At 39.2% G+C, this 69,740-nt stretch overlaps 6 protein-coding genes and 1 long non-coding RNA gene across 9 annotated transcripts in view; 5 read left to right on the plus strand and 2 right to left on the minus strand.

The window, feature by feature from the left end:
- Positions 1 to 6,677: 6,677 nt before the first annotated feature.
- LOC140921266 (uncharacterized) lies at positions 6,678 to 8,465 on the minus strand. The gene has a single exon (XM_073371251.1). The coding sequence runs from the start codon at positions 8,406 to 8,408 to the stop codon at positions 6,852 to 6,854; it is 1,557 nt and encodes a 518-aa protein (XP_073227352.1). The 5' UTR covers positions 8,409 to 8,465; the 3' UTR covers positions 6,678 to 6,851.
- A 1,121-nt stretch (positions 8,466 to 9,586) lies between these two features.
- LOC140921267 (E3 ubiquitin-protein ligase DZIP3-like) lies at positions 9,587 to 12,860 on the minus strand. Its single transcript, XM_073371253.1, has 2 exons — positions 12,766 to 12,860; positions 9,587 to 10,435 (listed from the first exon to the last, which is right to left on the minus strand). The coding sequence occupies exons 1-2, from the start codon at positions 12,775 to 12,777 to the stop codon at positions 9,602 to 9,604; spliced, it is 846 nt and encodes a 281-aa protein (XP_073227354.1). The 5' UTR covers positions 12,778 to 12,860; the 3' UTR covers positions 9,587 to 9,601.
- A 392-nt stretch (positions 12,861 to 13,252) lies between these two features.
- LOC140921839 (uncharacterized) lies at positions 13,253 to 17,451 on the plus strand. The gene is made up of 3 exons (XM_073371839.1): positions 13,253 to 13,377; positions 13,681 to 14,053; positions 16,052 to 17,451. The coding sequence occupies exons 2-3, from the start codon at positions 13,690 to 13,692 to the stop codon at positions 17,449 to 17,451; spliced, it is 1,764 nt and encodes a 587-aa protein (XP_073227940.1). The 5' UTR covers positions 13,253 to 13,377; positions 13,681 to 13,689.
- Positions 17,452 to 20,483: 3,032 nt separating this feature from the next.
- On the plus strand, positions 20,484 to 32,540 carry LOC140953998 (FAS-associated factor 1-like). 2 transcript variants are annotated; one of them, XM_073403384.1, is made up of 21 exons: positions 20,484 to 20,534; positions 20,607 to 20,675; positions 20,776 to 20,822; positions 21,945 to 22,123; positions 22,844 to 22,938; positions 23,364 to 23,488; positions 23,591 to 23,696; positions 24,605 to 24,688; positions 24,999 to 25,088; positions 25,349 to 25,490; positions 26,413 to 26,476; positions 26,868 to 26,949; positions 27,541 to 27,602; positions 28,058 to 28,150; positions 28,707 to 28,843; positions 29,480 to 29,568; positions 29,926 to 30,006; positions 30,441 to 30,530; positions 30,632 to 30,769; positions 30,993 to 31,070; positions 32,173 to 32,540. In XM_073403384.1, exons 1-21 carry the CDS (start codon positions 20,490 to 20,492, stop codon positions 32,251 to 32,253), a joined length of 1,977 nt encoding a protein of 658 aa, XP_073259485.1. In that variant the 5' UTR covers positions 20,484 to 20,489; the 3' UTR covers positions 32,254 to 32,540. The 2 variants fall into 2 exon arrangements, with proteins under 2 accessions (XP_073259485.1, XP_073259486.1); XM_073403385.1 differs by lacking the exon at positions 20,776 to 20,822 and having other exon boundaries at positions 20,487 to 20,534.
- A 2,596-nt stretch (positions 32,541 to 35,136) lies between these two features.
- Positions 35,137 to 52,195, plus strand: LOC140954003 (uncharacterized). Of its 2 annotated transcripts, XM_073403391.1 has the most exons (11): positions 35,137 to 35,396; positions 36,105 to 36,181; positions 40,025 to 42,559; positions 45,514 to 45,595; positions 46,994 to 47,143; positions 47,451 to 47,549; positions 48,253 to 48,366; positions 48,675 to 48,773; positions 49,380 to 49,481; positions 50,168 to 50,272; positions 51,294 to 52,195. In XM_073403391.1, exons 3-11 carry the CDS (start codon positions 40,092 to 40,094, stop codon positions 51,324 to 51,326), a joined length of 3,252 nt encoding a protein of 1,083 aa, XP_073259492.1. In that variant the 5' UTR covers positions 35,137 to 35,396; positions 36,105 to 36,181; positions 40,025 to 40,091; the 3' UTR covers positions 51,327 to 52,195. The 2 variants fall into 2 exon arrangements, with proteins under 2 accessions (XP_073259492.1, XP_073259493.1); XM_073403392.1 differs by lacking the exons at positions 35,137 to 35,396; positions 36,105 to 36,181 and adding an exon at positions 37,511 to 37,779.
- A 1,626-nt stretch (positions 52,196 to 53,821) lies between these two features.
- On the plus strand, positions 53,822 to 57,830 carry LOC140953568 (uncharacterized). The gene is made up of 3 exons (XR_012167466.1): positions 53,822 to 53,960; positions 56,743 to 56,796; positions 57,745 to 57,830. It is a non-coding gene; the product is annotated as an uncharacterized lncRNA (long non-coding RNA).
- A 7-nt stretch (positions 57,831 to 57,837) lies between these two features.
- LOC140921840 (ectonucleotide pyrophosphatase/phosphodiesterase family member 3-like) overlaps positions 57,838 to 69,740 on the plus strand; it is a 16,879-nt gene continuing 4,976 nt past the window's right edge. Inside the window, exons 1-17 of the mRNA XM_073371840.1 lie at positions 57,838 to 57,907; positions 58,375 to 58,417; positions 58,824 to 58,915; positions 59,330 to 59,409; positions 60,537 to 60,659; positions 61,459 to 61,534; positions 61,675 to 61,708; positions 62,192 to 62,290; positions 62,953 to 63,028; positions 65,450 to 65,558; positions 65,986 to 66,029; positions 66,552 to 66,630; positions 66,974 to 67,005; positions 67,818 to 67,885; positions 68,176 to 68,229; positions 68,540 to 68,609; positions 68,700 to 68,787. Of these exons, the coding sequence (XP_073227941.1) occupies positions 57,838 to 57,907; positions 58,375 to 58,417; positions 58,824 to 58,915; positions 59,330 to 59,409; positions 60,537 to 60,659; positions 61,459 to 61,534; positions 61,675 to 61,708; positions 62,192 to 62,290; positions 62,953 to 63,028; positions 65,450 to 65,558; positions 65,986 to 66,029; positions 66,552 to 66,630; positions 66,974 to 67,005; positions 67,818 to 67,885; positions 68,176 to 68,229; positions 68,540 to 68,609; positions 68,700 to 68,787 (1,237 nt within the window). The remainder of the gene's footprint in view (positions 57,908 to 58,374; positions 58,418 to 58,823; positions 58,916 to 59,329; positions 59,410 to 60,536; positions 60,660 to 61,458; positions 61,535 to 61,674; positions 61,709 to 62,191; positions 62,291 to 62,952; positions 63,029 to 65,449; positions 65,559 to 65,985; positions 66,030 to 66,551; positions 66,631 to 66,973; positions 67,006 to 67,817; positions 67,886 to 68,175; positions 68,230 to 68,539; positions 68,610 to 68,699; positions 68,788 to 69,740) is intronic.

The raw sequence follows: 69,740 nt of genomic DNA on the forward strand, positions 1-69,740 counted from the left end.
CGAAAATTTCTGGAGTCGAAGTGGCTCCCTGTTTGTTACCGAAAATTTCTGGAGTCAAAGTGACTCCCCCCGTAACCTCAGTGGAGTCATCTGAACAATTTTGGCGTAAAAGACGCCAAATTTGACGTATTTGCGAACCCTGCTATTATATTATAGCATACTATCAGCCTACTCCCTAGGCGTTCTCTCTTGCCCCATTGTGCGCGCGAAGTCTGGGAAAGAGCAGGCGAGAGAAAGCGTTCTCGGCTTAAGTTCTCGGCGTGTATCTCTCGGTGACGTCACAGTTCACAGTAGAGTCCAGGATTGACCGAGTCGAGAACGCCTAGGGACTATGCTAGCATACTATTATAGCTTATTAAGGATGCTACTAGTCACTACTGACTTGTAGACACATTTTTCGGCCCACACAGCAATTTTTATTTAATGATAAGGTTTTAACTCTCTGTCGTTATACCGGACAACGAGCGGCGAATTTACGCTCTTACGGTACTGGACAAATTTGTAGTCGGTTGCCGAAACTTTGTCCAGTATACCTCGTGAACCCTAGCGATATCGCGATTGTGTCATTATAACGATAGATCAGACTGCAAATAGAAATAGTTACCGTAACATCTCCTCAAAAATATACGTGTAAACAAGCAGATTTTCGAAGTGAACAAAAAGTTGTCAGTTGTCTGGTTGATTTCTTTTGAAATTAAAAACGGCACCATGGCAACGTAATGGCAAACAAGAAACAGTAAATGGTTACTCATGGTTGCCGATAAGTCACGTGGATAGAAACGAAAGTCAAGTATTTTTTTCAGTTTTAGGAACCCGAAATTGGGAAATTAGATCATGTTACCTCTCCCATTTTGATGGAGTTAAAAGTTTAACCTGTATCAAAGGCCTGTATCGCAGATGCGTTTTAACATCATTTCCGAAAGGAGCGTGTTTTGCGAAAATTTCTGCTATGCCAACCCTGCGCATTGTGACGACCTAGTATTAACTGAATACTTAAAAATGTAAAGGCGCCGCTAGTAGCTGATTAATTCGCAAACATATTCGAGTCACGTATATAGATTTTTTCAACGGAGGTATACAGTTTTGACATCCTTTATATTTAAATCCGCCAGACGACAATTTTTTAAGCATCTCTATAACACTAGGAGGAGCGTGTTTTGGGAAAATTAACATTAGTGCTATGATACTTGGTAATTCTGTTCGACTGCATGTCGGTATCAGTAAGAGGGGCGTGTTTGGCAAATTTAATCAATTGCAATGACAACCTAGTGGTAAATGAATAAATATCTAGTTTCCTATTCAGCTATTGATTAGAGTTTGGGCTTTTTCAAACAGTGACAAACTATTTACTCAATAGGAAAATAGGACGTCCAGCCTGAATTACACGGAAGATCACCATCACAAAGTACGCTGCTTCCATTACAGGCAGGGTAAAATGAACACAAAACCAGCTAAAAAATTTAATATTCACGGTGAATACCACGATACAGGGAAACAAAGCGTCGCCGAACAAAATATTGACCAGTCTGGTTCTGTTGCTAGCTTCTGTGCAAAAGAAACTATTTTTCTCGGTGGGGAATCCTGTTTCTTGGACGTCGATAGTCTTGTACCGATCTCTCCAATAAAGAAGGAGCCATGCAGAAGAATCAAGTCATATCCCCCCGTTGTTAGAACAGCACCAAGTTATCACCATGAACGTTTGTTGCCTAGACGGCCAAGATTAAACAGAGAGCCTCAAAGTGCATTGCCACAAAATGGAAAATCTCTAAGGTACAAAGGAAGACCTCAGAGTTCTTTAGGAAAATCCCTCAGTGTGGAACCTTCGAAAATGTCTGTCGCGCGTAGAAGACATTTCGAACAAGAGGGATTATCGATCCGCTCTATTCACAAGCTTCCTCCTTTGGCTGAAAGGAGACCTGTGGCTTCTTGTACGGATAAAAGCAGTGATGAGCGGCTCTTTCAGAAGGGTAAGGGGAAGGCGGTTATTTCCATTTCAGATGTGCGGCAAATTACCAGAAGAAAAAATATTTTTCTTCCTGCTAACTTAAGTGCACTGCAAGTCCCACAAGCAAGTCTAGCAGAACAAGAGGAATTCCAGAATTGGAAACGAAAAGTTTTGGAAGGGACTGTGAAAAACTGTCGTACAGTAAAAAGTATCAATTGTGTGAAAAAGTCCTCCAATCAAAGCAAAATGACAGAAAATCAATCCAAGACCAGCAAAAACAACAGCCGAATTCCCTATGAAGCAGGCGTAACACAACAATTTTTCGCAAAATCTAAAGCATCATCCGATGTAAACACAACCCAGGAAGCTACTATTAAGACCAAAGGAATTCCCATTGCAGAAAAAGCCCAGGAAATCTCTACTCAATCCAGCCTACCACCCTTCCCTGACACCAGTTTGTCGCCAACCATGGATTTAAAAGAGAAAACCCGCGCTGTTCTTCTTGGCAATATGTCTGAAGTGAAACAGAAAGGAAAGGTATTACAAAGTTATTCCGAAAAAGATTGTACCTCGAACACCTCGGAATTCCCGCGGCGGTCAGAAATACCAGATATTGAAATTGCAGACAAAACTGTTGGGAACGACAGTTTTCCTTGGAAGACTGAAAATAAATCAAAATCATTCCATTTAAAACATGCCAAAAAATACGAGAATGAGGCACTAGACGGGTTTCATGAAGGCAAGTACCAGCAAGAGTTAGAATCTCAGTCAAATGTCCATTCTGAAAAAGAGCTGAATGGGAAAAGCAGGGCCGACCTTCTGTTAGTTAAAAAGTTAAACAAGAGAAGACTTCTGTTTCGTCTAGCACGACAGGGGCGGCACGTCGAAACTGAACCCATTGTAGACAGGTTATCAAACCATTTTGTCAACACTAACAATGCAACAAAAGACGACGAAGCAAGAAAAGTGATCGCAATGAGTGAATCAGGAATACAAATTAACCAAACAACACTTGATTCGCCATTTGATGGGCAGAAAAATACGATTTCTTTCTCACAGAAAGGAAAAAATAGCTGTGTAGATGTAGAAAACGACAATCCCAGTGACGAACAGGTTTGCAATGTGGTGGATAGAAGTGTAGTGAAAGAAGGCCCCAAAAAAGAAAAAACAATGACACAGAAACAAAATTGCTGCAAGGACACTGAGGACGTCAGATCTGGTGGAGAACATTCCTGTGAACACCGTTTAAACGTTAAGAAAAAAGAAAACGAAAAAGAAGAAAACCATCAAGACGAGTCCTGCCTCACATATCAAAGTTTACAGTACAAAAACAGTAAAGTTGATTTAGCTTTGGTAGATACAAATGCAGAGGAAAGTTCTCCAGTCTGTAAATATGAAGCCTGTGCTAGTTCCAAGGAGCTAGAGAAGCCGAATCAGGTAAACCCCCATAGTTTCATGACCCCAAATCGTAAGAATGGCACTTGTTCTGAGCCTGTTCATGTGAATACATTTCATGAAAAAGGGTCGTACAACACACCTTCTGACCGATCTGGGAGAACGGCAAATGACATTGGCCAGTTTCAAGACTGCTATTCAGTGATAAGGGGTCGTAGAGAGGGACAGTGCATTAAAACTGTTTCTGAGGAGAAGCTGCGTTTTCTCCGTGTGATGCAAAAGCGGCTTTAAGAAAATGCAACGGGGATTTCTTCACTTATTATGATTCCCCTCATAAAGAATAAAGCCCGACATTGTTTCCCCCAGAATTTCAAGTGCCTCGATTAAAAACGCCTCAATTTTTGATATAAGAAGTTGTTCAATTATAGGAACACTGTACAGTCGAACATCAACTCGCGGGCACCCGCTAAAAGTGGACATCTCGTTATTTCTTGTTCTATGAGAAAGCCCTCATAATATCTCAAATCTAACCTACCCAATACAGACACCCCATAATGTAGACAGCGGGTATTTTTTCTTGCCCAATCAGTAGATTTTCATGGAAAGTTAACCCAGCTAATACTGACACTAGTTCTATCAACTCCGTAATGGAATAGGCTTTACTATTGTGAAGGTTTTACTAAAAAAATGTTTAGATGCCGTCTTGATGCCGAGGACAACCTGTTGTTAAGAGTGCAAACTAAACAAGAAATATTATAAACCAAGACGTCAATTACTTACCTATTTGGCAACAAACGTAACCTGCCATCAGGCCTTCCTTCTTCCTTGTATCTTTGGGAGGTGAGAGGTTTCCTTGCCTTTGGCAGTCCGCCGAATTTCGCCCTTCCCCGAAAAATATATAAGAACGCCTGATTGCAGGTTGCATCAAATAAACGACATCTACCGAGTACTCCTTCAAGTAGTACCATAAGTATAGCTAATGTGTGTAATAAGTGACTGTACTCTTTGCGTGTTCAATTAGTCCCCGGGTAATGGCTACTTGTAAACTAGATACGTTAACATTGTTGATACTTGAGTCATGTGCTCGAATATTTTTTCAACAAAATATGTATTTTTGACTTCATTAACAGGGCCCTGTTAATACGAGCTCCCCTCTTCCATTAATGGGGACCGTCCATGGTCCCCTCAGTATCCGTATTGACGGGGCTCGACTGTTATTGATACTTTTAGATATTTTCTCACCGATCTTGATGAATTGTTTGTGTAAAAAAGTAGACTTTCCCATTAAAGTCATTTGTGTTTTGTGTATAACTTCTGGGTGTTAACTAAAAAAGTCACTTCTCATGTTTGAAAAAAACGTTTGTTTTTCTGACTGACACCTTGCACAAGGATGTCAATGCATTCGAAAACACCAATATTTTTTGGGAGTGTATGTCGCTTCAGGGGTAGCGGGGTTGAGGTATCCTCTGCAAACAGGACAAGTAAAGCGGCTCCTTGCCTCCCCTATCCTACGGAACACCCGTGGGTAGGGTGGAGTACCCGGTCTGCCCCCTATCAGGGTTACATGAAGTCATGGCAGCGGGTGTTGAACATTTTTGAAGCAGACACCTGATGCTATAACTCACAGTGTTGGCTCTCAAAACTGGCGCCAGGTATAGGATTCCCCTACTTTGCAGAACATCAGCTGAAGCCCCTATCTTATAAAGATACCGCCTAGGGAAGAAAGACCCGGGACCTACTTCCTGAAACAATTTCATCCCAACAATCCGAGACCAAACAGTGGAAATAAGAGAAGAAAGGCAATAGACCTCTTTAGCTTGTATGTTTTGTTTTCCCAATACAGGTCATGTGATAGTACTCTGGGGAACCATTTCTTTCAAATTTCGTCTTATTTACGTGCATATCTACGCATAATTTATGAAAAGACTATGAGTCAAGTGCCTCTGGGACCTCTTTTGGGAAAACAATACATACAAGCTAAAGAGGTCTATTGGGGATAAGCAGTTAGAGTAGTAGTATGTCTTTTCACAGTTTTTACCGTACTGATCAACAATTCCCTGCAATAATTAATCCTCCACGTGGGTCTTCATACAGTTGTGGACCCTACTTAACATAAAGCATTAGACTGTTTTTCTTTCAGTTTACAAACCTGGCAGTGTTTCATGCTTATTTTGGTACATTTGGCGAACATTTAGCGAAAAGCCCAATTTGAAGCCAACTGTTTGCTTTCTTTAAAATCTGCAAGACTGAAGCCGATTGAAGTGCTATAAGAAAGTAAGCAAATCAGTAACTTTATTTAATGTCGATAAAGTGGGGAGTGGTCGCACAGTCTCTTTTAGCCAGGGACTCGTGTAAAAAAATACTCGACCGCGCTGAAACTTACGTATTCTATTTCGTATTTCTAGTCACAAATATAAAAAATGATGATGTGTTAATTAAGTTACTCACTGTTTCCAGGCCTCATTTTTCCATTTCTTATGCAAATTATATCGAAAAGAGAAAGTGAAAAATGAAGCCTACCTAAACCGATCGAGGCTCTATTATCTCCATGGACCGAAATTTGCCACACCAAATACTAAGGTTGTATACAACCCTGTTCCTACTTCTTGAATCAGCTTACAGAGTTGAATGGCCTAACGCTTACTAAAAGAGCTGAACCGAGTTTCTGACTTCAAGGTATAATACAAGAATTAATAATTATATCAAAGCCAAATCCTGCAGTAGGTTTATATTACAAGAATTATTCTAAGAAAACTCCATCCGATCAGAAGTGCTGTAATCCACAGGAGATTAGGTACATCTCAGCTTCCAATATTAGACCCACCCTCCTCAGTTACATGATTTACGTGATTTCTCTCCTGTCCTCCCACCCCTTATGGGCTCCCCCCGAGCTTCGCGAGGTTCTACGATACGCCTATTTCTAGTATTAAAAATATGTATATATAACATTGTTAATATATTAGGCCACATAGGCAGTAAAGCGTTTCAGTGGAAGACGATCCAGTCACTCGAAACTTATGAATTCAAATGTCGAACTTCTCTTACTTGTATTTAACTTTTAGGAACGATTTCAGTCAAAACTCTACATTTAGCAAGCTTCCTACAGTGGGACCTTAATGTAACGGACCTCTGTATAACGCAGTCTCCGGGATAACGAGTGATATTCTGTAATTCTGTTTAGTAATAGAAAAATAAATGAAAAAGAACCTCGATATTACGAAACCTTGGTGTTGCGAACATGTTTTGCTTGTCCCTTGGCCCTTTGTTATATCGAAGTTCTGGTATATTTTAAAAGTGCCACATCCCCCCCCCCCGGAGTTAAAATTGTCCATAAATTGATATCATAATAAGAACTCCTATTAAACGGCCAACCTTCCTCGAGAGCCGCGCCGATTAATAGAGAGGTTCGACTAGAAGTTTGGTCTAATTGTGATGTCACACGTTTGAACTGGGTTTGGTTGTGTATCTGTGGTTCTCAATTCTCTGATATAATCAAGTTTGTATAATGTTACTAAAACTTGAATCTTGAGTACCAAGCATCAGAATCATCATCATCGAGGGATACGTTTTTCAGTGTTTTCCTTGCCTCTTCGCTGATGTCTGAAACTTGCCGGGACAGCCTTCGAACCAGCTTCTCGCTTTCATCTTCATCCTTTGTTTTGGAGAGGAGCTGAGCATGACGTTTTGCCACTTCGTAGTATTTGACACGTTGGGCCCACCCAGGACTGGCAGCTCTTTTCTCAGACTCAATAAGTAGTTCAATGTACTCTTCTTCAGTGAGTAGTTTAGGCTTAAGAGCGATTTCATTCAAACGACGAACACTTTTCTGAGCTTGTCTTATTTTGTTGAGAACTCCTACATGAACATTTTCTAGAGATTCCGCCAACGAAATCAGCATCTGTTTTGCTGTGGCCTTTTCGTGAACCGCCTTTAGGTATTTCTCTTTGAGAGATTCTAATGTTCCTGTCTCTGTAGACACTTCATACTTGATCAAGTATGGAAAGTTCCTGTGATCAGACCAAATGCAACCAAGAGGACAAATTCTGCATTTGCCTTCCTCTCCCATGACACTGCAGTTAATCTTTTTCCTTTCATCAGCAATTTTACAATTCTTATGACAAGTGCTCTGACATTTAATACATGTGGTGGTGTGTTGTCCTGTTCCTTCTAGGCTGACATGAACTGGTTTAGTAACAGTGACTTTAAAGGTGAAATCCTTATTTGCTTCAATTTCTAGTTCGTGTGCTTGCAACACAAGTTCCTCCTGTCTCATCTCTTCCATTTTGTCCAGTCCCAACTTGATCTGATCTTTAAGACTTTCAAGTGAAACGTACAGTTGTTCTCGTTCCTTCAGTACTTTCTTAGTGAGTTGAAGGCTGACGCATTCAGATTTAGGGAATTCCAAGAAGAATTTGTCGAGAGAACTCGTATTCATTTCCCAGAACTTTTTGTCATAGCTTATTCCTTCTTGAGCAACGTTCGACGCAAAAAGAGCAGAGTTGTTGAACTTGAAAAGTTTTTCATTCTGGCTTGGGATTTCGATTTCCTTGATGACGTCTAAAACAGGAGGACTTTGACTACCTGCAAAGGTAATCATCGTGAAGATATTTTGAGGAACATCACAGCCAAATATTGACAGGATTGAATCGAATATGTACTTCTGCGTTGGAGTAAGGCGTGCTTGTGAAGCATCAATGACAAAGCCAATTCCATCGAGATGGTCGATTCCTTCTGGTAGAGGGATAGTAAAGAACTTCTTTATTTGCTCAGTGATCTCTTTGTCTCTTCTTAATCCGTCTGTTCCACCAAATCCGGGAGAGTCAATTACTGTGAACGTGTAAGGAACTGGGGACTCATCAGTAGGGTAAAATGTGTAAGCAGTGAGGTAACTCGTTGGTTCATCGTCTGTAATTAGCTTGAAACGGAAGTCATCGTCCCATTTGACGTCCTTAAGGTGGTTGGCCATGGCATTGATCAGAGTGCTTTTCCCAGCCCCAGTCGCACCGACCATCAGTAACACCTTTTCTGGAGACTGGCTTATTTCACCAATAGATTTTCTGGAGAGCATTGATTTTGACAATGACAGCTCCTCTTTTATTGGAAGTATACGGATATAAGGAGGTCCATCCTCATCTTTTGAAACGTCTTCTGAGCCTTGGTCTTGCGCTGGTAGGTTTTCTCTATTATAACTATCAAAAGCATCCCCGGCTGGCGGGGTCTTGTTTGCATTCGGGAAACAATGCTGATCCTCCTGCTCTCCATTTTCAGTGTTATTGTCTTTGCATTTGGTTGTGACAGTCGTCGTGGCTTGTAAAAAAAACAGAATGTATATTAATATTAGCAATCAAGAGGATTTAAATCCTTAGTATAAAAAGAAATTATTAGCAATCGCTGTCCTGGGTTTGAAAAGCAAAACAGTGATCGCTAAATAAACAGTATCTAACAGTTAAGATATTTACTAGAAGTACTAGTAGTTTAGATTATATACTACTCAGTGGAAATGGAAGGTTCGTACTCATTTCATACAAATTTGTAACCTATGATGTAAGCAATTACTCAATCTAGTTTTGGATGTTTTGTTAGACGAATGTGCAAAAAAAGCTCCTTGTCTTATTTCTTTTATGACTTATCTTGTCTTATCTCGAAGCCATATTATATGAACGGACAGCGATTTGATGCAATATACGTTACCAAGAAAAATCGGTTTCTAAAATCTGAAGAAATGCCCTGCGGGTGGTGGTACTTATCCTGACCTTCCACCTTACAGGCAGCGTTAGTTTGGATGGACAAGATGTTGTGGAGATAGACGAGTGCCGTTAATTGTTTGAGACACAGTCTGAGAGGAGGGACGACTTAGCAGTAACGTCAAAACTAGAATTGAAGAGCCAGAGTGCATTTGTTTGGCTAAAGATGATCTTCAGCCCCCAAAACATCAACAAATTTAAAAAATGCACATTCGGGGAAAGAAATGAGGAGGTATGACAACCTTGCAGAGTTGTGGTGCGGCAACAGCTAAAAGAGACTCTAATACGAAAGAGATAGTCAACAGGTAACTATTATTTAACCAAGCTTTGTTTCCTCAACTCTAAACTCTTGGAATATAATTGAGACCCGTTTCGTTTAAGCTTAGCTTGTGCATAAGCTTACCATTCAATTAAAAACAACAAGTCAGGGTGAGAAAACATTTTGTGCATCACTAATCAGCAGAGTTTGGCTGGGAAACTGATTGATTGACTCTCTGCCGTGGAAAATTTTATAACATTACCAACACTCACCATCGGTAGCTGTTGAGTTAGAGCTGACCATTGCCTGCTGCATTTTCCGCAACTGATCTTTGATATCTTCTTGCACCGTTTCCACAAATGTCTGAAAATGTTCTCGTAATTTGAGTTCTGTTGTTTCCACTTTGCGTCCTAATGCCGTTTCCAAATGAGCCATTCCTTCTTGAGTTGCTTTCTTAAGCTCTCCTAGGGCCTTCTTCACCTCTATGTCATTTTCATACCACCTCTTCAATTCATCAACATTTATTTCATCTTTTTGTGTAAGGGGATCTTTTAAAAACTTATCGATGGCGTTTTGCCACTCCTTTTGCTTTTCGTGGCCAAAGTGTCCCGCAATTCTAACGAGAACTTCACTAATCTCTTGCCAAAGAGATGGGAACTCTTCGTCTGGAATCTCCATCATCTGGCTTACATGCCCATAAACGGAATTTCGTAAAAGCCTTATTCTCACTAAATCCGCTGCTAACGTGTGGTCTGTGTTTGACGGTGGCGTGTCCCATCCCGCTGAGGGGGGAGTAATGCTGCATATTGTTCTCAGCAATCTAGTAAGCAGCGTGACATCAAAATCTGTCGATTTCCCATACACTCCTGGGGAGGGGTAAAGATAGTCCCACTGTGGCTTAGTCAATCTTGCTCCCTTCAGAAGTGTCTTTGTTGCAGGAGCACTCAATATTTTAGCAAGTTGGCTTGGTGGACAATGAGCGTCAAATATCTCCCTCAGAAGGCTGGTACCTCCACTTATCAAAAGTCGTGCAACACGATAAAAATTTCCTTTTCCAGACGTTGAACTGAGCACTTCTGCTGGGTCCATAACCTGTGGGCGATCAAAGAAAAATGTGATCTAATATATTCTTATAGAAGCAAATGAAAATGGAGTTTTTACTACTCCTTTTGTGCTTATTTAAAATGTCAGTATAGTGATATTCACTGATATTCAAATATATTCCAATTCTTTATCATTCGCATTGTTAGTTGCCTTACCAGACCACATCCACTAGAGCCTCACCTGAAACAGTTTTTGTAATTTCCGCCGATGCAATATTACAATATAAAGATATATGACTGAAAATTGCAAGAAACCGAAAGAAATCACGAGGCATAATTATGCAGCGTGGCGCCTGTCTGTACTGAATTAAGAAAGGGAAACTCTCAACACCAAAGTTTAATTGAAAGACCTGATGGCAAGATATGCAAAGTAACAATAAGGTAATAAGGATGAAAAAAAAAAAGAAATAAAAAGAGAAAACATACACAAAAAAGGGAGAATGGAAGGAAAGAAAGAAATTAAGTAAGACTATGTTTTTTCAATTTGTTCTCATAAACGTTGCAACACTTATTAACCTTGGAATGTCTGGGCTGAAGCAACAAAAATGCAATAGCCTTGTGTTGGCTCTGCATTTAGTAACAAACATTTGGAGCAAATATGCTGGAAGACATTACGTCTAACTCAAATTAAGGTCACCCATTTCACGCCATTAGGTAACAGATCTTAATTTCTCTCTACAGATCGTTGTTGGCGATCAGTGCTGTCAACAAAATCCTTCAGATTTTGGTCAGGGAGTGATGGTACCGATTAGTATATTTTTCTTATTACTGTAAGCCTTAACTCAATAAATAATTGCTAATTCAACATGCACTAAGAGCACGATCATGACGTTGTGTTGTTACAGTTGTTGGATATGGCTATTGACGGAAATAATTCTTATTTAGATTCTAAGCAACCTGATAACTCTTGCAGTTGACCGTCTCGACAATATCATAAAAGTGAACCTAACAGCTCAGCATTTCAATCCTTTAACTTGCTAAACATCAATCAAGAATCTTTGGTGCTATTGTCTGGTGTTGAACTTAGATATATTTTAGGTGGGTATGTGCCACACTGTCTCCAAAATTGGACCCAGTTTAGAACAAAATTAAAATAAAGAGCTTTCGTGCATTCAAAATATTACACCCCTTTCTAGAAAACGTAGCATGATTACGCTCTAAACTCACGTCCTCATAGAGGGCGTCGCATATACGTTAGGTAGCTTGCAGGAGCGCCCTAATGTCTCATGGACAGCAAAACATTTCTCAAAATGTAATTCGGGACTGAGCTAGGTTCACCATCTGAACTTCAGCCGGCTTTACACTTTATTATAAAGACTTTCATCATTCCGTTCATTTTGATTTGTTGTTCCATTCAGCACCGTACCTGAGACGGGTTGCTTTGATCGACTTTATTCGGCTGCAACTTATGTCATGCATAAGCCGGTCAAACTGAGTATCCGACTGTATTTTTGTTTTCTGTTTTTATTACATCCACTTTGAAATCACTGGTTATCCGTGCAATCTGATTGGCTCTCAGCAGTGTGATTTATTCCTAAATCGCACCATTTTTTGCTCTAAATCGCATCTGTTCCAAATCGCGTCATTCATGTTCTAAATCGCATCATTTCTGTTTTAAATCGCACCATTTTTGTTCTATATCGCATCATTTCTGTTTCGAATACAAAATGAGATGTAAAAGCCTTTTTGTTTCGGCTTTTTAAGAAACCGGCTACTCGATCAATAAAATATTAGTACTGACTAAATTCTACGATTTCAAAATGGATGTAATAAAGTGGTAATTGAACTTCGTGTCGTGCAATTTTGGTCTGAAATCATACTTGTGATTTCAAATCGAACTCGCGCTGCGCGCTCGTTCGATTTTGAAATCACGCGTATGATTTCAGACCAAATCGCACTCCACTCAGTTCAATTACCATTATTAATCCCCTCTATTACTGACAACAAAGCAACGCAAGGAAAGGATAATTGAATTGAGATCGATATCAGAGATATCAACTGCTTGTCGTTATTTTATCGAGTAAATGACACTCTGTTCCCCTCCGTTGACAAATACACCGTCGAACGAAATCATTCCGAAGAAAATAGGCTAGTATGACCAGAAACCGAGCTCGAAGATGTCATATTATTACCGAGTAGACCCTAGAAATAAACTTTGGCTTTGATCATTATTATCTTTAGTTTACCCAGTATTTCAACATTAAACTTTCTTCATAAAAGTTGCAAAAAACTGATCGTAATGAAAAAAAATAAAATCCCTGAGACAAGAAAACTAGAAGAATCGTTGTAATGCACTTAGAATATGTTGAAATTTCTCACCTTTGTAGACATTCACTTCGGTCGACCGTATCAGCGAAACTCGTTGCTTCGTTAGCCGTGAAGGGTCATGGGATACTAAATGTGGGCTAACAATAGCAGTTTGTTGGGCGGTAAACGTTTCGTTAAAGGAGAGTTTCTTGTCTTTCTTTCGATGTTCTTTTCTAAGAGACATAAAACAGAAAGATTTACTTATTCTAAGTCCATTTTCATGAATAATGAGAAAAGTACAAGCACTGGCCATTTCGATAGAAGTACCTGCATGATTTAGCTAATCAGTAACTGTTGATAAATCATACCTCGCGATATGAAACTACGTGAATGGAGAATGGAGTTGGAGCGTAAGGTCATTTTGTCGGAAATCCACAAAACAATGAGGTCAGCAGGATTTCGGACTTAGAGTCTATTCTTGGAAACATTACTAGGGCAACTGTCTTTACTTATTTTGAGATCATTGGCTATCGGGCATAGCCTGGCACAGCTCATCATGCAAATATCTGAGGAAGTTTTCGAGTTTTAGGCGGCACAAAGTGCGAAACCCAAAGTATACCTTTCTGCTTTGTTTCGATTGCGCTTAGTCGTCATCTTTATCTTAGCACCGTACTTAGATCAGAGGTAAGAACATTTCTAATCATTTTCGAGAAATCTTTCTTCAATGGGACGCATAATCGTTTGATTATGAAAGATCTGCTGAAAAAGAATAACCAATTGGCACCGTTTTATTCCGCTCTATGAGTCGTGAACTCTGGCGATTTTCAGGAAAAGATATTTCTCTGCTTATCGTTTTACCCTCAGTCTCTGTATGTTAATTGAAATGAAAGTTTATAGGAAGAAGATGTCAACAATTCTGACTCTGGTATGTATTTGATATAGAATTTCAATCAAAAGCTCAGCCATGAACGGCCTGTTTCTCTACAGGTTTGAACCATGTCAAGCACGATTGAAGCGGCGGCTGCTTCTCCCATTAAGACTCATCTTGCTGAACACATGCTGGCCTTGGCAGACAAGCTTCAAGAAGGATCTCCATCAGTTTATAGGCTTAACATGAGGGACGAAATGAAACTCGAAAACAGCATGATTGCAAGGAAAAGTATTGGACAACCTTATCGTAACGGCCATGGAGAAAATGAAAAAGTCTTTCTGGTGGTAGGAGCTACAGGGGCTGGTAAGTCGACACTCATCAATGGAATGGTGAACTACATCTTAGACGTGGAGTGGAAAGACGACTTTCGTTTTAAGATCATAACAGAAGACGATAAACTTTCACAAGCAGATAGCCAGACTAGAGATATAAGGGACCGGTCATTATTTATCACCTGGGGGGGGTCGGAGGATTTGGGGGGGGATCACTTGATTTGTAGGAGAACAGAGGGGGGGATCAGTCGTAACTGAGAGCCCAAAAGGGGGGGATCACTGAAATTTTTGTAAGGATTCAGAGGGGGGACCACTCAAATCTGCTTGAACAATGCCAGTTTGAAAGCATACAACATAAATGTGCCCATTCTGCTGGGAGATGATAGCATTTGTAATCTCAATTTGTTCTAACACAACTTTATTTAAAAAAAGGAAGTCTGTCACACTGGCGAATGTGTGCATTTCAATTTATATCGAGAAAGCTTTGTTTTAACGCTTTTATATTTTTCCTTTTATAACGTGCTCATGACTTAGCTAATATTCATCTTTAAACATGACAGGTGAATTCTAAATTGTGAACTATATAAGCTTCTGATAACTGAAACATTGTAAAAAGCGTGTTTGTTTGTTTTTTCTGTGTTAAATACGTACCGAAATGCTTCAGAAAACAGTAAGGCCGAAATACCCGGTGCGGCATATCTTAGTAAAATAGAGAGTTTTATTGAGGACCACTACGTCCGAGGAGAGCTCTTTTTTGAATTTTGTCGGGATGCCTGCAATAAGCAAAGCGATGCAAGCTCCACACTCTGTTCCTGGTGTACCAACAACAGATGGGTGGGACCAGTAACAGAAAGAATCCCTCAGCCTGTGCCAGACAAGCAAAATCCCGGGCACTTTATGGATGTGTACGAAACGCCGACAACAGGTCGTGCTCCAGACGATTATCAACCGATGAAATGTCTGAATTAAAAGGACTTGTACGAACAAAACGCCATCTCTGCGGGCAATCCAAATACCATCGCTGCTTTCTGTGCAACCTATAGTGTCGAGGAAAAGCATGTCATTGAATACCTAGGCCATCTAAATGATATCAACGTCAGGAAGGATATTAGAACAAGAGAGGCTAAGGAGAAAAAAAGGTTAGAAGAGGAACTAACATACAAGGACTACCAGTGGGGCATACTTATTGAGAATGGCAAAGTTGAAAAGCTGAAGGTGAGACAGCTCGACCTGTACCTTAAGGAACATGGCCTGACCACTGTTGGTATAAAGCTGGACAAGATAAAGGCAATTCGCTACCATTACTATCGAGAGAGAAGTCCAGGCAACGGGAATGAGTTGTCCAGCAGTGAGGAAGAGAGTGAAGAATCAGATACGGAGTTAGATGATGACGAGGATAGCAAAGATGATCTTGTCATTGCTGATCTCGATAAACAGTCAACTGTTCGTATGCCAGTTTTAACTTTTGTACCAGATGACCAAATAGCTGAAGTTACTGTACAAGCAAACACTGGATGAAAAAAAAAAAAGGAAAACAAAAAGAAAACAAACAAAAAAACGAACAAAAAAAATTATAAAAATGTGAGCAAAGCTACAAAGGCTGATCTATTACACTATAGATGAAAATAAAAAAGGAAACAGGAACAGTGGCCGATCCTAGCCCTTCCAGATGACCGAATTGTCGCTAAATATGACCTGCTGATAGGGACTTGGCGGACTGCTATTTGGCACTCTAAAAAAAGTAACTTTGCAGTTTCAAGCACTGATTGCAGTTTCAAGCACTTTGCAGTTTTAAGCAAGATTGCTTGTATGTCAACTGAATTCAGATGTCTGGATCCAGACTAGAAAAAGACACGGATCAAGAGACACTTTTAAAAAAAGACTGCGCGATAACGGCTTTATTTTGCTGTAAGTACATCATAGTTAGAAATACTACCTGTATATGAACGTTTAAAACACTAAATATACACGTCGAAAGGTGAATATGGGTACAAAGACATGGGGGGGGGGGGGGGGGGGATCACGAAAGTTATATATAGTTATGAGGGGGGATCACTTCAATAAAATAACATTTAAAGGGGGGATCGGCTAAATTTCATCGTGTTTAGCCCAAAATCCTCCGACCCCCCCCAGGCGATAAATAATGACCGGTCCCTAACTGCCTACACTTTTCACCCTATGAAAGGCTCACCCATTCAGTACACGTTTACCATAATCGACACTCCTGGCTTTGGTGCAACTGAGGGACTGAAAAGAGATAAGGAGATTACTGAACAAATAAAAGAATTCTTTTCTATTTCCCCACCCAAAGGGATCGATCATCTCGATGGCATTGGCTTTGTTACTCAGGCTTCCCAAGCACGCCTTACTCCAACCCAGGAGTACATATTCGATGCAATCCTTTCTATTTTTGGCAAAGATGTTTCCCAAAACATCTTCATGATGTTCACTTTTTCAGACGCTCAAAAACCTCCTGTTTTGGAAGCAATCAAGAAAGCAAAAATACCTAGCCAGAGCGACAAGCATTTTAAATTCAACAACTCAGCTCTCTTTGCCGAAAATAATACTAAGACTGTAGAAGCCGAAATGAATTTTGATGAGATGTTTTGGAAAATGGGTTTAAGCTCCTTCAGAAAGTTTTTTTTGGAGTTTCCAAAATCGGAAAGTGTGAGCCTTCGTCTGACTAAGGAGGTATTGGAGGAACGAGAGGTGCTTCATATGACACTGGAAGGACTGAATGAACAGATTAAACTGGGACTAGACAAAATTGAAGAGATGCGACAGGAGGAACTTGTGTTGCAAAAACACGAGGAAGACATTGAGGTAAACAAAAATTTCAAGTTTAAAGTGCGAGTCACGAAACCACATTATGTAAATCTTGAAGGAACGGGACAACACACTACCACTTGCGTTCCATGCCATTGCACTTGTCACAAGAAATGTAAAATTGCTGACGATGAGAGGAAAAAGAAATGCTGGGCCATGAATCAGGATGGAAAATGCAGAATCTGTCCACGTAAATGCAATTGGTCAGAGCATAAGAATCTTCCCTACGTGATAGAGTATAAAGTAGTCCTCGAGACAAGAACGTCAGAAAACCTGAAAAAGAAATATCACAAAGCAGTTCAAAACAAGGCCTCAACTAAACAAATGATAACTTCACTGGACCAAGCTCTCCAAGAGGTGCATGTGCAGGTTCTCAACATGATAAAAAAGGCTCAGCAGAGTGTTCGCCGTTTAGATGAAATTGCCCTCAAGCCAAACCCACTCACTGAAGTCCAATACATTGAAGTGCTTATCGAGTCTGAGAAAAGAACCGCAAATCCTGGGTGGAATCAACGTATAAGTTACTATGAAGAGGCCAAACGGCAAGCTGTAATGCTTTCCAAAGTAACGGATGAGAGAGAAAGCGAGAAATTGATAGAACAATTGTCGCAACAGGGTATGGATGTCAGCCGAGCTGAGAAAGAAACAAGAAATGAGCTGGGTAAAATAAAACTGGATGAAGATCATGATCAATCTCAAAAATGGTACTCACGTTTTACGTTCTGGTAATTTTAGCGACAAACATACTTGGTTGTACGTCGTGAACAATCAAACCTAGGCTTGCTATAGCTCAGTAGGATCTTTAATTTGGACGCTAGAAAGTCAAGGAAGGGTTATGATATAATGTTTCCACCATAATGTTTCTAGTACACTCTTTTTTTATATAAGAATGTTGTTTTCCCGGCCGAGGCTGAATATTCTTATTTTTTCTGCCGATTTTAGGCTGAAAATATTCTTGTATTATATTCTTAAATTATAGCTTATGACATTTCCGTTTTAGAATATATTGGGGTATCAAGTATTGTTAGTGCAGGTTTTTAGCGCCTTGTTGGCAAGTTTTGCCGTTCAGAGGATGGAATAAGTTGAAAATATAATTGTGTGCTATTTACAGTTTTTGAACACACAAAATTACATCCTTTTCAAAACCTCAGCCTGGGGTTTATTCTTAAAATATTCTTAAAATTTCGCAAATTTCAGCCTCGATATTCTTATAAAATATATTCTTATAGAAAAAAAAGAGTGTATATTCATAATGATAGTTGCAATAGACCTCAGAGACAAAGAGAGTTTTTAAATTAAATCAGAAAGTTGGTTTACTAACTTAGAACAAACGCCACTGAATAGTTACCAGCACCGTACAAACGACTTTTTTGACGAGATCAAGCAAAACTAACTACGTGAGAACGACTGGAGAACTGACAATTTGACTAACAATAGACAACTGTTTAACTGTGATAATAGACACATCGAAACGCACCAATTACTGATTAATTACGAGTCTTCATAGCCAATAACATCACGGCTTAACTGACAGGTCAACTGACAGACGACCAAATAACAACGCGACGTAATTGACCAATCAGATCAATAACCAGAGTATAATACCATCAACTGACGTGACACAACTCACCGTGACTCTGAAGATGACTACCGCACAGTTTGTCGAAACTTCAGTCACTGTCAACAACAACAGTCCTATTCGGGACGTCCACGTTAAAATGACTCCTGGGTTCAAACCTTTCACAGAGTTTTTAAATGTTATCAAGTTACGTAACACATTCTTTATGCAAAGTTAAATAGGATTTTAAAATATATTAATCGTTCAGTAACCAACTCGGAAGTATTACAAAACTCTTATAGTTCTAAGTACCAAATCGCTCTCAGTGATTTTCATTGCAAAGAAATTTCTTATATTTGAAAGTTCCTGAGGAGATACAATTAAGAGTGTAGACCATGGAAAATCGTGGTCGATTTGTTTTTTACAAAAACATTTATTTCTAGTTTCCTGCGAAGTTTCTCGGAAAATCACTGGTGACATGTTATGTCATTTGGATGGTCTATACTCTCATAGACCACAGCTCTCGACCAATCAGCGCGCGAAGATTCTCTCAGTTATTGTAAAATCTGGTATGTAAAATGCTGTCAGCGCTTGGCAATGTTATGTATAAGTTATCTATAGTAATTGAGGTATTAGGAGATGACTACTATGTAATAATGCTTTTACATGTACACAGAACAGCATAAAAATCTGAAAAAATTACCTGCTTTTAAAGAAGCTGGTCAAAATTAAGCCAAATTCAGCCACTGGGAACTGTACCTCCTAATAAAGCGAAGCCTTAAAAAATAAGCCCGTAAAACACTGTAGCAAGGTGTAAGGAAAACTGTTTAGCCTGGCAGTCTTTGAAACTAAAGAAAAACTTGCAATTGAATGTAAATATAACGCTTAGGAGACATATTTGTTTCTCGTTTTTCGTCGCTAACGTTAAGTTCCACAGCGAGTAATGATGAGAAATGGAGAAATATCCCATATCCGAAATAGACTGGACTGCAGTGACATAGCCCTTCATCACTAAAACATCCTTTTTTTTACTTTTCGAAACAAAACTCACAAAAGAACTGCTTTCTTAATTTTATTCCAGTTACAAAAGAGTCTGAGTTTATTTATTCCCCTTTTAGACAGCTTTTTTTAGACCTTTCTGCTCCCTAGTCTGCAACACGGCCGTTTTTTGTGTCGTCACGCAACGTTCCTTGTGGGGAGGAACGTTGCGTGACGACACTAAAAACGGCTGTGTAGCAGTACCAGCTCTCAGTCTTTGTTTCGTAACAGCAGCATAGGTTGTATGGAAAGGAGAGAGAGAAACAGCGGCCCGTTGTAGCACTCTCATGTATATGTATATGTTATTGTTCAAAATGAAATTCATGTTAAAATTTTTTAAATTAGGTTTTTTTTTTCAATTTCCTTTGTCTCCCAGTCCTAAATATTCATGAATTAGGGCTAGAAGACAAAGAAAAATCGAAAATCAACAACCTAGGTCAAAAAAATTTTAACTCCTGAATTTGACCTGTAAGATATACTGTCGTCATACTGCGACTTCCTTTGATATTAATCAGAAGAAAAACCGGTAATTTATACAAATAACTATTATTAACTGGGCTATATTATAATTCTTATCTATCAACCTAAGAAATCTTTGTCATGTTTTAGGAATCCGAGGAAAAGACGCTGTCACGTCGGAAAATAAACGATACACATCATCAATGACTTGTAATGACTTGCCCGGACCGGGATTGCAACTCAGGTCTAGCAACGGCGCTCCATGCCTAAAATGTCTCCTCCCCAGACAGATTGACTACCTCCGCCCCCTCCCCCATTTCCCAATTCACTCCATCTTGTTTAACCTGCGTAGCAGGCGTCGAAATAGGTAGACGATTGGGAGGAAGTCTTGCTGCTTTGGGGGGATATTGCACTGTAGTCAGCCCCTGTAGCGACAGGTTGATCAGCAGAGTTGCCCTTTTTAGAATGGGGTGTTTTCTGTTTCGTTTTTGGGGAGATCAACGAGTGAATTTACTCCAGAAGAAAATGGAAAAATTCGAGGCGATAAAAGAAACTTGGCGGATGTCCCCTTTCCCCGGCTTCCCGCCCGCAATTCTCGACAGCGTCCCTTTCCGCCGGATGTGGCAAATGGTGTGTCGTCACTTCCACTTTCTCATTCTGATTCATTCAATTACAAACGCATGCGCAAAGTTTGTTATTAAAAAAATCCAACATGGCGGGAGACGGAGACCGGGAGATGGTGCTCGCAAACTTTCAGGTAAATCGACGATTTTCGTGTATTCTTTGCCTTTTCCTTTGCCAACCGGTTCTTCTATTGATTGACATTCAGAGTATAACGGGGATCGAGAACCTAGATGAATGTATAACGCTCCTGGATCACCATAACTGGGATTTAATGGTAGGAAGTGCTAAGTTTCTCCCTTGTGAGCTTGTGTATCCACTTTTTATAGCGTTCACTTTGATTGATATGTCTACTGTCTTTAAAATTCGTTTCCCAGGCTTGTGTGAATTCAGTCCTTGCAGACCAGACGGATTCTCCCTTACGGTAAAAGTTTCAATACAGCACTGAGGAAGAGAAACGAATGAATAATTATTTTCTCAATTTTTGTGTATCAAGCAGAAATGTTATGAACTATGACGTGATCTTCTCGTTTCAAACTTACATTTTGTCTTCTCTCATGATCTAAAGCTGATTAGTATTTTAAAGCCATAATAACTTCGAATTTAAAAAGTAATGCAGTTTAAGTGCATGGTACAATTCTAACTAATTGTACTATCGTGACAGTATCAAGGCTTTTAATCATAATTTAAGCTTATAATAAATAACGCACACGGCACAAAGTTTAGAGCTTAAACAGACAATTATTAACTGTCACAGAATATCAAAGAACAATTGGTATTATGCATGGGATAAGCCATTTACCTAGAACTCTAAACCTATTTCATCCATGGTATATCTTTTTAGTTAATTATGCACTGCCAGAACTTCTATTAATAGAGATCGTCTAAATGCAGAATTTTGTTTGGAAATGCAATTCAAGAAAATTTCCAGATTGCAGTCTCAAAAATGTCTTGAAAAAAAAATGTCTTATGCCTATAAAAGCCACAGGAAAGCCAACATCAGGACGCTTTCTCCTGTGTCGAACATGATTACCGTATTTATTCGATTAACTGCCCTGGGCGCTTATTAAATTTTTGGACCTTGAGAGTGGGCGCTTATTCGAGGTGGGCGCTTACTCGAGGCTGGGCGCTTATTAAATTTGCACCATTTTCAGCAAGTGTAGTATGTTTATTTTGCAACAAAACAATAAATGGTAATAACAAAACTCGAAGATGTAACAAGGCAAGGTTCCTGTAAAATACTTTGAAGAAAACTCCGTCTTCGGGGAAGTCTCTTATTAGTACTTATTCAATTTTTGGGGGCTGGGGTGGGGGTGGTCGCTTATTTGAGTTTGAGTGGGAGTGGAAGGGAGGTGGGGTGGGTGGGCGCTTATTCGAGGCTGGGCGCTTATTAACTTTTTCTGCCCTTAGGATGGGCGCTTATTCGAAGTGGGTGCTAATTCGAGGTTGGGCGCTTATTCGAATAAATACGGTATTTGCTTGTAGTAACAACATGATTTCAGCATTTTTTCAAACTTACTTTTGTGTATATTGTATCTCTGTTTAGCATGCCTGAGGCTCCAGCCATGGAAGAACATTATCCTGCTTCAGATCAGCCCTCAGTTTCTGTTGGTGAAGTCGTTGGAAGATCAATCCCTGTACAGCAGCCCTTAAGAAGAGTAAAATTTTTAGTTGAGTGGAGGGATCAAACAATTCCTATTGTGTTGGAAGACAGTGAAACAATAGGTAATTTATTATGACAGCAGACTCCCCCTGGCCCCCCACCCAACCTAGCAAACTGGTATCAGAATAATTGATATTAGTAAAATCCGACTAGTGGTCTGTTATCAATGCTGAATTCTGATTGGTTGAGCTACTACTAGGCTGTATGTTATAGCCTATTAGTAGCGAGAAGCGCGCGCTTTTTGGCGGCAAAAAAGGATTAAAGTCTAGCTTTAACTAGCTAAAATTTTTTTATTCTCGATATTTTTGACCAACTAGTTGGATTTTACTAAAACAATTGTTCCTCTCACCCTCATGGCCTCTGAGTCAATAGCCCATTCGACCTTCGGCCTCATGGGCTATTGACTCAGAGCCCATTCGGGCTCGAGGAATAATTGTTAATTACATACACATAGTTACATACACTGTTTACAGATAGCCATTACTACACCTGATGGAGGATCATGATGTTATCCATATAATTTAAGATCATATTAAGATCTCTCCTTTAAGATAAGCCATCCAGCACAGGAAAGGTTGGCCACACTAGCGGAACAGTGATGTGGGTTCTTCTATGACCTCCCAAGAACAAGATAAGTGAAAGTGCTGTGAGAAGGGACCTACTGTTTTTCATCCTTGTCTGAGTTTTAGCAAAGTCAGATACACAGTGTACTGGCAGCTTTTTTTCTTGTTGTCAAAGGTTAAAATTAATTATCAGAGTATTTTTTTGTTGTGAATATTCAGGAACAATCAAAAGAATGCTGGAGATGCAACTCGGGATACCAGTGGACCAGCAAAGCCTTCTGGGATGGGCAAGCCATTTACAGCTAAATGATGATGTAAGATGATTTTCAATTTCTGTAAACTGGCAGGTTTCTCAGGAACATGAGAGACCTTCACATTAACATTATTAAACTATGAGCATGAATATTGAAATGCTTTACCTATGTTGTAATAATTATTGGTATACATATAATACATGTAGTGTCTGTTATCAATGGAAACAGAGAGTCTGGCTTGGTTATATCCTACAGCATGGTGATCTTGCCCCATTAATTATTGAGGGGAGAATAATAGGATAGAGGCCACATAGAAGACGTTGTGGGGGAATGCTGGGTAGAGTGAAGGATTGCCACCCTTACATGTATACATGTAAGCAGTCAAGAAGCGCACCTTGGATCAGGAACTACATGTAATAATGAAGGGCCTGCCTGTGGGCAGAAAACACACACACACACATAATAGTGTAATTTTTCCTTGGCAGAGTGTACTGAGGTCTTTAAACTTAAGAGAGGAAACAGCTTTGGTCTTAACTAGTCCCAAGGTTACAGAGACGCCCAAGGAAAGCCAGCCTTGCTCAGTAAGAGAAACCATGAATGGAGAAACAAGGTATGCACATGTACCAGTATAAACACCAAAAATCAAATAAAAAATGTTTTATTCATTTGACATAACATTAGAATGACTGATATTATTTTTTTGTCTTCTCAGCTCATCTGCAAAAAGTAGCAATTCTCTAGAAAAGATCATGTTAAATATTCAAGTTGGCAGCAGAGAGTACAATCTTCCTTATGCACTAACTAAAACAATACGAGAGGTAGGACATCAACTTCTTTTCGTTGATGTGCTCGCAACCAGCTGATCAATGAATTTACATGTACAGTCAACTCCCAAATGACTCAAACCCTCACTAACTTGAACCTCGCAATAACTTGAACCAAAATCGATTTCCCTTGGATTTCCTTCTTTCATTTACTGTAATTTTGCCCTCGGTAACTTGAACCTCCTGCTAGCTCAACGTAATTTTTGTTTCCCTTAAGATTATTTCTATACAATTTTATCCTCAATAACTCAAACCATGTTTTAAGCACATGAAAATTTGAAAAAAACGCTGTGAATTGTAGCCCGTTCCAGGCTTTGTGTTCCTGGGGACGTTGCAAAGAGATGTGAGCAGAAAACGCCTGGAACAGGTGAAGTGAATTGCAGTCCAAAACCTTTAATTTCTCTCAAAACAATCGTGTTTTCTTTCTAAGATTTTTTTACCTTTAGTCTGTCCAATTCAAATACAATGTTTAGCGCTGTACTGATTAATCAAGGCTTTGTTGCTCAAATTATTTCTTTTTCAAAATATCAATATATCTCTTGCTGCCCATGAAGTGAAGTGTACATGATACTTGTATTCTCCTCCCCTCCCCCCCCCCCTCACCCCCCATCCCATTTCCTTACTTCTGGTTATTTGCTTAAAACTCATGAGAACTCGAACTGTTTTTGATTTCCCTTGAAGGTTCGAGTTATCAAGAGTCGACGGTCCATGTAAATGGCTACTGACTTATGGTGATTTAATAGTAAAAATGATTAAATTTAGAGGTAGTATATCCACATATACATGTAGTGGTTCTTTGTCTACCTGATCCCTGGTTGAATTGGAATCAGCAACAGTTTCTGCAACACCCCATAAATCTTCATATTTCTATTGCCTAACATAAAGTCAATGTTTTATTGTAGGTGAAGGCAGACATTCTGTCCTTGTCTGGTGTTCCTTGTAGATATCAGTGCTGGACAGGCTGGCCTGATCACGTCACAGATGATGTAAGGCAACACTTTGGCTTAACTACCCTTTATTTAATATTCAAGCCAATAATGAAATCAGTATTATGAGATAATTAAGTGACCAAATACATCAGTGAACGAAAAATCGTCTTTTGTGGCACTAGCCAGCTACTATATGTACAGTACTATAATTATAAGTTTTTTGGTTGTAGTTGTTGTAGTTCAATTTTGCTCATGGTACAAATTGTCTTTGTACTGGCACAATAACTGGTACAAAAATGTTAATAATTATTATTGATCCAGTACATTTGTATCGCAAGTTATAATTTGTACAATGTATCCTTTTCAGATGTCCCTTGCAGATGCAAAACTGTCTTTTCCAGTCCACAGTTTAACAATGAAAAGAAGTGGTGAAGATACATCACAGGAATGCAAAAAAGTACATGTTAGATTGTGTAACTAGTGTTGCAATATTATGCGCAGTAGGGATGTGCAATGCAATTAAGGGTAATGACCTTAAATTCTTCTTTAAGAACATGCAACCAAGATTACAGAGAATTACAATATATTTTCTCCTGAATGTAGTGCTAATCTACTGTATGGCTGCAGTACATGTATTTTGTGTGATTTCCCTAAAATAAGCCACTGTGACAATTCATATTGATGTCATTTCATTAATTTTCTACTTCTTAACTTTAGACTACCTCAAAAACAAGACATGTAGATGTAGACATGGATACAAATGATGATAGTAGCGACAATGAAGACCCATCTTTTCACATGGATGATGAAGAAATGTTTTGTGATGTTCCAGCCGCAAGAAGACAAATTAGCAATATGTGTAGGTAGACAGCAAGCTAGTGATAAGTTAAGTCTAAGGGACAGTCAATTCTCTCTTAGCAGACACCTCTAAAAGACAGCCACCTTCCTAAAACAGACACCCAGGGATTGTACCTGCCTTTTATTACTCCTTTTAGTTGACTCTCTATAAGATGAACATCTCTCTAGGGCAGGCACGTAGCACTGGTCCCAAAGGTGTCCATCTTAGAAAGAGTTGAGTGCTTTGTGCAATTGATGCTACGAAAACGAAGCTGTGTTTTTACAGTAATGGCTCAGGAGGGCTAGTTTGATTCGCTCTTGTAGTTATTCTCCATAATGCTGCTGATCACTGTGGTTATGTAAGTACACATAACTTACATAGATAGATAAACACCATTGGAACCAACCCTCAGTGCCATCTAGGAGAGATACTCATCTTGTGTACATGTAGAGTTACATGAAAGGAGTAAAGAAGAAAGGCAGGGAACAAATCTAGGTGTTCATTTTAGGGAGGTGGCTTTCTTTCAGAGGTGTCTGTTAGAAGAGCGCAGACTGCACTGCACAATGTCATATGAAATTTGGGTTGGTAGAAAGTATTTTTTGTCATACAACTGGCCCATGATGTTGTTTCTTTGGATGACTCTGTGTCACGTGTGTACGGTCACCTCTCTCTTTTTGGACACCTCTATAATAAGGTCACCTCCATAAAATGGACACCTAAGGATCACTGTCAGCTTTGCTCCATTCATGTGACTTTGTACATTTGTATAAGAAAGACATGTCTCCAAGATGGACACCAGTTCAAAAAGGGTCCATCGTAGAGAGAGTTGACAGTAATAGGGAATGTTATAAATTATTGTCTCCTTGGATGGCTCTGTGTTGTGAATGTACACTGTACACTCTATTTTGCCATTCTAACTGTAGACTGTATCTTCTCTTTAAAGTGGAAGATAATTGTACAGATACTGCAGAAGCGTTAGTCAAGTTTACTACTCAGTTTGAAGAAAGGTAAGTCATACAGTTGTAAATAAAATTAATGATCTCGCTCCTAAAAAGTAAGTTTTCAGACGTCTGGACCTTTTAGATTGCACCCGAATATTCCCAAATTTTTTATGTAGAATGGAAAATCACAATAATGTATACAGTATATATATATTTTTGATTTTTTATGAAGCTTGACTCGAAGGTACCTGTTACCTTCGTGAATGACAGCAGTGAGTTTATATGAAAATCTCGAAAATTGAAGATCTTGTTTGCTGGATCTTGAATTTTCAGCTTCTTTCCAACAAGGTCTTGAATTTTAACCGTGAATCTAGACTCTAGACCTTTTTTTAAAATGCCAGCACACCTCGAGCAGCTGGCAACTCACATGCACATTCAAATTCTGATTAATTATCAGATATGGTGAAACCCACCCGTATTTTTACATGGGTCCACTGACAGAAGCCATCAAGGAGGCTGGAGGAGCTTCAGCTAAAGAGGTAAATAACAATAAAACAGTCAAGAGGACTCTCCATGGTTAGTAGTCATCTGTTTACAATGTAGTTTTGCGTGATTGAATTCGGAGATGATGAGTGTGTAAAACATTAGAGACGTTTATATTGGAGGACATGGACGACGACGATGATGTTACAATGTAATTATCGAACTTAAAGTATTCTCAAAAAGTAGAAACCCCAGAAAGTTTCTTTGTACTTGTTTTCACCAGAAAAGTTGGCATGGTTGTTTTTCTTGAATGTGGTAAGCCCTCTCCCGATCACAAAATGATAAAAGTTCTATCACTACGTCATTCTTGCTAAAACTCGTAGTAGAATGATGACGGCTATCACGTTTTCCCGCCAAAATGACGCGCTGATTCACGTGCACGCGCGCTCATCTACCTTGGTCGTGATACAGCTGATATCTGTCGATCTGTCGTTCAGCCCCAGCCAAACTCTTTATTTTAACACCAGAAAAAAGGCGGGTTTTTCGGGTGCTTAAAAGCACCCGACCCCAGGTGTTCTTCTTTGCATTTAATATCTACGAGTGATTGTACAGCTTTACTAATAAAATTGCTTTGTTATAAATTTTAGAGAAGACCTTTGCTCATATACCTTCATCATGATGGTAGCATCTTAACAAATGTATTTTGTAGGTAAGAATCAAATTACGTTGTGTAGTGAATTTTTTTAGTACTGCGAACTTGCACTTCTTACGGCAACCATATTGATGATGATGCTGCGTTAGGCAGTGGCCTGTTTAGGGTCATCATCTCTGACTTCTTATAAAGCCGAAAACCTCCTTTTCAGTCTGTTCCCGTCTGTTACTTGTTCTCCCTTTCCTTCGCTCTCTAGGAATGGGATGAAGGAAAGTTAGGGTAGGAACAGATAACTGTAAAACAGTTTCAATAGCCAGTGCCCCCTCTTCCTTTCTGCCACCCCATCGACGCACAGGAAAATCGTGGATCCGCCCTTAAAAATGCACCTCAAGAAACTGCTGATCAATACGGAGCTTTAGTTCTGACTGGACACTCTTATTAGTTCTCGTTTAAAACTGTGCAGCCTACCTTCCCTTTTTTAAGTATGTTATATTTTTATTTTCTTTCTGTAGTCAACTGATTTGCTCGGAAACGATAGTAAACTACATCAGCGGTAACTTTGTTGTGTGGGCGTGGGACATGACTCACAACTCTAACAGAGCAAGGTGTGTGTATAAACTGTTTCATTTATTTTTTCGGCACATAGCGGGAGATCCCGAGCTAGAAAGACAGCTCCATCTTCATTCCTCGGGCAGCCATTTACTACAGCGCAAGCTTCGCATCATCTTGGTCCCGTGCGCCGCCAGTTGCTTTAAGTGATTGTAATACAATGTAACTGGTCTATCGACATTGATCTCTATTTATTCTCGCATTAAAACTTGGTTTTTCACATGACTTACCTGTAAAAACCTGCAGCGTTCTGCGACGTAATCGGAAGCTGTCGACGTCAGACGTTTTCAGAACATCCTAGACCCTACAGAAAAATGTTCCCATTTATTTCAGTGATCGCAAACGTGCCTGGATTGTTTGAATTTTAGTGCGAACATGGCGCTAAGCAGATGTCTGTGTCGTAACGTTTAACGCAGACCGGTCGACGATCTTGTCCCAGATCATATCGAAATCAGGCTTTATCATCCATGTAACCATGTTGTTTTTTAAATTATGAAGCCTTCACATTTCCCTTATCCATTCACCCTTTCCTATTGTTTCGTTCTGCTCCAGGTTCCTAGACATGGTTACGCAACACTTCGGCAGTGTAGCAGCGAGTACTGTGCGGGGGTTTGTGGCCGAGCAGTTTCCGCTTTTAATAGTTGGTATGAGGAATAGATCGGCCATGGAAATATGTTCAGTCCTTCAAGGTAAGAAATGTTTACAAGGAGATATCATTTCTCCTGGAAATTTAAGTACAGTCTTTTTCAACCGCCGCAGGGTTAGCTTGACCGGTAGAGCATCGGTCTTGTGACATGGTGTTCAAGGGTTCGATCCCCGGTCGCACCAGTCCTCACTCAGAGTATAAGAGCTCTTTGAAATCACCGAGAGAGTAAAGTTCTATTTTACTATTTTTCACCAGAAACGTTAGCATGGTTATTTTTATCCCGATCGCAAAATGATAAAACCTCTAACAATTGATAACTTGTCCCCGACACTACGACATTTACGCTGAAAAATGAAATACAGTGACAACAGCTATCGTGTTTTCCCACCCAAATGAGGCTGGTTCACGCGCGCGCACTACTTATTACTGAGGAAATTTTGTTCTCGTAGTCTTAATTATCTACAAATGACATGGTTTCCCCTTCAATGGGTGGCACAAAACATTCGTCGCTTTGATCTCGTTAATTCCATTTTGCCGAATATATATTTCCTAGAAATTGCGCTTAATACAAGGGCTACCCGGTGTGTGAACAGCGATGTTAGTTGTAGAGTCAATGTCGAGAGATGAGGTTTTGAGGTTGTATCGTGTAACCCATCTTGCCTTTTCTATTGTGTACCAGGCTCAGTTACTCTTGATGAGCTCATGACAGGTCTCATGAGCGCGCATGAGACATTTCAACAAGCCATGGACATCGAAATTAGAGAAGAGGTAAACAGGCGCTAAACTTGCTTCTAAAAACTGAGCATTAGGTCCTTACCTGCCTTGCAAGAATCATTGAACAGTTTGGAAACATTGTCGCGCAGGGATACATTTTTCTTCCAGTTTTCTTCCCTAGATTCAGCCGCACAAGGATGGTTATTGGGAGCATAACAAGTGAACAGGAAATAAAACTGTACGAAGAGTAGGGTTGAACTGTAGTGATACAGCTGTAGTGATTGTGGTGTTTTGGATAGGTGGTCGCTTATGGGAGGTAGTCGTACATTGAGGTTCGACTATATTTCAAAATAAAAACCCGCTTTGTAAAACTTTCAGCAAGAGTCTAAAGATCACGTGTTATTGTTACAGGAAGAAAGAGAGGCTAGAGAAATGGTGAAGAGAGAACAAGATGAGGCATACCAGGCCTCCCTTCGTCAAGACAGGGCCAAGGTTAGGTTTCAACTTTGTTCTGACAATTTCCTATCAATAATAGAAAGACAACCAATGTAAAGAGGCTGCTCAGAACCTCTACGTAAAATGGTAACACATAACATTCACGAATGCAGATTTACATAGTTCATACACTTAGTAGGCCGCAAATATTTTGATTTTGAGCAGTTTTCCCATGTCAGGTGTTGCGCAGCGTTCCTTTATCTCACCCTTCAAAACCTCAAGAGTGATCAGCATCAATTTTCTTCTAACAATATGAATACTTAATCAAGTGAGCAGGTGATAAGAATTAATAAAATGATCACCTAAGGAAAAATGCTTTGTCTAACAAATTCTCTCAACTAGTTTTTCAAGGACATTTATGAAGATCAGTATTGAGAATTTGTATATGGATATTGGGGATTAAAGGGTTCAAAACTTTATTTATTGTACAGGAGGAAGAGAAAAAAAGACAAGAAAAAGAAGAACTACTCTCAAAGAAACTACACGAAGAACAAGCTTTACATGAAGCCCAACTTAAAGAGGTAAGCTCACTGCATCTGATTTAGAATCAGATTCAGTATTGGAGACTATGGTGACTTTGAAGATTGCTCATATACTTATTTATTTGTTTGTTTATTTGCAGGCACAACGATTATCCCTTATGGATCACCTTCCTGCAGAGCCTGGGTCCGAATGTACCGATCCAGTTTCCAATCTTCGGTTTCGACTTCCTGACGGAGAAACCGTAACAAGAAGATTCCTTGCTAGTAACCCACTTCAGGTAAGATTTGTTTTCACTGCCTAGGAAGCCAACTGAGCAACATTTACACAGTATAGTTAAGACAAATACATCTTAGGATCTCATCTAATAATCGCCTTCTACGGCTGAAATAAATAATGAAACATCTCCAGAGGAAAGTATTGCTGTGAATTTATCCACAGAAAATCTTAGAACCATATTGTACTGCATTTTAAAGACAGACATACACTTTCTTTTCTCGCAGGTTGTTTTAACATTTGTTCAGACGCGAGGATTCTTAGACAGTGAATATAAAGTGGTCACGAATTTCCCTCGGAGAGACGTAAGTATGACTTAGAGACTTATTGCCACAGTAGCTAGAAGCCTGATTATCGCTTCTTTTGCTGCGCTGTTGTTAGACTGCAAAACAGTCGGGTTTTTTCTCAAAATCAGTAAAGAAATCGGTAAAGCGTGGCGTAAGAGTCTTACGCGCGCGAAGCGCGCGAGCCTCACACGCTCGTAGGGCGTAGCGTCTCTCCCCAGTCTCGCTCTGTTTTCAGCCTTGTTCGAGACCTTTTGTTTGACTGCTCGCGCGTACTTAAATACGCAAAAATACGGACTGTTTTGCAGTCTACGCTGTTGTAAACCATTGTTCTCGAACCTTTGATACGAACGAAAATACCCTTTTTTAATTTTTTATTCTTTTTTATTTTATTAATAATAACGAAATTACAACACAAACAAAACAAACAAAAAAAAAGGTTAAAAGAAAATACAGTTCGACTACCTAAAAAAAAAAAGGCAGGAGCAATAAACGAACGTTGATTGTGTACTATCAGTCAGATATATCTAGTTTAATACATGATTTACAATTCTTTCAAAATGTTTTTTGGTATTTGACCGTCAACGAAAAATACCTTGAAAATGCGCATGACTGAGGCTGTGTTCACACGGTACACAGACGAATTTTTGACGGGTTCAAACTTCCTGTTTTTGGATGTTGAGTTTACACAGAGAAGCGTACAAAAATTTAGACGCCCAGCCGTTAAAAAATTTAAAGGCCAAAAACAAGGTTAAACTTTTAGCTGGTATGGGCGAAAATTTGCCAGGCTTTCGAACGTCAGAGGCTTGGTTACGTGGTGCGTGGTACCTCAGCTGGAAAGCAAAATTCCCCACCTCGAGGGAGAATAGGTACAAGCTTTGGGCGCAGTGCTTTTTGGGATCGTTCGGGTGGACAAGCGCTTGTTATGATTGGTCGATGGTTTTCAAGGCAACTATTAGCCAATCGTAAGGCTTGTCCACCCACACGATCCCAGAATTCGTTGCCCCGAAAGCTTGTACCCATTCCCCTTATAGTTTCTTGACTGCGGAATTTTCTGGATTTGCTTATGACTTGCCTTTCGTTATCGCGGAAATAATTACATTTCGTTTTAATTTTTTTTTAGCTTACGGCGTTGGATGCAACACAATCGCTACAGACTGTTAGACTTTATCCGCAAGAGACCATTTTTGTTGAAGAGCGCTAGTAGTGAATGAATTGATCTTCAAACTGTTATATAAATGTACACGCCATATGTCTCGTCGAACTGCCACGATTACTTCAGTTTAGCGCCAAAAGCAATGAGGGCAACAAATTTTTTTACTGCGGATTAAGTTAGATACGAGGACAGTTTGATGTTGAGCTAAAGAGAAATGTGAGAGTAGTTTATGAACGTTAGTCGTTTGGATTGAGATATTGATTGATAGGTCGGCTAATTTGCTTTGAATATTTCTTTTGTTATCAAATTTTTAAATTAAATTATATTTAACGGGAGAGCGAGGTTTTGAGGAGATTTTTCTTAGACATGTCGCAACAACTTAGGCAAAGTCGATTTTTACGTAGTACGATCAGCATTGCAAAATTTAATGTGTCATCTTAGGCTATGATCATACCATGCCGGATAACTTTGGCGCTGCCGCGAAAATCATACCGGATAGTATTCTGTTCACACATAAGAACTGTTAGGTCGGCGCCATTTCTGTGACGGAGAGAAGCTGCGCGGCGCTGATCTCGAAAGTGGGGCGTCACATATCGTAGAGGTTTTGTACTACACTTTGGTGAAGTGTGAACGCCTATTCGGGCCATTACGGAAGTAAATAAGTGGGAGCGAAGACTGGAACCGACTGAGACGGAAGTAAATATTCAGGAGTGAGGACTGGAATTGAGTTTACCAAGCCCTCTCGGGCAAACGCCCCGGCACGATGGTCGATGCGTGTGAACAACTTGTGCCACCCTTTGCCGTCACTGTTCATGCTGTACTGGATAACTTTTCGTGGCGTCCCTAAAAGCTATCCAGCATAGAGTGACAATAGCCTCTTTAAAGTGTCTTGAGACTAATGGTACGCTGCAACCCAAAAGTGATTTGAGGCAGGTGTTTTTGAATTCAAATTCAGATTGGAAACACTTATACCACATTGTCGTGGTAAGACGGAGATGGCAGAGCTTGGCTTGAAGTTAAGGGCTGCTATGGTCAATAGCCTTGATTGTTTCGTTCCTTGTGGTTCTTTTTGCGTCCACAAAGTCAGATCAGTATAAAATGCTGGCGACAGGAACTACTCAGTTTTTTTTATTGATACTGAGTGTTGGTCAGGACTCGGTCCTGTTGCTTTGAAGACTGGTAACCAATTAACCGGTTTAACCCTTGTTAAAGATTACAGACAACTCTATTTGTACGAAGGTCAGTTAAAAATGTGACGAAGAGTGGTAAGTATAAAAGGCAACGATAACGAACATTTGATCGGCATGTAATCATGCGGGGATGTTATCCATGGCAAGCGGAAGTTGTTAGTCCTCTTTGTTTGCCTCACAAATGATAAATCATGTGTTCACGTGTTCCTTAGTTACCCGTATGTTTCTCGCATGTACGGTCGACTCTCTCTTTACGGACACCTCTATGAGACGGACACCTCCTTAAAAACGGACACCTAGAGTTGGTCCCTGCCTTTCTTTACTCCCTTTATTTGACTCTCTAACACGGACACTTACTGCGGGTCCCAAAGGTGTCCATCTTAGAGGGAGTAGACTGTATTCGTATGTTACCGTATGTACCCGTGTGGTGTCGTGTTTTAGTCAAGACCGTTACTTAGTGCCTGATTTGACTCCAAAGTTAGAATATAATATATAATTGGAATATAATTTATCTAAAAGATAGTGCTGAAGAGGTTTCATTTGAATGTTCACACCAAAGGATTTTGTCCACAAACTCGAAATGCGAGCTACTATAACGCTTTTCTCCTTCTCAGAGAAGTGTCCGCCTTAGAGAGAGTCAAAGGAGTCTGTAGGACTGCAGGGACCAACTGTGAGTGTTCGTTTTATGTCCTTTAAAAGAAGGAGTCCGTCAGATACAGTTGACTGTACATGTATTACCAATATTTGATCCTGAAGGATGTGTTCAATCACCTGGATCTGTTGTCATATAAATAGAAAATAGAACACGACCACTTCCGGTTGCTGCAAGGTGTTTTCCTGATTAGCACGTGCGGTCCACGCGCTTTCGTTTGCAAAAGCCTCGGCCTCCAATTTAGCTTGATACAACCTGTGCAACCTACAATCTTGGACAGAATAAAATGGAACAACAAACCCCCATGCCCCCCAAATCAAGGGTGAAGCCGCGCAAAAGCCAAAACGCGCCATTTTCACATCCTTGATTTTGGGAGGAGTAGGAGGCTGGGGGGGGGGGGGGGTACAACTTTCTCATCTATTTTGTTCAAGATTGTAGGATATGACAATATAGTTGTTGTTCTGTGTGCGGTCAGTAGTTCTTTATAAATCTAGCCCATATTTTGAGTCAGAAGACGGATCGATTGAAGACGTGATGTGTCGTGGATGCTTTACGCACCAATGGACCGTGGTAAGTGTGTGGTTTGTTTAGAAAGTTTTAAAAAGGATGCCGCTGTTAACACATCCGGCTGCGGTTTTGCTACGTGTTACTTCTGCTCTACAGTATTTTCAGTTCAAAAATATACTAGCCTGTGTGGCCAGCGGGATTAGCGGGGGAGTGCCCGCATCTCCGCCGCCAAGAAAGTACCCCGTGCAATAAAAATCCCGCCGGCTACGCAGGCCCAGTAAAAATGCACGGAAACAGAATAGTTGATTGGTTATTGCCTCCAGAATAAAGGGGTCAGGTGCTCCTAGAGTAGTATGTTCTTACTTTAAGGATTTAGGCTCAACACTTTTGACGGATTTAACGAGAGGACGTCACGGTCAAGTGAAATAAAAACTTGACCTGGAACCACCTACAGGCAGAAAGTTCTTCTTTCAAGCCTTCATACAATTCTTCAGGGAAGGTCAAAATGTTTTGCTGCGATGAAGTGTTAAAACTGTGTCATTGGTACAGATAAGAACCACAGAACTGCGTACCACAGCGAAATATTGTCACGCAAGTATATTTGTCACGCATTTTTATTTCGAGATACTCCGCGTAAACATGTCAATCAAACTCACCCACGGGTCATTTCATTTCACGCATCTCAAGCAGATTGATCAGCAAAATCCGGGTCAGCCATGTTGAATTAAAAAGTCACTCATGGCACGCAAATGTCTCTCGAAAGGATTTGCAAACAGCTTAGCTCAGTTTTAGGTCGAAAAGCAAAGATTGAGACCACCTGGCCACAGTGGAACGTGATCAAGGTAAGCCTATGATTATTGAACTTTGACTGACTGAAAACGCTTATTTGGTGTTTACATGTGAGGTCTTAGGAAATTTCTTCGCTGATGAATGGAGGCCGTCGTTGCCAAGTATTATAATCACTGCTTAGTTATGTTAATAGAACATGGAATTTTAATTCTTCCATGGCAAACAAATTAAAACTGAGTTAAAAGATTGTTCCTTCACAAAGAGGGTACTTAGACGTTAAAAAAATAGTAAGACATTTGAACGGATGTAAGACATCCTGAAATGGAAGACCTTGTGACGAAGACCTCTTAGCTTTGGCTTCCGACTAATCATTTATAGCGGAGCAGCGATAATGAGTTCTTTATGGTGCTTTTCTTAATTGAATAACGAAGAAAATATATTCTATGAATCTTTTGTTATACAAAGCAGAGCTGCACTGTGCGCCTTAACATACATAACCAGGGCAATCTGTGAGTTTGTGAAACAGATGACGGATCAGTATTCTCGTTAGCCAAGCGGGAACTGTGGTCAGACAAAGGAAATTTACAACGGGTAGGAAGTGTCGTTAAGCCGAAGGGCTATTTCCTTTCGGATGCAATGTAACTGAACAAGTAAACTGTTTGCATTGCGCCATTCATAAATGACCGCTTTTAACAATATCGGCTTCTTTAATAACTTGATATCTAAACAGCTGATCTGTACGTTTCACGTTCGCCTTGCAGAGATCGTCGACGACTTCAGTTTACATCGAATTTTGCGGGAAGTTAACAGTCGATGTTGTACACATTGCGTCAAAAAGGTATAGTAATGCTTGCCCTTGTTCATTGCTATTGTTCAAGGAGAAAAGACGTTTTGTTATTGTTTATGATGTGAATAAAGAGCTCTTCATATGATTTTTACACTTCACGCGGCTGTTGGCCGACAGTGAAATCTCCACAAAGATTTCTTGTATTAGACTCCTACGGATTAGTTTAAACGTAAGGCATTTGCAGTATAATTTTCATCTCTGCATGAGGCCGTGCTCTGTTGTGAATAGATTGTTAAAATAATGGCAAAAGTAAATGAATTACGTTGACAATTTTGACAACAATGGAAGAACACTAAAAACGTCCATATCACTTAGATCTGTACCAAAATTGTGAAATTAGTTCTAATGTAACAGTTACAGCCATCAACTTTAGAAATCCTTCTTGCTTGCCTGCATTTTTACCCCATTTTTTAAGCTAGCCGGCTCATATCATTTGTGTATTCATGGTATTGTCAATAGCTTTCAATCCAAGGGGATTAAGTTCACTTCGTTGGTGCTTTGGCACGTTCATTCAGAAGAAAAAAAAACGTAATTGCTGATCGAGAACTATCGAAAAAACAAAAGGCTTTATGCTAAAGTAATCCTCAATAGCTTTCAGTTAAATGTATTCATATTATAGGATTTCGTCCTTAGATTCACGACTGAAGCACTGAAATGTGCTCTCTTCTATAAAATTCCAACTTAGCCGTAGTTTTGAGGATAGCTTCTTACATTTTTACAGCAAATTGCAAGGAAGTTGAATCGGTAAGTGACCCGATCGAGTTAATAATCCAGTGATTATGGTCCTGTTTGTGATATTAATTCTCTACAAGAAGGCTTTTCATTTCACGTTATGGTCATAACCATTTGCCTAATAAAGGCATTTAGCAGATCCCACTCTACTCCTGATAACAAAGTTTTATTGAAGCCCGAGACATGCCGAGAGCGGAGTTCGCGTGATTCGCTTGAAACGGAACTCATTCGCTAAGTGTCTACACCTTGGGCGTCTAATCTGTCCGTAGTAACTATTTTTCTTTCAAATTTTTTAAGAGCATCAATCAAGCTGTTGATGTTTATTCCATGTAATGAACAAATGTCACGAGATGGGATAAAATACGTTACTACAGGACATAAACACGCGCGCTATTGTCTCTACTAGAATTGCGTTACATATTTTTTTAGTTGAATGTAGCTGGTAAAGCTCGTCGCGTCGTCTGTATACCACTAATGCAGTTTTCAGGACATTTTCAAGTGGTTAAGATCCTTAGGAAAAGATAAGCAAGTAGCAGACTGTCGTATCCGAATTAAAAATAAAGTCGTAACTATATCTCTGGGAACCATGTATGCGTGCACGATGTTGACAAGTCACTTGAAACTTGAGCACGCAAATTTCCTGCCCAGAAGCGAGCATTTGGTCATGTTTGAGTCATTCATCTGTGATCGAGTGAAGAAGACAACACCGATTTTATAGCGTGGATAAAATCCAAGATTACGCAGTACAGGTCTTACTGTGAGTCAAAACTGGGATAAAATACTGAAGACTGAAACTAGCATCTTGTAGTAGACTGACAGGCATCTTAAAATTTAGGATAAACGCTTCAAATTTAATGGTAGGTGACCCATTCCTGACTTTGGATATTTGAAAACCATGTAACATCTGTTGCCTTGTTTTCAGTACTCGTTCCTGAAATCCTTGTTTTCGTTTGTTAAAATGATTATATCATGCCTTATAAATTGGCATCTTCAGTAAAAAGATTTAAAATTCATTATTTAGAGGTGGTAGTTATAGTGCTCTTTCATCCTTTCAGTAGCACGCTCTTCTGAACGTTTCAAAGTCTCTGATGTTTACTCTCAACATACCTTGCATTATTTGGCCTTTGGCTGTTATTTTTCTCAGACTACAAAAATTTTGTGAATGATCACTGAAATGATTGCAACACCCTAGAAATATCAAAAATCCACTGTGTCAAAGTTATTACAGCTAATTGCAACGCAACAGTAACTTTGATAAATCTGTCTTTTTAGAATAATTATTAGTTTAGTCTTGTAGAAAGGGTTATATGACCTCGATGGGAAGCATGTGAAGTAAATTTGAAGCTTTTACCATGGATTCAATTAAAAGATTTTGTTTACCCAATTATCATTAACTTTTCTTTCTTTTTTTCTGTTTATTTATAACACACAGACTTTCTCAACCATGACATTCTAGGTAAAAAATTAAATCTTGCTTTGATTTTTGTTAGCAGTTGTGCATATTTGGTCTGTTGGTGAACTTAATTTTGTGGCTTATTGTCATTTTTACATAAACTAAAGTAAAAAATGAAGAAAGCAACTACATACAGAGAACAGCTGTTATATTGCACACTTCTGTATTGTCTGAACTTAGTTCAAAAGACAGTAGCCATTATTAAGACTCTAATTGTTGCAGATAATTTAATATCTGGTATGCATTAGTTAAGGGACATTACATTGCTATTGATACAGGTCTTAATGCAAATTTTTTGTCAAGATTATTTTGCATCATAAATGCAATATTACTAATGGCTCGATGTGCTTAAGTAAATACAAGGTGACTTAATAACTTACGTAATACAGCTGTTAATGCTACTGCAATATAGGCATGGACTGTTAAGTTTTTGACTGGATATATAAAAGCTTCTTAAGTTAAGTTAAATTGTACTTATTATAATTATTAGTACAAATAAACTTTACTCAGGAAGCTTTTCTTGAAACACAGATGTATTAATACTGTGCTAACAGTGGTGATTAGCGCATTGTAGTACTCCTTTAAAGAGTGTCCAAAGTTCAGATTTAAGAAAATGCCTTGAGGATATGTATTTCATTTTGTAAAATCCTAAAAAAAGTGGTAAAAAATGAAAACTTTTCTTTTAATGGTAGCACTTACTATAGGATTTCATCCTCAGATTCCAGGTAAGAGTTCCCAGGGTTTTTATTTTAACAGCGTAATTTATTTTTGAGAAAGCGTAAAAACAAGGTGGAAAGTTCAAAGAGGGTAGGTACCTAGGGTCAAATAGTTTTTAAAACAGGAAAGTAGAAAAAAATATTTGGAATTTCCTGTGGAGAGCAGAAAGGGAAGTGTTTATTTAGATATTTTCAAGAGCTACAAAAGGTGGAGCTTTTCTTTGTATGACTTCATAAAGCTCAATCAGATTCAAGGGACAAGGAAAACATCAGAACATGAGAAGCTTATTGCACACTCCACAGGGCTTTTCAGTGATACATGTGACATGTATGGGTTGTCTGACTACAATGATGAGATTAAGTGCTTGAAATTGCCTCACATCAGTGCTGTTAGTTGATTTAATTGACACTGGTGAGGAGAGGGTTAAGTTCATCCACAGTCTGTCGAACTTGCAAAAGAAAGAAATTCACATTCCAATGAGACTGAAATCAAAATACTCTTTCTTTTTCTTTCAAACATTGTCAAACACAAAATACTATTATCTTTTGCTGATGATAATATGTACTAAAACAGCAGATCAACATATATTACCAGTTCTGTTCAGAACGCTTTTTGCAGACAGTTACAAACAGATTGCTAGTCCATTCAGCAATTTTATTCATCCATTCAAACAGATTGCCAGTCCATTCAAATAATATATTGCTCCTTTGGAATGGATTGCTGATCCATTTAAATAATTTATTCATCTGTTTGAATGGCTGGTCAAACCGTTGAATGCCTTGTGGATCATTCATTAACCGTTCATTACTTATGCATTTTTCCCCTTTGAATGGTTTTCCTTTAGTGTCTGTTTTGCCTTTCACAGTCACAATTAGTAATCTGCCCCTCTTTACCTCACTTTTCACAACTCCTTTTTGTTTTTTCTGTTACAGGATCTGTACAGTACTGGAGAGGAAAAAATCCTGAACCTTACTGACACAACTCTGCCAGTTAGTAGCTATGTCCAAACCTTTTTTTCTCAAGAATGGGAGTAACGGCAAAACCAGACAGTCTCCACTGAGTTTTGATTGTGAAGTCAACTTTGCTTTCCCCAAGTACAGCATCCATTCACCTGACCTAGACACAGAAAGTGTGTCAGACAGTGACGCCAGCAGTTGGAAGAATATGGGAGATATTGGTGCTAGCAGTCCAAGTTCCTCTACGCCAAGGAGTTTGTCTCCTCTCAGTTCGCTTAGCGGCAGTGGAGATGGTCGGCATAGCAACAGAGTGTTTGATTTTGCGAATGAGCCACTGAGTCCTGGCTACAGGAGTGTGCGTTCTCCTGTTTTGAGGCCCAGTACTTCTCTGTTGGAGGTTTCAATAGCCAGCTTGCCACCAGAATCTGAGCTGAAGCAGTGTTTGATGAGAATTCGTGAACAAATGGCTTTAAGTCTTGTGCGGTTAAAAGAGCTAGAAGAGCAGGTTAAAAATGTGCCAACTTTGCAAGTTCGTATATCAGTGCTTCAAGAAGAGAAAAGGCAGCTCATTAAACAGCTGCAGTCAAAGAGTGTTCGGAAGAGGACAAGATCAGTTGATTACGCAGGGAACAGTATGTCATACTCAAGGGGATCCAAGAGTGATACCGAAAATGATGATGATGATTACTCTTTACTTAAGAAGAGACTCCGGGTTAGGCTGAATTCTGTTGGCGTTGGGGATTTCTCAATCAATGATGCTTGTTCCTGCGGTAACCAAAGTGCAGAAATTAAAAGGATTTCAGTCAAATCTGTATCTGTGGAAACAGACAGCTGCTTGGACCAAGGGGCTGATTATCAGAGTAAGCTGTCGCTGGTACAAGAAGCAAAGAAACCCAAAACAAGATCAATCGGTGTGGGGATGATGAGGTCTTTCACAAAAGATGTTGGTATTGGGGAGGGAAGTGCACTTCTCTTTACAGAGCCAAAAGGGGTTCAGGCTTCAGTGGATAAGAAAGATTCTTCGTGTGATGCTACCTCTTCTGTTGTCACAACTAAAGATGTAGGCATTTCTGCAAAGCCACTTTTCTGTTCAACAGGAACCAACACTGAACTTCTCAGTTCAAGTGACAATCTGAACAAAGACACTGAAAGAAAGATCTCAGATACGGCCAGTGTTGCCGTTCAGACAAGCGGAAAATCTGAGGTTACAATGGTTTCAATCGGTGTTGGAATCTGCACCATTGACGATGAACCGTCATGTCGAAAGTGCTCCAACAGAAAGTCTCGCACAATATTGAAAACTGTGGATGAAATTATGGCAAATCGCATTGACATTCCATTTTATAAGTCAGTTGGTGTGGGTGATGCATGTCTTGATGACAACTACCTCTGCAGCCGCTGTAGCAACCTACAAACAAGAACCGTTGGTGTTGGAGAAAAAGTTGAGCTTAGGAATGTTGCTGTTGGGGAACACTGTGTTTCAGGGGACCAGCTCTGTGATCGTTGCAGTAACATCAAGCTGAAAAGTGTCAGTTGTGGAACTGAACAAATTTGTACCAAAGACACTGGTGTTGGAGATGATAAAACTGACAATGTCTTGTGTGAACGCTGTTCAAATTTGGAGACATCATCAGTTGGAACTGATGATGGTCAGCAAGAGGAGAACACTTTTGTTTGTAAAGTTTACAGCAGGATGCAAAGCAGCCAAGAAAACATTTATACAGAGAAAATAGTGAGTGCAGAAAGAAACATCCAGCTAGAATCTGTAGCCCCAAAGAGCTTTGTTGTTGAAGATAAACGAGGCATGCCTTTGAGAAGAAAAAGCTCTGTTCAGCAGAGTACAAGGACAATTGGTGTAGGTAACTGTGGTGTTATGGATTCATTTTGTGACAAGTGTGATAGTTTGCGAACAAGGTCCGTGGGAGTTGGTGATGGTAATGTTTCTGTTGACCTGATTTGTGACAAGTGTGCCAATAAGAAAACCAAGTCAGTGGGAACAATCTGTGAATTTGTTGAAACAAGATCAATTGGGGTCAGTGAGTGTTGCATTACAGATAACTTCTGTGACAGATGCATGAACATCAGAACACAAACTGTTGCTATTGGAGATTGCTGCGTGACTGACAGCTTCTGTGAGCGATGTTTCAATGTGCAAATGCACTCTGTTGGCGTAGGAGACTTTGATGTTAACATAGACTATAAACCAGCTGTGATACAAGCTAATCTTGTTGCCGTTGATAATAATAATGCTAAATTTGATTCTAACATGAACATTAAAACAAGTGCTCCCATCACAGGTCAGAACATAGTTAGACACGTACAGTCTAAGCAGTTCAATGCATATTCTAATGATGCAAGGGATGGTATAGGCATGAAAAAGGGACTTAACCACAGCAAAGAAAGTGACCTTAATGAGTCAGATGGGAGTATCGACAACGACAACCCCAGCAGTGACAGTGCAAGCCAAACCAGTGAAGTGTGGGATACGTTGCAGTCTCCTGACCGCATTAGGTATGGATCCTTTATAATGCTTTGATGGTACAACTACAATGTTTTTTTCTGAAGGATTTGCCTAATGCTGTCAAACCCTTTAAATTGTTTTTTATGACCTTGTTGATATTGTTGTTGCCATGGCAACCAATTTTGAAAAACCTTTTTACTCTTAAGAGTCCTCCAGGTTAAGCAAATGTGAATTACACATGTACAGTTTGATTTCCAAAATACTGAAAAACAAATAACAGCACCAACTGAAAGTTGGTGAAGAGGTTTCACTTGAATAGACATAATTTAACAGTTAGTAATGTCTGCGAAGCATCGTCAATATCCTTGTTCTGGGTTCCCGATGGACTCAAAAAATGACGAGAAGAGGGTTTCTAATTTCCTTTTATCTTGAGTGGCAAATCAACAATGGCATTTTTAACAGGCCAATAATGGCATGTACTGAATTCCTGGTACACAGCTGGGGGGCCAGAAGGACTTGGATTTCGTCACTGTTTTTCAGACAGACTTAACCAGAGTTTAGTTTTGTCTGCAGTGCAGGCTACTTGAATTGAAGATTTTTTTTCACAAACTCAAACGTTAAATCTACACTACATTTTTCCATTTTACTGACTCTGGGAGTGAAAAACTGAGGATTTCCATCTCAATTATCATAATCATATATAACTTAATGATGTATTGATTTGTTGTGATTATTGTGGGCATCATCATCACATTTATTATTTTCAGCATCTTCTTGTTACAATTAACAAGTACAGTCAGTACTATTTAGAATAGAATTGGTGAAATATTATTTTGATACCAATCAAATGAAACTTTTCATATTTAACTTCTCTTAATTATCATAACTCTTTTATTGTGTGTTCAGTGGTAGTTTAGAAAAGTGCTGTAGAGGTTTTGACCTGTGATGATATATTTAGCACAAGCCTGTCCCATATTAGAGCTTGCTATATCAGATTTCCTAGTGTTATTGGTCAACAAATTGTGCACCCTAAAATTTGATGACTGGCAATCATGATTTAGATATATGTTTTAGCTACTCACCAATATTTTGCCACATGTTGCCTCACAGTTAAGTATAAAATGAATGTGAAACAACAGGAAGGTATTTTCATTCCACATTAATTTTTGTCTGTGAAATCTGTCTCAAGGAAACCAATAAGTAACCCTCCATTAAGCAGTCATTTGCCGGTTTCTTTATTTTGTTCTCTTTTGAGCAGTAAACATGTATATTTAGCAGTCAGTTGGCTAATCAAATTTCTGCGAATAACTTCTGTAGTTGTGGAATGTTTTATTATGAGATCACTGTTTTCTTGTTTTAAACAGTTTCAACAATTTGGAGGGGTTTAAATCTCATATAGACAGAGAAATGTTGCAGATTACTATTTAAGTACATTTTTTTCAGGATTTTCCTGTATTGATCACTTGACTTGTGCAAATTTATGTGGACACTTTTACACATATAATTATATCATGAAATATAAAGGAAACTTTTTAAAAACATGGAAAGGGCTTTTAACATTTTAAACAGCTTCACTTTTAACTGTTTAACTGACCAATATATATTGCTGTGAATTTTCCTTGGAACCTAATTGTTATTTGCTCAATAAAATGGCTATGAAATGATCTTTTTTTTCTGATTAATAATTTTTTTTCATGATCATGACTAATCACCATTTTTAACACCTGGAAGAGCAATGAAGACTTAAAAGTCGCTTATGTAATTAGTGTAAATTGACCAGTGTTAATAGGTTTTGAACCTCAAAGTTTCTGAATGAAATTTTATAGTTTGATCAGGGTGTAAACAAAACCTGGATTGAACCAGATTGGGTCAACCCCCATAACTTCTTAACAACAGAAGGTTAGAGACAGGGCTGCACCAGAGGGTTGATCTGGTCTGCTGTGATCCATATCCAGATTTTGTCATTGGCAGATTGACCATTCGGATATATTACAGGTCCAATTTTATTTCAGGTTAACAATTTTCAACTTAGGTTGATTCTCAATTTCCTTTGTCTGCTAGCCCTGTACATACCACAGTGCGGTTCAGTTTTATATAACTACTATGTTAGTAAGTGCCCTGTGGAAGCTTAGAACTAAAATGAAATTTCAATAAAATTATTGTTTTGCAGCTATGCAAAAAAACGTGGTAAGCTATTAATCCACAATTTTAGCTAGATTTTGGAATGTTTCAGCTGAAGCTATGAAAGGAATTTCTCTGCTGTAACTGTAGACTTTCTGTAAATAATGAAACAAAAAAGATGATGGTGTGCTTCTAGTCAATTATTCCCAAATAATGCTTGTAACTCTTTGTTTTCTGTCAAATTTCTGGTCTGTTTTGTCATTTTGCTTCCTTGCTAAGAAAGCTAGATTGAAAAAAGATATGATAAGTGTTGACTTCATTTTCTTTGGTTATATTGCTCTAACAGTTCTAATCTAACATCAAAATACCATTCATCCCTTACATTTCTCAGTGCCCATTATGTACGTAAATATTTTACTTGTTTTCATATGATATTGGCAGATAAGACCTGATAATAGCCTTAACATTTTTCCCACTGGGAGTTTCAGTTTTTAGAATGGCAATCCATATCTTCTGTTATTTAACATTAAAACAATATTTCTCAATACTTAACGTCCAGATTGGCAAGAAATATTGTTTTTTTTTTTGTTTTCTTTGTCTCACCTTTCCCTTCCATCTGGTCCCCCTCTCTTCCTCACCTCTCCCTTCTGCTCTCTCCTCTTCCCCCCCCCCCCCCACACACACTTCCTTATCCTTTTGAACACCCCTGATCTCATGATCCCCTTTCCAACTCTACTGAGCTTTATTTCCCCTCTCTCTCCTCCCTTCTCTAATCATTTTCTCTGTTCCACTCTTACACTATCCAAAAAAATTCTCATCCTGTGTGTCACCTATTAACAATATAAGAATTTATTTCTAACGTTTTGTTAATATCATGTTGCAGAATCAAAGATGAAGTTGTTGTTGCATGTAAACTGTTGAATGGCCACCTTTACAAAGGAAAAGAAATTGGACGAGAGCAAATGGTAATATTACAGTATCTACAGGCAGTTTTCTATGAAACCTCGACAGATTGTCAGTTAGCTAACTTCTTATTTCATCTCATACTTGTTTATCTTGTTTAGTTAAGTTTTTTCAGCAAGCTTAACTTTTGTTTACTCAGCCCCACAGTAGAATGAAAACTTGGCTGTTAGTGTTAGAGCGCTTTCCATTTGTCAGAACTAACCAGCCAGTCTATTCACGTAGTAATGAGAATTTCACTTTAAATCAAAACTATCTAACCAGATTAGTCAAATTCTAAATAGTATGCACGAACTGAAGGAGATGGTTTTTCAGCAAAAACTCTTGGGAAAGGCCTATTTCATTGTCAAAGTGACTGCTCCAGCCATGGTCTAGCCATCCAGTTCTGACGTTTGAAATGCGCCCATAATAATCCCACTGTGTTAGGAGAGCTTTTGATTATCCAACAAGTTTCTATGGCAAACGACTCATACAAGCACAAGTTTCTTGTTTGTAGCAGAGGAATACTTGCAACATTTTTCTCTTGTGATGAATGTCATTAGTTCAGACCCCACTGGCTTGTCCTTTAAATAAGGAGTGAGAAAAACCTTTAGACCGACATGTCTGATATTGAGCTTAACATGTTTCTTTTCTAAATTAAACCTTTCCGTTCTATACTAAGTTATTGCGAGATTATTTTTCAATTTAACTTTTAAATCTGTGGATGAATTACCATTCAAATGACACCTCTTTTGCAGAACTTTTGTATAGAAATATTTATTTCTTAAGATTTTACAAAAAGAAATTTGAACGTTTTGGGAAATTTTTTAATGTAGGAGGTAAAAAGAAAACACATTAGGATTACCTCAGACAGCCCACTTTTAAGTATGTTTGATCTTGTGTGATATGCAAATAGGAGTGCCTTATAATTGGTAACTTATTGGCCATAATCTCTAAGCGCTATTTACCACTTAAATCGCTGTGATGCACTGGATAATTGTTGAAGGAATCCACTCCACTTTCTTTCAGTTTGTTCGATGTATACCCTCATGGGGTGTACAGAGCCCCTTGGGGGAAAAAAGTAGAGGCTCTGTAGGGAGAAGAATTTTCTCCCTACGAGATACGCCCTTTGTTTCTTTCGTTTACACGTAAACTCTTCACCGTTGTTCAAAAAAAGAAAGAAAGAAAAAGAAAACCCCTTTGAAAATTTGGGAGTAAAAAACGTGTGTTGTTGAAGAAGCGGAGCTAGCGGGCAGAAAAATATGTCCTTTTAAAATTATAATACTGAAAACCAAACAACACAAAAAGGTAGGGAGGGTAGGGTGGAGTGCTAGGACTCATCCATGTTTTGTTCCATGATTTGGGAAACAATTTGCACCCAATTTTTAGCTACATTACAACTTCAATTTGTCATGATTTCTCAGATTTCCTGCATGAGTACTGTGGAAGGCAATTGGTTTCGATGTGTAAGTTCAAGAGACTGTGATGCAGAGATAATCAAAGGACTTCTGAAGATATTCAAGAATCAAATTCCAATGCTTCTAGAGACCATTGTGAATTTGGTTGACAGCAATGTAGGTTGTTAGGTTATTTGCAATTTACCTTTGAAATTTGTTTAAAAATAACTATCTTAATAGGTCTTTCCGAAAAATCCCACAATACTCTTGGAGATTGAACCTCGAATAGACCTCTTTAGCTTGTCTGGTTTGTTTAACCGATGTAGGTCATGTGACGTTCCGCTTGCCAAGGATCAACTTTCCACGTTTTGCATAAGGGGCACATTTTCTAAAACTGGATTTTAAGAACCCCTCAGGAGAGATGAAAACGCCTATTATTAAGACTAATTGTGTGATATCTCTGATTATTTTTCTCATTTTTCAGGGAAACAACGCTCTGCATTATGCTGTTTCATTTCGAAACTGGAAGATTGTGGATGTATTGCTAGGAACAGGATCCATGAACTTGAATTTGCCCAACAAGGTGCTTATTTACTTATTATTATGAGTACTTATGACTTATTATGGTAGAACTTGCGTTTGTTTGTAAAAGACAGGAGCTAGTAGCACTTCAGCAATTTGGGGACTTGTATAGGCAGATAATTACGACTAGAGGGTACAAATTGTAAGTACAATGCTGCGAGCAGACGCTGGGCAGTAAAACATCATCTGAGAAACGATGAGCTGGTATACGCATTTTGCTTATTACAGACCTCTCTATTGGGTCAATTAATAGTTGTAGGATAAAGGACTTCAGGGGAGCCCTAAGATCAGTTCTTTCAAATGTTATTTGGGTCTTTTATTCGCCTTTTTACAGTCCTACGAAAATAATTTGAAACTGTTTACGTGAGCCACAATATGCGAAACTTAACGCAATTAGAATGACAACACTGCAGGCCGTTTCTGCTAAAAATCATTGTTGATGTTGTAGTTAATTTTTTATCTCAGGTAATTTTTCTTTTTCTTTTGTTTCAACTTCATTAGCATGCATTACCATACCCAAAAACAAAAGAAAAAGAAAAATTACCTGAGATAAAAAATTAACTACAACATTGACAACTAAAATCGAGACTGTAGCGCCTACATAGCAACAGGACACCCGAAGAACCACAGGCGACCCAAAGATTAGTGTTCTGCTCGCCTAGGGGCTCGCAGCATTAAATATATGTTGATGTTAATAATTACAGGCTGGTTACACGCCGGTAATGATGGCGTCTTTAGCGGGAGTTACAAAAGAGGACGACAAAGAAATTGCCAGGAAGATGTTTCGAGCGGGAGATGTGAACAAGCAAGTTGATGATGTAAGTAGTTTGTACACGGCGGTCTAGTGAAATTTTATTTTCATCAGACGAAACCCAGTTATGAAAGGCGGCTTTATGCAATGCAATGAATCAAACAGGCTTTGAAGCAAACGCTGCGTGCAACGTGCGGTGAACGCGGGAAAGTCACGGGTAGTTTTGTTTTCACTTGTGATTGGCTGAGATTGGCACGTCATATTTAAGCCAATCACATTGCGTAGTGGTAAAAACCACTGCTGACTTGCAATTGCTTTCTTTTTATTATTATTTTTTTATTATTCTTTTTATTATTATTTTTTTGACGGCACCAGACGGGACAAAGTCCGCTTATGTTGGCTGTCAGCCGAGGACGAATGGAGATGGTCGAGATTTGTTTGGAAGCTGGAGCTGATATAAATGCTGCAGACGAAGTAAGAAAACTTATCTTTTTGGTTCATTTTTGAAATGGCTAAATGTTAACGCCCAACTTTGAGTGCTGCCAAACAATTTATACTTGTAGCTAAGTCACTTCTTGTCTATGGCATGGGTCCCCAGTCGAAGCATCTTATTCTGAGAAAGAGTTTCATTCTCTGTTTTGAAAAATGTGGTACACTTCAACAATTAAATAAGATCAAAGCACAGTCACTTTAAGCAATAACAATAGCGAATGTTCACTGAATAAGTTAATCGTAAATTCAGCCAATCACAATCGCTGAATACAATTTAACGAACCAATCATAACTCGAAGCAAATGCGTGTAGCAGGCGCCAAGCGCGGGAAAGCTTGTGTATTCAAGTCACTTCTGATTGGCCAAGAAAGTGGCAAGAGATTTTTTCTCCCTAATCGCAAGGTTGCAGCGTGCAGGCAAAACAATCGTGAAGTTAGCTTCCACAATTAACTATTCGCGAGGAACGCACATTGACTACAAAGGACTTCAAAAGACCACAAACGAATATGCCGCACGAGTTGAGGAGAGGATTTGATAATTGAAGGTTTCCTTTTAAAAATATCACTGGTTTGCTTTGTGACTTTGCTAGGACGGATCTACAGCGCTGATGTGCGCATGCGAACATGGTCATCTCAGTATCGCCAAGCGTCTGCTTTTGGAACCTGAGTGCGATCCCTCGATAGAAGATAATGTAAGTCTCATTCTGTTTCAAGCGTTTGGGTTCTTTTTGGTCTACAGGGATAGTATACGGCTTCATTGTAATACGCTCACGGTGTGTTATATAGCTCTTGCCTAGCCCTTGTACGTGTCTTCCCAGGCCTTCTTGGCGACGTAGCCTAGACGAACGGTGGAAAGACAAACTCACAAAGTCGCCCAAACCACGTGATCCCAAACGCAGAATCCGCGCGGAATTATGAGTCCTAGGAATTAGTATAGACAATAATATAGCTCTTACTTTTGAGTCTAGAAACAATCTTATGGTGTAACATTCAAATGAAATCTCTTCAGTGGACCTTCCTCGTGGTGCTATTTGTGTTCCATTCTGCTGGTTGAAACTTGGAGATTTTCATTAACTTTGATTGTGTCCACTAATGTCAGTATAAAGTTTAAAAGTGCAGCTCATTATTAACAGAAGTTTGGCACAAACATCGTCTCATTTATCTTAGAGACAATCACAGCTAAGTTGTGTGGGATGTTCTTTTGTTTTTGTTTGTTTGTCTGTTTTTCGAACATCGCGTCTCATTCCTCGAGGAAGGCAAAAATTTGAGCGTTATCACGTAGTGTTCTTTCTGGGAAAATGTTTCCTGTTCAATAAAAGATACAAAACATGTGATGTAGATAATTTTAACAGCACGCTCTTTTCTATTTATCCAACAGGAAGGCAGCACAGCCCTTTCCATCGCCATGCAAAGGAATTTCAAGGACTTGGCTTTGTTGATTTACGGAAATGTCAGCTTCGATCCAATTGGAAAACCTCGAAAGGTTTGCTAGTCTACTCAGTGTTTCTTTATGGCAAAGTGAGAGCGATTTTCGCTCAAGTGTGGTTAACCCACCACCGCGGTCAAACGTCTAAATCGTTATTTTTGTTTTTTATTGCTGGGATTTCATTTACCAGTTAGAGAAAAATGGGTAAAGATGTATAAATCAGTTAGTCAACATAACTATCTTTCCATTTTTCTCAAAATTTTGAGCTTTTTTTGCTGAAAACGTTTCGCGCTAAAAGAGAATAATGTTTGAAAATGGCGCCGATAATAACGTCAGCATCGGTTTTCAATCACTTAGAACTTTTTTAGTAAACTTTTAAAAAGTTTAGTAAACTAACAGGATGTTGGTAATACCCTAAACTTTCGATAGTGAAAGTAGCAACCTTAACTTTGAAGTATTTCGCTTAACTTTTGCAAATTTCACTCGTTTGACCGCTGTGAAGGTTAACCCAAAACCACATCAATAGCTCTGACCAATCACAGTTTAGGCTGACCAATCTAAGAGCCAATCGGAAGTCGAAACAAATTCACTTGGGTACCAAGCGCGGGAAACTGCTTGCGAGAAACTCACAGTTGGTTTTTATGTTACTCCTGATTCCTGATTGGTCAAACAAGCTAGAAATAGTAGCAGTGCAACTCCTTTACTGTTCAGATAAGAGCCGTTCTAGGGCAAAGTCTCGAAGCGCTCAAGCTGTTAGCACTCAGGTCCGTAGACTACAAACGTATAAACAGTCACAATGTAAAGCAAAGGGAGTAGCTTTCTGCGCGGTTGTTTCTAATAGAGGATAGAGTTTGGCATAGTTTCAAACTTTTGATGAAAAAAATGAAATAACTTTGGGGGTATTAATCTGCAAAACTCTGTTGTCTATGTTATTACGAAGCAGTTGTTTAGGCTCAAAGTAGTGTGTGTCAAAGACTGAGCGCAGGCAGCTTTCGTTTTGATTTCACAAGAGCAAATCAACAGAAGGAAAGATTGTAAGCTTCTGCTAATCACCAGGATCATTTGATTTTGTTTTCAGAAACTTCCTGGCCTGCCTTGTAAGGCGTCTTGATCACTAGGAAAGTGCAGAACATCTGGGATTGTTCTTGGATTGTTAATTGCCTTTTGCCAGGCTAATAAAGCGGTGGCAGACGGGTTCGATCAAATTCCTAACTTGCTTTTCACTCTACGAAAACAACAAGAGTGAATAGGATCAACGAACGGATATTTTCCACAGATTTGTGGTTTTGCTGTATAACTTTATTTTGCAGTTGAAGACTATTTAGAGCTGTGGCATTTGAGTGTCTGCCATGCAAACTAAAGTTCGCCCTCCCTGCCTTATTGCAATGCGTCTCTTAAGAACCTTTGGGTCAGTGTTGATGGCTTAACGCTTTTTCCTGAAAACTGAACTCTCAAGTTTAATGGCGCACAATTATAGCCTACAGTGGAAAGTGTGTATCTCACTTTTAACCATAATACTCAGTGTAGTGTGACTTAAATATGTGGCTTGGACTTGGTGATATTTAATTAAAAACCTATGGTTTGTTGTGCCGGTAAACTCATAGAAAACTTAAAGTTATTTTATAAAAGCAATAGACCACACTTTCTATGGGTTTACTGGCGTGATAGCCCACTTTGGATGTTGGGAGAATACTCTCGTGTTCTCGTGTTCTCCCAACATCCCGCGTGGGTTATCACGCCGGTAAACTAATAGAAAGTGTGGACTATTGCTTAAAATAACTATATATCTTACAAAGATTTTCATGTACTTTACAAAAAAAAATAGACAGGTTTTGAACTGTTCAAGAAATGTTTATGGTTGTGACTGAAGCTCGGTTTATTGTTATATCGTTATTTCTTATATTTTAAACTCGATATATTATTCTCCATATAGATTAAGCGACATTTAAGTTACTAATAAAGGTATTTTTTGGTATTGAATTTTTGTTAACTTAAGTAATAAAACATATTATTATTCGTTGCAAATAATTTTTCTTCCTTCTCAATTGCCAACACATGACCTGCAAATAACTGCCTACAGATAATGGTCTGCTCATGTGCAATATTGTCCAACTGTGTTTGGCTTAAGTGTTTGGCTGCAAATAATATTCTGCTCAGGCGTAAATGAAACCACGTTTTTCTCCTTCTTGCGATCGCTTTTGCGTGAAAATGGCAGATCGCACCGCTTCCCAAAGATATTCCTAAAAAAAGTAAACACGGTGATCGAGTGATAAAACAATTATCCAGAGGTGATGTGTCTTTTTCCAGTTGTCAAGAAGAGAATTGAAAGTTTTTTGTATTATTGGAACATTTGTCTTCTTACAATTTTGTACAAAGGGCAACCAATATCAAGCTGCGGGCAAACGGACTCAGCATAGTTGGCCAACAGCTCCCAACTATATTGGGAGTTGTTGCGTCAGTTTGCACGTCGCTTAAAGTTTTCCCTGTTTCAAACATTGGGCAGCAATTCCCAAGAACACGCAATAACATGCAACAACATGTAGCAGGGAATGCAAACGGACCCAGGGGTCTGTTGGCCAACAATGTTGCGTCCCGTTTGCACGGGGCTTCAGATGTCTGCACAGAGTCACCTGTTACTCTGCAGCTGACTTTTTATCATATTCAGAAAGTCCATCATTCCATGTTAATAATCGGCGCGAAGCAAAATTGATGACTTTGGCATGACTAGTAGTTTGAAAATACTCTTTCTAGTGCATGGATTCAGTTAGATTTGTTCCATATTTTTCGCAACACGCGAACGCACCGAAAAAATTAAGTAACAATATGGCCTATGGCTGATTTAAAATTGAACAGAATCAGATGCCCCCTAGGAGGGACAAGGGCAGTTAATCGGGACTGCATATTCTCCAACTATATCTTTGCACGCCACCCAAAGTCATTACAAGGAAAAGCAGAGAGCTTCTTGACAATAACCCTAACCGAATTGATTAATACCAGAAGCACTTTAATTCTCTGCTTCTAATTGGCGATTTCGAGGTTGCTCAAGGAACTGTTATGTGAGACGAATCTTGACCAAGTTTTCTGCACAGTATTGTGACAGCCATCAATGAAAGAATTCCCAAACAAGTCCCATAGTGCAATTGGACGCGATACCGAACAAGCCTATTACGCGTAACCACAAAGTGGCTAACATTTTCTGACCAATTATATTCAAGGAATTCAAACGGTTGTTATGAAATACCCTTCCTCAGGAATTTCCTCAGACGGCTTACTCCTCGCAATTTTAGCAAATTTGTGCAAATCCATTTTTTCGTCCAGTGGGCCCCTCTGTCAAGTATAAACAGGCCCTCAGTCTGCCAGCCTCAGGTGAGAAATGTGGCCAAAACAGACCCCCCCCACCTCCACCCCACCCTCACCCCACCCCTCTGTTCCTTTGAAAGCAGACACTTATAGCGTGACTTATAACATTTGGGGAGTGACAAGTAATGAGATACTTGCCATCAGCCAGTGGGCCACCCTGGGGACGAGGTTGCCAATGGGCAGCAAAGAAATTTCATTCACGACATCTTTCTCATCCAGGACGTCGCATCGCACTGATCCGCTAAGCTGTGTGCAGGCTAGTTTTAAGAGCTTTAGAATTTGTATAATAACTATGGATTCCTCAAAAGCTTCACTTACCATTTTGGATCCCTATGAAGATGATGAAAAACGCAAATACAGTCTGAGGATCGATTACGCCGCAAAGGTAAGTCGTGTTATGACTTGCATCGTCAAAGATACCTGTTCATAATGCTGTAAAACCTTTGTGCTGAAACGTTGCCGTTCATCTTAAATATAAGGGAATTTTCGAAACATTGTCCAGTCTTTTCACTCAAGTTAGCTTGTTTGCTGCGAGTCTTGAAACTGGTGTCACGCATAGGAGGAAGCTTCCTTTTTCTCCTTCGCAGTAATGCATTTCAGTTTAACAAATCGACCACAATTTTCCATGGTCTACAATCTTATAGACCATAGAAATGACGTCATAAAATGTTCAAAACTCAAGTGGAAGGGTGAGTGGTTTCACTGCAAAGTTTTGAACATTTTATGGCGTCATGTCTATGGTCTATAAGAGTGAAGACCATGGAAAATTGCGGTCGATTTGTTTTTTCAATAACATTTATTTTTACGAAAAACCAAAAACAAAACAACCAGCACTGCGTGACATGTTACGTCATTTCCACTCTCACAGATCATAGCTCTCGACCAATCAGCGCGCAAGGATTCACTCAGTTATTGTAAAAAAAAGTGATAGCGTGTATTGACGACATCAGAATTCAGAAACGTGCGCATTTCAGTGAATCACTCAACTATGATATTCCAATATAAAGGGAAGAATCTCTTCCCAGGAATGGCTATATCAGAAGTGTACATGCAGTATGGTAATTCCTTGTAATCGTATATGTTAAGAAAAAAATCAGTATTTGAGACTGATACAGTAGGACGCCATTGTAGGAACCATGAAATTGCTGGTTTGTAATTGACATTCAAAAGCGTTTCTCTCCTCTGGGAAATGACCTCTATTTTCATGCAAATTCTGCCAAAAAAAAAAAAAAGAAGCAGCTACTTGTTGTTGTTTTGACCACCAACATGGTCTTCTTGTCACGTGTCTCCAAACCAAGAATAAGGCCAAGTTAAAAAAGTAAATCAATCTGAAACTTTGTTCACATGCGCACAAAACAATATCATATCATCATCATTCTAAATATTAATATCACCGTGCACATTCATGTATCGAATATAGACAAAAACTTGTTCTTTAATTATAGCCTTTACTTTTTTGATTTAAGATTTCTAACATAAATAAGTGTAGGTAATAGCATGATTTGTAGTGATATTTGGCATAAATGCCACGAGTGATATTTCAAAATTGTTATACATAATTTGAGACAATTCAGACAATTCTGAAATATCATTAGTGGTATTTACGCCAAATATCATATACAAATCATGCTATTATTTGTTTACACTACTACCCGCAAAGGTTTTGTAATTTTCACATGTAGGTATTTCAAATTAAGCTGAAATACAACTGCTCTAAGCCAATCAAATTGCAGAAATTTCCCATGTAGTAGTATAATGTAGGTGATACCATTTAGTCACATGGGAATACTGAAATAAAGTTGTTGTTGTTGGTCGTAAAACTTGCGCCGTGGAAGGGAATCCGGAATTCTGGAATCTTGAAAATTTTTGTTTGTTAAATCAAAATTCCAGGAAATCTTTTATTGTGGAATCCTGAATCCTGGGCTTTGGGATCCGTAATCCAGCTCAAAGGATCCAGAATCCCGCCAACGATTGGAATTGTTTTCGTCACTGCTTTCATTCTATTTCATCAAATTCTTCCTTGTTTGATCAGAATCATTAACTTTCTGCTCTCTTCATCCTCGTTCAGATCTTCTGCGTCTTCGAATCCAAAGCTAAAATGCACTTTTTCACCTACTGTCTCATGCCGAGTCATTGTTGTTTCCTGCCGCACTGTTTTTTTGTCTTACTGCTGCACCATGTGCCGATGCCCAGTCTTTTAATGCAATAATTTACAATCATTTACAGAAAGGTTGACCGAAGGTAGGGGTGCCATCAACGGTACTTCTTCAAGAGATCGCCCCATTGAAAGGAATCCGAATTCGGAACCTGGAATCCGTGAAAATTTTGCTTGTGGAATCCAGAATTTATCCTGGGCTTTGGAATCCATAATTCAGCCCAAGGAATCCAGAATCCCCTAACAAATGGAATCCAGAATCCAATTTTCTCTAACAAAGACTGGAATACAGTACCTCAAATCCGGAATCCATGGCTCGGAATCCAGAATCCAAGACTGTCTTGAATTCCCCTACAGACTGCACATTGGGCGTAAGAGGGAAAGTTGTGTCGGGCTTGGGGTACCAGGTCTCTACCTGGTGTGATAATATGTATGTGAAGTATGTAAGGCACATTTACGGTGTCTTCATGTGAGTTGCACCGAAAGACTTTAAGCTTCGACAAGTTCACTCTTTTTCGAGTCGACGAAGAAACTGGAAACCAATGAATTTGGAAAAACCGAAACCACATCGGACAATATATCCGAAAATCTGCTTGTATTTCTGCTTACCAAGAACCGAGAACCGGGTGTTAAAAAAGGAAAACCGCGAACCGCAAGGGACACCAAAACCGAAGAGCCGAAGCGTGCAAAAACCGAAAAAACTGGCTTTAAAAAGGTGGCTAAACCGAAACTCCCAACCCCTCCCTTAGTAACGTTAAAGTAAATCAGCCAAATTTTCTCGTGAAAGTTGGAAAGATGCTCGACATGGTTGGAATCCCCGCTGTTATAATGATCTTATGAGATAATCAACTAAAAATGAGATTATTCAATTTTTTTTCTTCTCAGTTTCATACGTTGATTACATCTCGGCGAGGATTGAAGCCAGTACTCGCGACAAACTCGTTACAAACGTTTATACGTGTACCAGCTTTAACTAGGACATCGATTAAGAGTTTTTTAAAATTTTTTTCAGTGTAAAATGGGAAGGCCCTGCAGACAGAGCAAGAAACGGTTGTTATTAGTTATGGTAAGTTCTTTTTAAAGTTCTGAAAAGTGTCAATGAAAAACAAGAATCAAAGACTAAGTCTTTTCTGTAGAGGATGTTTTAAAAAGGTGCGAAGTACTGCTCAGTAGCTTTCATCTGAATGTTTACAATTTATCCTTGTCCACAAAGTGAGTCCGCGTTATACAGTGTAAAAACAGTACAACAGTACCTCAGGCAGGGGCGTAGCTAGGGGGGGGGGGGTCCTGGGGTGCCCGTGAACCCCCCTTGGTAGGCCTTCTTTTGAGCAAACAACCTACAAAAACGCCATGACAATATCTTGGCCGTAAAAGCCATTGTTGAAAAGCCCACTTTTTTAAAATTTGCTTTTTGTAAAGTATTTTCGTCAACGGCTCTTGTCTTTAGTTAATATGGGCCTTCATGCCGCGATAATACGACTGAGCCCGCTGATACACGAGGGAGAGCAGCGGTATAAACCATATATAGTCCACATGACAATCTGGTGAGCAGCCTCTGTGACCCCCCCCCCCCCCCCCCCTTTGAAAAATCCTGGCTACGCCCCTGCCTCAGGAAAGTACTGGACTAGTTCATGTCTAGTTTTTTATGAATGGTCTCAATTTAGGATGTCATCCACAGTTTTGAGAATAAGAACCGCTTTATACAGCAAAAAAACTTTATTAGGAAACTGCAAAAAAAATAGAAATTTGATTTTTTTAAAATTGCTTTTTTCGTTTGAATCTGATAAAATGAGGCATCCAATTTTCTACGGACAAAAATATGCAGTTCCTGCAAAAACCTCTAACGATTATTGAAGGAATGGGTTTCCTCCTTTCTTGATATACATGCTCCAGAGTCCAGATGTCAGATTAGAAGCATAGTTAACGTGCCATGTTCTTTAGACCTAATTGAATCTGGTGTATAGTGTGAACAGGAAGTTGTCCAGCAAATAAATGTATCTCGATTTCTTTGCAGGCTGCCATTATTGTTATTTTGGTGGTTATAATATTTTTGGTGGTGTTCTTGGTTAAAAATAAACCAAAAACAGGTAAGTTCAGGCGAAGCTAGATGGCAACGTGGCTAGCGACTGGGCTCGAGGTCCGGTTCAAGGGCGATGTTATGCAACTGCTGCAGAGACGTTTTTAGGGCAACAATAGGGCCATTTATACGAGGAAAAATAAGTAGAGGATACCTAGAGATATAGTGTACAGTGGCAATATGGGCGCGATATCGCCCAGCAGGACCGCGAATGGCGCACTTTTCTAGGGAGTTTCGGGCACATGCTCCTCCAGGAAAATTTTTGAGATTGAAGTTATCTGAGATGCAATCTAGTGCATTCTGGACGCTTAAATTTAGCAATTGCCATCCGACAATTGTTGCAACGCTGTGTTGCGCGGAAAATTTTTGCTGCGAATTGTGCCGTGTAACATCGCCTTGGCCGCATTGTTTCGAATTTTTACAGCATTGTTGCCCTAACAGACCAGTGCTTTTTTTGGAGTTATATTATTACTGTAAACGTTTAGCAACGAACTTTCCACTTTGGTAACAAGATTTGTCAGTGGCTGTTTTGTTTATTTCTTTGTTTGTTTGTTTGTTTGTTTTCAGGCGGAGAATTACCTGGACCTGCAACAGAGTGCAATGAGGAAAGGTAACTTTTGTTATCATTAAGCTGATTTTTCTTGCTTTATCTGCTAAGATCAATTGGCTTATTAGCCTACGAGCAAGCGCCCTAGAGAGCTAGCCCGTGTACAGACCCCCCCCCCCCTCGATTTTTCCTGAGAGGAGCGGGGAGGGGGTCTGTACACTGGCTACAGAGAGCTTGCTCGCAGGCTTGTGGCTTATTAACTCGGATATCGACGCCAAACCTACATTCAGATTTATGTCGTCTTAGATAACGACTTCGCGCGTGCCGATCGGCTGGGAGGTAATAAGTAACTGACTCGAAGAATCACTTTGTTTACAAGCTGCAAAATACTCAACTCGTTTGAAGTTAACAGTGAGTTTTAGTCTCCTTTTATAATTTCATGTGTTTATCCATTGTCGTGTATAACCAGATCAACCAAATATCCAGTCATTCTTATTTCAATGGATGGATTTCGACCTGACTACCTGGAAAGAAATATCACTCCCAACATTAATTACCTTGGTAAGAAATTTTCTTGAGTATGTAAGATGTTTGATTTTGCTGATACCTCGTTTGCCTTTTTATATACTGTCGATAAAAGACCGTTGCTCCTTTTCTTAGACCAGTAAACCGCTTAGAAAATAATGACATTAGGACATTTCCGAGTTCCAAAAACTCTCACATTCAAAACAAGGCTAAATGCAAAAGAATAATTTTATTTGCATGAGTATTAAAACAATTTTTATATCAATGGCATCGTACTTCGCTTCGCTTTGAAACAGAGGCTGGGGTAACCCGGAAATGTTCTACACGTATTTGATCGTCAACATCTTACTTCAGCGGAAACTTAGCAAATAACGTTATTACATTTTGGAGGAATATTTGAGTGCCGATGTTTGCTTACTTCTTAAAACGTTTTTCTTTTCGTAATAACAGCTAAAAACGGTGTGAGGGCGCAATTTCTACTGCCTCAGTTTCCGACGAAAACATTTCCAAACCATTATTCAATGGCAACGGTGAGTTATTCAAATCAACAGCGTCAAAGTTTCTTTAGAACCCTTCGAGTAGTTCTATAGGCATCATAAACCTTACTAAAGTATAAACCTCTCCCAAAGTTTGATTAGGAAAGATCCATTCTTGACCTAAGAATTCGGATTTGTGTTATTTTCTCCTAGAAATGTGTGGGAGGTCAAATTCAACAGTCTTAAGCTACAGTAAAACGGGTAACAAAAAACGCGCAACTTGTTTTGCAACATTGCTGTAAAACGAGTTGAATAGCAATAGCCGTATTTATACTAGAGGACGTCTAAGACGTCTGAGACGTTTAAGACGTCTTAGGCGACTTAGACGTCTCGTATAAATACGGGAAACGAGGCAGACGCATTAAACGTCAGACAAATAAAACGTCTGAAGTTAAGTGCGTCCGATCGACGCACTTAACAGATGAATTAGTCGTCTCAGACGTTTAAGACGTCTAGTATAAAAACGGGACGCACTTAACAGTCAGACGTTTAATGCGTCTGGGCGTCGAAGACGTCTGCTAGTATAAATACGGCCAATGTTGGGCGTTTTTGAGTTACCAACCACGTTTGAACCAAGTTGCACGTCTTTTTGTTGTCCGTTTTACCGTACTTTTAAACACGTTCACTTGTAATGGTGGGGAAAGATAAAACAAATCACGCAAAAAAAAATCAAATTTCTTTTTAAGTGAAATCTTAAGATTTAAAAAAGTACTATATGTACCATGTAAAAGTTCTTCTCAAACTCATCATAATTCATAAAGAAAATACAAAGGAAATTAATGTTTAATGGGTGTTTGGAAATCAGAGGAAAAGCTGCTCATTTTTGTATCCTTAGTTTCTCCTTCTAAAATCATTTTGTTTGAGAAGTAATATCGAGCATTCGACACAGTGTTTCATCACCAGATGAAACATCTCGAAGTAAGTCAAAAATGCTCCGCTACGCGTGGTATTTTCAACTCTCTTCTCATGCTTGATAATTACTTCAAAAGAGGTTTCATTTAAATGGTAACATGGTAGGATTTTGTTCACAGATTTAAAAATTAAAAGGACAAATAATCCTGCCAAAATTTTTAAATGCTTACACCCCTCGTGTTCTACCCATTTTCATTTTTTATCAACAGGGTCTCTTTCCATCGCATAGCGGTATTGTAGCTAACAAATTTGTAGACAGCGCGCTTAATGGCAGTTTTAGCTATGGTTCACCAGCATCTGCAGATCCTATGTTATGGTGGAAAGGCGAACCTGTGAGTAGAAAATATTAAACTGATTCATGTGGGCATTGTTTACTCAAGGGCTGATGGTTTAACTCGATAAGATTAACCCACCACCTGCCAAAATTGTCGATGGTATTCAGTACAGTTCCAGGGATTAGGGGGCGATTTCGGGTTCAATTGTAGCTGGAAAATGAGGTTATTTGAGAATCGAATAATCATCATCTACATTATCATCATCATCATCATCATCATCACTCCAAACTAACTGACGTATAATTCGATCAAATGAAATCTCAGAGACATTTAGAAATAAAACTACTGAAATATATGAGAAACGAGGCATTGAAACGTAGCACCTGTTATGTTAGAACTGAAGACTTTCAGAGGTCAACGGAAGTTAACTTAAGATCACGCGGCGTCCTATATTAATGGATCTCATTCATGATACCTGCCGTATTAGCACATAAACAAACTATACTCGTGATACTTCCCTTTTTAGAAGGGATCCTAAACTGATAGCTTGAGAACACAGCCGGTATTTCTCGACGCTACCACTGGTTTCCCCACGAAGTGACTTCTCAGGAACAAGCGCAAATTCTATCCTGATGGCGCGTCACTACCCAGATCTTTTTAGTGCTTCTAATTGATTGAAAATTTGCTTCAACCAATCAGAAGCACAACTCAGATCTTGGTAGTGACGCGTCATCAGTATGGAATTTCAGCGCCCGTTCTTCAGACGTTATTTCGCCGGAGTCGTTGGTGGTGTCGCCAAATGTCCGCTGTTTTCTCAGGCGAATAAAATGATAACGACATATTTATTTCCTTTCAGATATGGACTACCGCCGTGAAACAAGGCCTTGTCTCTGCCTGTTATTTTTGGGTTGGTTCTGAGGTACCAATAGAAGGTAAGATTATTTCATAGAGGCGTAAGTGATAAGGAGAAACGAAAAGCATTAGATTTGTGAGAAATGCTAAGTAGCTTGTAGAGTTCGTTATAACTGCATTGTTCTTCATATCAAAAGTAACGACCTACAATTTCTTCCAGGAATTTTGCCCAACATAACATACAAATATAATCAGTAAGTATCTTTTCATACGAAGGTAAGGCAATAGTCTCAATTTAATTTTGGGCGCGTGCATTATTTATTTATTTATTTATTTATTTATTTATTTATTTAAGTTGCGTGTACATTTAGTTCGTTTAATAACGTCTTAGTTTTGCTTTGCGTTATTTTCCTCCCTTATATGTGTTGTCCGCGACTGTGCTCACACGGTGGTTGGCTCCTCCTAAAATGTTCTGCAATTGGTATAGGATTTAATGGCGCCGAAACCAATTGTGGAATTGTCCGCATTTTAGGCATCCTACTGATGAACAGTTGGGACACGTAGATATATTTTTTGGCAACTACTATAATTTGCAGTCTGTCTACTTTGAATTGAATTGAATTGAATTGAATTCATATTCATTCATTCATATTCACAGTCATTAATTCATTCACTTGATTGAGTTGTTACCCCAGTACAGTATCAATGCCGTTTCAATATTGTTCTTGAATTGTTAGGTCGCATCCGTTCAGCGTACGCGTGGATAAAGTACTCAGCTGGCTGGATCTACCTGTACAGGGAACCCAGGTTGACCCGGAGAAAGATGATGGAAGAAGGTAAAAAATTAGTCAGCACTTCCTGGTATAGTATGAGTCCATCTACAACAAGACGATTGAAATCATCATATTTCATTTCCAAGACACAAACGTTCAAAGTGAAACATTCAGCAAAGAATTGCTGCATGACATTAGTCATGCCACACAGTTATCGATTTTACATGTCTCTAAAGTTACCAAATTTTCCCCAGAATGTGTAGCGCATGAGATATTAATAGGGAGCTTTAGCATCGACGACGGTAACAGCGGCGAAAACGTCAGTTTTAAAATGAATTCCCGTTTTTTCAATCTTTGTTGCGTTTATTCCAATTTGCTTAAAATGGCAAGAGTAGGCGAATTCCCTTGAGTTGATTTCCTGAGGACCGCACTCAAGTGTAGAGAGAGAAAAAGAGATTCGTCGTCGCTTGTTTACGTCCTCCATAAAACTTGCAATTAGGCATTTTCACGTCGTAGTCGTGCAAGGACGGTAAAGAAATGTACAAAAAGTCGTGATGCACGTGCAAAGTTGTTTGTTTTGCGTAATAAACCTATTGCTTTTTTTGACGTCCTGGTTGCCGTCGCCGTCGTCGTTGCTAAAGCTCCCTAATAGTCACATATCAGATATCAACATTAGATTCGACAGTTTCTAAGTATGAGTTTTTATGCCTGTTTTTTCTATGCAGACGACCTGACTTGATCACCTTATATTTCCATGAACCGGATTACACAGCCCACAGAAACGGCCCTCATGCTGACCAGGTGAGATTACACTTGCTTAGTGCCTGTACGGCGTCTTCCCAGGCCTTCTAGGCCAATGCATTTTGGCGACGTATCCTAGACGAACGGCCGCTCGGACTCGCTCGGACCACAAGACTTGAAACGCAAAGGCCGCGCGGAATAATGAGGCCTAGCGACTCCCCGAGGGGGTACTCCGTTATAAGGGCTTAATGGGGGCGTGCGGCCAGCCAGGGTATGTTTTTCGGGATTTTTGTCTTAAACAGGGTATCGATTTTATCAATTTTTGTCTTAAACAGGGTATCGATTTTGTCAATTTTGTCTTAAACAGGGTATCGATTTTATCAATTTTTGTCTTAAACAGGGTATCTTTTTAAATAGTTTTGTGATTGCCAATGGATTAAATAAGAAAGAGTTTCGATATTTATTATTGTCTTACACAGGGTATGGTTTCGGGTTAAATGTCTTTAACAGGGTATTCAAAATCGGAATTCTGTCTTAAACAGGGTAGGAAAATCAGCGATTTTTGTCTTAAACAGGGTCAGGGTATGAGGGGCCGGACCGCACCTCCCCACCCAAGGATATATCGAGTACCCCCCCCCCCCGGGCTAGCGATTAGCAGAACATCTGCTCCTGTTACCTTACCAGATAGGTACATTGGAACTTAGATTCAGCGAAGTGCCACTGGACTGTGGAAATTTGTTCGTTATATCGGGGGTTCGGTATATCGAAAACCTCGATTTCATAAATTTTGGGCAAAACAAGCAAAATGTTCGTTATATCAAGGTATAGTTAATGATTAATTTCCAACGTCCAGCATGATCCGGATCTGAACAATTTCTGTAATGAACATTTGTATACGAAGCTGTTGTCTCAGTTCAGAGCTGTACAATAGCTATGGCACTAGAAACACAAGAACAGGCAAATAAAACTGCTTTAAACTACTGTACACATAAACTTTATCCTCGTTGGTCTGTTTCGCATTCATCTTTAGCAAGAGACTATAAAGGGGACAGAGAGGCCATCCCCCATATACACCCTATTCCATAGGTAATTCGTCTCGAGTTATTTTTAACACCACAGATCTCAAGGGGGATTAGACAACAGCCAATCACATAGCGCGAATGTGTTCCGCGTGGATGACCCACGCTGAGAGCCACGCGTCCTTCACGAAATGACGCAGAACAAAATGGGGGAAGACGCGGAGAGCGATTTTGCTATTCCTTTTGTCGACGAAAACGACTACAGCGAGATTTCTGCGAAAGCTGTGTCAGCGAAACCGAAATTAAAAAAGAATCGCCCTTCCTCTCTTGTATAGAGCTAACAGTAGAGCAGGGAAATCCTTAACACACTGAATATTCTCTCAGGATCATTTATAATTTACAGTTTGAAGAGAGCAATTTCTGGTTTGATGTTTATTTTTTTCAGTTTTTATAGCGATTATTCCTACCCACTTACTTTATCAATTGTAGGCGAACCCTCCTAAAGCTGAATTTCAAGGGACCATATTCAAGCTCAGAAAGAGAAATAAAATTTCGTCGTTGCTTATTTACGTCCTCCATAAAATGCGAAATTAGGCATTTTCACGTCGTAGTCGTGCAAAAACGGGAAAGAAATGAACAAAAAAGTGTGTTGCACGTGCGAAGTTGTTGTTTTGGTAATTACACCTACTGTTTTTTTTTTTGACGTTCTAGTTGTCGTCCGCGTCGTTGGATCTTAAACTCCCTAAATTGTACAAACGACCGGTTTCAATAGACCGGCGAAATTTCTCATTTTATTAAAGCACTAAGGTTACGACAACTTCGAGTTGAACTGATTTCACAGGTTGTCAAAGAGTCCAGCGATTCCTTTTTCCCAGGTGAGCGCCGACTCATTTCGCTTCAATAGTCAGGAATGCTCTCGATCTTTTTACGCTTTTATTGCCTCTCACCCGACATGTTTTGCACGGTGTTTGGTCATGCGAAACCTCCACGAAACATCCACGCCTCGCGCGAGGTATAACTTTATCCCGATTCTAAAAATAACTCGAGACGAATTACCTATGGAATAGGGTGTATATGGGGGATGCCATCTCTGTCCCCTTTATAGTCTCTTGTCTTTAGCCATCCTTCGGTCACATGTTGACATTTATTCGTTATATCGAGTCGAGTCGAGGTATATTTTACGTTTGCGTTTCTGGATTGTGTTCGTTATAACGAGGATTTCCTTAAATCGAGGTTCGTTCTGTCGAGGTTATGTTCCATACATTTTATTGTAATTTTGGTCGGCCTGAAGAAAATCGTTCGTCATACCGAGGACTTCGTTATGTAGGTTCCGCGTTAAATCGAGGTTTCACCCGTCTGTACCGGATTTGCTTTTTCAGTGTTTTGTTCTGTTTTGTTTTGTTCTTTTTAATCTTGTATTGTTAAGTTGCTTTTTCACCCTTTCTCTGTGTTTTTGTTCCAGACGAATGAGCAAATCAAGATAGTTGATAGCATGATTGGACGTCTCTGGAGCGGTTTAAAAGATCGATCTTTGGAAGATAAGATAAACATCATTTTAGTCGGTGATCACGGTAAGTGTTTTATTTTATAAAGGCTTAAATGTGCGTTCAATTGTGAATTTGATGCGGTAGTGAAAGTTAAACGAAAGTGCAATTTTGCTAAATTAGCTTCTTACGGCACAACCAGTCTTGTTGTTTAACTAATTGAACTTTTCAAGGTAGGTGCATTATTATTATTATTATTATTATTATTATTATTATTGTTATTATTATTATTATTATTATTATTATTATTATTATTATTATTAAAACTTGCAAATGTGTTGTTTACCGTGAAGTTAAACGTTTCAAGGCACGTGCAAATTTTTTGTTTTACCAGTTAAGACTAGTTAAAGTTATGAAGGCATTCTCCTTGTAGTTATTTTATAATACTGAAACCAGGAACAAAAAATCTCCAGCCCAGTGTATTGCTATTAATCTTTCTTGTCTCTCTGGCTAGGTATGGCTCCAACAAGTTGTAGCAGGGTGGTCTACCTAGATAAGGTATTTCTTATATTTGTTACTTTTCCTAGTTTGGCCTCTTTTAGTTTTGAGAGTAACCACCAAAATCTTCCTGGATTTCGTTTTTTTTTTTTGTTCAAATTAACGCTTTTATTGGCAGCTTATTGGGATCACTCAATTTCAATCAAAATATAATTAATTAAATAATTCAAAAATTATTTATTGGTGGTGAAAATAAGACCGTGTGGTCAAGTGTTTTTGTGCCAACGTAAAAATGAAATCAAATTGAATTCTTTAGTGACAACAACTAGTGCTTTTTTATTTCATATCAATGTTGATCTGTATTATTTATACAGGACATTGCTTGTTTATTTGTTTTTGTTAACTAGTAACAGTTTTTTAACGTTGTTAAACAGTGTGGTCAAGTGTTTTTATACGAAATAAAAATGAAATCAAATTAAATTGTTCAGTAACGAAAACTAGTCCTTTTTTATTTCATATCAATGTTGATCTGTATTATTTATACAGGGCATTGCTTGTTTATTTGTTTTTGTTGTCTTTCAGTTCAATGTAACGCTGAATGACATACAGTCTCCGCAACGGTATGGCGGTACTTTCATGTCAATTAACCCCAAGCCTGGAGGTAAGTGATATTTTTAGTTCTCCCTCACACCAAAAGCCTGCTAACATCGTGGTTTTAAGGTTTCCAGCACACTTGTTTGCTAAAAAGCTATCTTGTCTTTACGTAGCACAGTTTGACATATTCCTTTGATTCCTCAGTCAAAATGCGGCGAATACAGTCGCCCCTCATAGCTCCCTTTCGTCTTTGTTTCCTGGCGACGGGGAGCGATGAGAGTCAGCTCTATTCACAGGCTGAATTGAGTCAACAAACAGCAAAATCAAATCCTACGCGTTCAGTTCCGATCCTTTTTGGACTGAATGTTGATGCCTCATATTTAATTTTTTTGATTATAATTCTTTCTTAGTTACTGCTGAAGATATCGTGTCTCGTCTTAAGGTAAGCTCATCCTGCTCCACCATTTTAGCCTGTGTAGCAGGCGCCGGATTTTTTAGGGCGAAGGAAGAAATCTCGGGGACGCTCGAGGGAAAAAAAGGAGAAGGGCCTCTCCCCTTCGCGTGTTCCCCTCGCGCGGCCTGTAAAAAAGCTCTTAACCCGCTACACTATTTTAGTTGTTGCCACAAATGAAGTCGAATCGTGATAGAAGGAAAAGCAGAGGTTGAGTTGATCATATGTTTTTTAGTCACATTACGTCAGCTATGAAGAAACAGAACATTTTCTTGCCTCGTGCCCAGGCGTCTCTTTTGTGGTGAATCCAGTCCATAGTCCTTTGCGTTAGCCTGTATCCTTCCCAGACTTATAACTCGTATTAGCTCTAGATATGAAGAAGAATATTTCTCATCATACAACATAAATTATGACTGAGCTATACCTCTGCATTCTTATGTTATAGCTGCTGTCCAATAAAATTGCCTGTATTAGTTAATTATGTCAAGCACAATGTCAAAGTAACAAAAAAATTAAGCCAACATCATTCTAAAAGTGCAGTGAAAACTGTGGTGAGAATGAATAAAAGATTAAGGGAGGCAGATTTATACCAAGTCTTTATTTCATTCTAGTCCGAATCATTATGACAAGAATGCTAATGAGATCCGGTTTACCAAGATATTTCTTGTCAAACTCTTCCACTATGCAAACTTTCTCGATGTCTTTAAAGCAAGTAAAATGAGGTAGAGGTATAAGCTCTCAAATGTGTGGATCTCAGTGCTTTTTTAATATTTAATGGGTTTTTTTGGTTTGTTTGTTTTCAGTGTAAATCTCACTTGCGAGTGTTTTTGAAAGAAAATTTACCAAAGCGTCTTCACTACTCGCACAGCAGGTACGACTCAAATTCTGCACAGTGATGGACGGAAGGCGAAGAATGAGCACGGGCAACGGAATTGTGAAAAATGGGAACAAAACCAAATTTTCAGGTGCTCGTTGCCTTGTTCCCTGATTCCAGTTCCCTGTTCCCAGTTCCTTGTTCCCTGTTTTAGTGACATCCGCGCAATGATACCTTCCAAACTTAAATCGGTGCTCATATTAGAAAGAATTCAGTTCTTCAAGCTTATTTACGGGGGCTAGAAAGTACCACTTAATTAGTAACAATCTTTGATCGTTGTTAAACAGGAGAATAGGAGAAGTCGTCGTCTACGCTGAGGATAGCTGGCAGATTGGAACCAAGTAAGTGGTTAATATTCCATACAGACCTGATTCCCCAACACTTCATTTTCCTAAGAGAGGGTAGGGCACGCGAAATACTCGCGCCCGTGAAAATTTACCACGTGCGAAGAACGTGAGTGGTATTTTTTATGTGCACACGTATTTCAGTCGCTCCACTATCCCTCAGGAAAATGAGAGACAACTTGTGGACTACATTGACCTCACTCAAAAATACTTTTAAAGAAGTTAAATTTGTGTTTTTATTTCATTTACACGTGCTAACATTTCAGCATATGTATTTTTTTCTTTTTTCCATTATTTTTTGCTCAAGTTCAACTTCTGGACTGCAGTATTGTGACGGAGGACAACACGGCTATGACAGCTTAGATGAAAACATGAGGGTAAAAGTATTATTTCTCTTCTTGTGTACTTTATTTTATGACAACCACGTCATGTGTTGTTTGAGAGATTCACTTTGTTCCTTTTTTTAGACCCTCTTTGCCGCACATGGTCCTTCGTTCAAGAATGGAGAAGTAGTTGAACCTTTCCAGAATACTGAGATATATAATTTGATAGCAGGTAAGGTCACAGAGTATAACATGGCAATTCAGATATCTATTACATGATGTAGCATAAGCCCCTCCCGGGGGGGGGGGGTGGGGGGACTCCGCATATGAAAGGGGTGGGGATGCTCGTCGGAAATTTTGAATTAAACCCCTAAACGAGACCGATCTGGGCGTGACCCAAGCTTTTTATAACCCCTAAAAGAGACAACCATGTTAAAACTCCGACAATAGATACATTTTTATATTTTTTTGCGTGCAACCCTAAACGAGACCTTCTCGGCTTAATATGATGGCGTTTTGCCCAGAACACCCTAAGTGAGACCAAAATCCGAAATTTACACCCCTAAGCGGGACGACGAGCATCCCCACCCCTTTCATGTGCGGAGTCCCCCCCCCCCCCGGGCATAAGCATGAAGCCTTTTTTCCTGGGGGTTGATAAACGCGCGCCTTGATTGGCCGGCTGTATCGCGCGAGATTTTGCCCAGTTTAAAACAATTGTCGGAAAAGAAAGAAAATACTTTACTTGTGTTATATATACGAAAACCTGATCGGTTTATTAGACGTTATTTTACGGCGTCGTAAATTAAAATACGTAATTTGGCCAAAGGAAAGCAAGCTACAACGAAGACATCTTTGCATTTTTCTCCACAATTCTTGGTGGATTTCTTTAATCTTTGGAATTGTTCGAGTTACCACAATATGCGAACAATCTTCAGAAGGTTTTCGGTGATAAGAGCAGTCGTCGGAAAATTCACGAATTGTTCAGACTTTCAATTAACATTGCACTTTCCAGAGATGTACTGTGAATTTTCCCAGGTTACTCGTAGGAAGTTCATTGTAATAACAATAATAGTATAAATAGCATTTCTTACATGATGATGGATAAGGTTGTACCCCGTTTTTTACAGCAGAAAAGAAGCATTCTTCGAGAGCCTTTGTAATGATAAATCTTGCTTATTGGTTCCA

Source organism: Porites lutea, chromosome 12 (assembly GCF_958299795.1).
Source record: "Porites lutea chromosome 12, jaPorLute2.1, whole genome shotgun sequence".
Lineage (NCBI taxonomy): Eukaryota > Metazoa > Cnidaria > Anthozoa > Scleractinia > Poritidae > Porites > Porites lutea.

What these genes read in the sequence shown, in the direction of transcription:
- LOC140953998 (XM_073403384.1), top strand. Translation starts at nt 20,490, where the DNA reads ATGGCGGGAGACGGAGACCGGGAGATGGTGCTCGCAAACTTTCAG. An exon ending in GGAAGACAGTGAAACAATAG is followed by an intron (nt 22,124 to 22,843) that starts GTAATTTATTAT and finishes GTGAATATTCAG; the next exon opens with GAACAATCAAAAGAATGCTG. An exon ending in TTGCTAGTAACCCACTTCAG is followed by an intron (nt 30,770 to 30,992) that starts GTAAGATTTGTT and finishes CTTTTCTCGCAG; the next exon opens with GTTGTTTTAACATTTGTTCA.
- LOC140921839 (XM_073371839.1), top strand. Translation starts at nt 13,690, where the DNA reads ATGTCAAGCACGATTGAAGCGGCGGCTGCTTCTCCCATTAAGACTCAT. An exon ending in AGATAGCCAGACTAGAGATA is followed by an intron (nt 14,054 to 16,051) that starts TAAGGGACCGGT and finishes ATGACCGGTCCC; the next exon opens with TAACTGCCTACACTTTTCAC.
- LOC140921266 (XM_073371251.1), bottom strand. Translation starts at nt 8,408, where the DNA reads ATGCTCTCCAGAAAATCTATTGGTGAAATAAGCCAGTCTCCAGAAAAG.
- LOC140954003 (XM_073403391.1), top strand. Translation starts at nt 40,092, where the DNA reads ATGTCCAAACCTTTTTTTCTCAAGAATGGGAGTAACGGCAAAACCAGA. An exon ending in CAGTCTCCTGACCGCATTAG is followed by an intron (nt 42,560 to 45,513) that starts GTATGGATCCTT and finishes ATCATGTTGCAG; the next exon opens with AATCAAAGATGAAGTTGTTG. An exon ending in ATCCCTCGATAGAAGATAAT is followed by an intron (nt 49,482 to 50,167) that starts GTAAGTCTCATT and finishes TTTATCCAACAG; the next exon opens with GAAGGCAGCACAGCCCTTTC.